Source organism: Pyrgilauda ruficollis, unplaced genomic scaffold (assembly GCF_017590135.1).
Source record: "Pyrgilauda ruficollis isolate IOZ18807 unplaced genomic scaffold, ASM1759013v1 scaffold311, whole genome shotgun sequence".
NCBI lineage: Eukaryota > Metazoa > Chordata > Aves > Passeriformes > Passeridae > Pyrgilauda > Pyrgilauda ruficollis.
Genome location: NW_024524501.1, coordinates 1 through 55,716, shown reverse-complemented (window position 1 = coordinate 55,716; position 55,716 = coordinate 1). Strand labels below are relative to the sequence as shown.

The following is a 55,716-nucleotide window of genomic DNA, read 5'->3' as shown; positions in this document are numbered from 1 at the left end:
GGTTTCTAGGGCAGCAGGCACTACCTAAGGAAAGACCTCTCCTAGTGCCAGGTTCTCCCCATCTCACAGGTGCAAATCCTCAGCAGTTTGTCATGCTCTGCTTGTTATAACAAAAGCTTTCAGTCTCTTGACGTTTAAAAAGGGTTCAATGAAACATAACATGAGCTAGTTAAAGATACCATGTGGAGTGCACACACCCACCCACCCTACTCTAAGCCAAAAATCACAGAAAGCAAAGTTTGCATGGCCTAATAGCACATCCTACCTATCCTCCCTCTCCTGCAGAACTCCTCCAAAACAGTATCTGCCCTGTGCCTTGCCTGGTGTGCTTTGAAAGCCCCCGTGATCCCCTCTTCTGTGCCTGGCACAACGGGGCAGAGCTGGCACCTGCAGGTACCTGATGTAAACAGAGGATGGAGGGATCACGCTGCAGTACTTTCCCTGACCTTCAGCCAGAAGGTTTGTTTTACCTAATTTGAAGCTCCTCCTCTTGGAGACTACCCAAAACGTCTTTGTTCAGTTCAGGTTGTGCCTTAATCACATGGCCAAACTTGAGTCCTGCGTCTCTTTTCATGTCTCATGGTTAATCAAACTTCTCGCTCGCTTTGCCACTGTTGATGCTGCTCCCACAAGCAGGGACTGCTACAAAGAGAAGAAAAAATGATCAAGAAATAAATTATAAACAACATCCACATCATGGTAAACCACCACCATCAGTGCTCTGTCTCTTTGCTGGAAAAATTCTACATGTCCCAGATTTCCACTACACAATGACATTTTATATTAAAAAAAAAAAAAAAAAAAAAAAAAAAAGAACTAAACTGCATCACTGACCCTACTGTATAAAATAACAGAAGCTTACAGGCTGTGCAATGAGTAGCCAGGCAACCAGGCTTCCTGCATGACAGCTCTGGGATATTTTGATACCGTGCCAGAGGCTGACAGCAGCTCCAGCAATGACTGCCTCCTAGCAATGCCTCCAGGCTGCTCTTCTCCATGCAATTCATCACTCTTGGCATCAGCATGCTCAGAATGCCAAGCGTCCAGCTATGGGTCAGGGTGCATTTCACACCATCACCTTTGTGCTGATGCAAAAGCGATGCCACAAAGGTGCAGGAGAGAAGGCATTGGGTTCTCAGGCTAGAAAACAACTAAAGAATTAATGGACAAAATCCTGTGCCACTCTGAGAGAACGATTGCTTTTGGAAAGTCCGTAGTGCCCAAACAGGTGATACTACAATAATTAATAATTTTATATTGTGCCATTGTGATCCATGAGAGATCTTACACTAGATGCCATATAAACAAGGTTTTTTTTTCAGGGGAAACCCGCCTATTATGCTATTTGCTTTAACAGACAAAAGCCCCAAAACAGTCTTCTCATCTCATCTCATCTTTAGGATATTTTTTGTGTGAAAAGATTATTTATAAAAAAAAAAAAAAAAAAAAAGACTTGACTCTTCCAATACTGTCCTGACTGGTACAGTGCCATCATCCAAAGGAAACCTCACTCAGATGAATTCAGCGTAGCCTGCTAACAGCACCTGAAGCTCTTTTCATTCAGCATTATAAAATTGTTTGTCTCCTGAGTGTAAGAGTTTCACTTTAGGCTCTGCCAAGGTCAATATGCAAGACAAATACTCTCCCCCCTCAGAGCCTAGTGGGAGGTCTCTTAAGCACCTCAGGATTGCCATTTAATATGTGGGGAAACATGACATCCAACATTTCACATGCTAAATTATGTCAGATTCCAGAATGCAAGCAAGATTTTTCTTCAGCTACTCTCTCTGAAACAGAAAAGAAGGGATCTTCTCTAAATCTGAGATACTTTGACTCACAGCAGTAGACAAAAAGAAATCAATATTTCTTACAGGAATTGCTGCGAGCAAAGGTTTAGCTGAACAAGAGCTGTCACATCAACCTCCTCCATGAAAAGTTAAGTGCCTGGAACTTAGGAGAAGGGGGATTGGGAAATTAAGAGAAACACCATCAGTCACTCACCCCCAAAACAGAAAGAGATCCATTTTAAGAATTCTTTCCCTCTGAATATCTTCCTTAAAAATCACTTTTTCCCCCTTAAAAATTGATATATCTTTATTACCAATATTTTCAATATTTATTTTTGTTATCATTTTTCCAGTGAAGGTCTGGACCACATTGAATGATCTTTTCTCCAAAGGAACCCATAAGTTTTCACAGTTTTCATAGTGTTTGGCCTGGAATGAATATGTGGCCTGACAAAGTGCAATGACGTTCTCTGAAATGTAACTACTGTACATTTCATTTGGCAAAAAGATGTTTATAATTTAGAGGTCTACATATTCCTCAAAATATCTTGGTTACCCACTGAAGTTCATAATGACAGAGGAGTCATTCATAGGAATAATCTGTTAACCCAAAGCAGGAACTTTACACCTGAGGACACACAGCAGCACATGCATGAGCAGATGATGTGAGTTTATCTTGGTTGGACTCTATCTGCAGTTGGTGTCAATCTGCAGCATTTCACTGTCAGTACAGCCACTGCTGTCTGCACTGCCAAGCTAGAACAGACTAATTAAATCTAGTTAACTCTGAGTCCTGACCCCAATGTGTCCAACAAACCTGCAGACAGTTAAGGAAAAACTTGCCCTTTTTAATTTTCAGTAACAGTATGAGCTATTGAAACTTGTCAGAGATGCTGACATCTAAATATGCTTCACACACTCCTGAGTTTTGACTGCTTCACTATATTTCCTGAATGCATTATGCCTGCAATTTTCCTCCTCTGAATAACACAACTCATCTGTGTCAAAATAAATTTATCACCTATTAGTTTCCATTCTTCTGCTCAAAGATTTATTTCACACCTCCCAGACAAGGGCAGTGCAATGGCAGGGCATCACGTTGCTAACTTAACATCACAGCATTTCTCCCCCACCCTTTCAGTATGTGCACTTGGCAGTCTGCTGAACAGATTTCTGGCAAAAGATAAACCAGACACATTTTTTCAGTTTTAAGACAGTTCTTCCCTGAGTTCATAGAGCTGGTGTCCACTTTGACTCTTTCAGTTTAAAGAGAGATGCAGTTTTTCTTGTTCTGCTGTAATTGATGAAGGCTATTTCCTAAAAAAACATTTCATGGAGAAGTTATACCCTGCACAGAAAACATTTCATAAATTATGAAAAGTTGCCAGTTTTGACAATTCCTTTTTCAAGAGAAAACAACCCAGAAAACAACAAACCTGGAAACAAGTATATTTTAAAGAAGCAGGAGTCAGTTCTTAAATGAAACTGAAACCACGAATCTGACACAGCAGTGACGCAGCTGGACAGAGTTCCACTTCTCGACCACCCATGTCAAAGATTAAAAAATAAAACAAGTCGAGGTATTTTCTAGCGTGGAGTAACTCAATCTCTGACAGAAAAGCTCTCCATTTGATTAAACCACTACATCCTGTCTTTCAGTCAAATTGAACTCAGTTTTGCTTTTGCATAATTCTACTTTACGCTGCCTCCTTGCTAAAAGCAGAATGGGTGCATTTTTCCATAAGAAAATAATAGCAAAAGTGCAAAGGAAATGTACTTATCATCGTTCTCCCGCCCTAATGCCCAACTGAAACAAAAGCTGAGCAAATCAGTTGTTTTCTTTTTTGGTAAATCAGGCGGCCAGCGCCAGCTCTGTCCCACCCACACCTCATTTGACACTGATGCCTCTCACCAGCGGCAGCTCCCTGAGACTGCACTGCAGTCGCTCATTAGGACAACGTTAATTTAATTAAGAATGTTTTTAACGCAGACAAAGGCGATTTAAAAGCCTGTCGTTCTCTTCATGCAGTTTCCCAGCTTCTCTCCTTTGAATATATGAGCTCATCACAAAGCTGCCACTGATACACGCTGCAGGCTGTCAGTCCTCTTTCTGGCACACAGGAACAGCTCCCTCTCTACCTCATACACTTACTCGGCTCAGTGGCAGAGTCTCATCCCCAAACTGCTTTAAAAAGGTTATTGCTTTTTGAAATTGCCTTACAATGTTCTCAGATTACCAAAAAACCCCTGTCCAACAGACTTCAGACATGGTTCTTTTTAAAAATACACCTACAGGATTCCTTCTGCAGCATGAAAAGGGAAGAGGGTTAACTCCTCGGACACCTGGTGAACACAAGTAAAATCTTCTTCCCATAAAGTCAGGCTAACAGCAGTTAGCACTGTTACTTCAAGAGCTATGCTTTGTCTACAGCTTTCATCCCTGAGCCTTGAGGGAAGGTGCTGCAGGGGGACGCCTGTTCTGGAGGATACCTGTTTGCAGAATTGCACGTGGACACCCGAGAGCTGAAACAGCCCTTGAGTCAGCCAGGATAAACACCACACTAAGGCCAGCAACAACATTGCTTTTTAATGCCCAGTCTGGTAAAATTTCACATCAATCTCTGGCAAAATTGTGCTATCAAATGCCAGATTATCATATCATCCCACTGATTTGCACTGGGATACACTCCCTGAAACGCATCCAAGAAATGCCATGAAAGCATACTCCTCAAAATGGCAAAAATAATAACCCCAGGAAACAGAGAGGTAACAATAGGAGAATTCATTGCAGGAACAGCAGCACATCAGAGTAATGACAGAACATCAAGCCCTAACAGCACAGAGAAGACATGCAGAACAAACATGACTTCTATCACTGTGTTAAGGATCTGGAAAGACAACAAATCAAACACTGGAGCACAAAGTCAAGTTTCCTCCTACAGTTCAGTATGGAAGCTTCTGGCCAAAACAATGTTATTTACCATAAGCTTCATTATTGTCTTCGTATTTATTCAGGGGCAGATCAGACTCAAAGTTTTTTTCCTAAAAGTGATTGTTCCTTACTCACCAAGAATCCTAATAAAAGACACAGGGTACGAGACACATCCAGCAAATACCTAGTCTGGATTGCTTCATTTTACTTTTCTTCTTCTGTGTCCAAATCTACATTGCTGCTCTTGACCAATGCTTTTAACAAGAAGAGTGCCCAGCTTGGTCCCCAGCTAAAAATGCATTTTGCTGGGAATCTTCGCTGAGTAGGACTATCAGATTTACTCCACTGTTTGAGCAGCTAAGCTACTACTCTAAGCATGATATTCAGCTTGCTACATTAATGTCAGATTTCCTGTGTTCAATTTTAACTGTAAAGAAATTGGTGTGATCACGGGCTTAGTGAAAACAACATTTATACCCTTGGAGGTGATATAAAGAGAAGAGACAATAACTGGCTGGCACAAAACAGAATCTGTGTCACAGGGAAAAAATGGATACTTGCAACCTTCAGGATTCTATTTAACACCCAGCCTTTCAGCTCCAAGCTGAATGATTGCCACTGGAAGACACTGAAGTCTTGCTCCATAGTTGTACACAAATCCTAAAGACATTAAGGGAAACAGTAGGATATAAAAGTTGGCTAAAACCAAAAACCCTGGGCATGAAAAACCAACACAATCAACATCAGTGCTACTTCTGTTGAATAACATAGCTGAGAGCTGAAAAAGGGGGTAAAGAAATCCAAAGAGAGAACCTGCTACATTCTATAATGCTCATTTCCGCTACATTTTAAACTGCTCATTTCTCAGGATACCCTTATGTCATGAGTATGCCACAGGACACTTAAACAACTGCCCATGAGACATGGGCATGAAAATGAAATGAAAATGTACATGAAAATGTGTATCTGATAATCTTTTCTTTGGCATGAAGTGTTCTGCATGTCATGCTTTGAATGCCTTCCGAGAATCTGAACTGTTGGCTCACTAATGAGACGTGTCCCTCATTTATGCATGACTGGCCCTTGGACTTCCCAAAGAGGCCAGACCTACCTGAGGGGCTCTGCAAAGCAAACACCAGCTTCAGGAAAGGCAGTAAACACAAGAATACCTCTTAAACAAATAATTGCACAAGCGCAATACTGGGGGGAACGGATGCATTCCAGACTTGCACTAGTTGAGAGTTTCTGGATAACAAATTAGTTCAGCAACACTTGACATTATTCCCTTTGTTCTCTGTACACACTAAGTTGCTCCCATATTGTCTGTGGTTAACAGACAGAATGTGGGGAGCTGTCTGTTACCTGGAAGTACTCTGAATACTGAAGAAAGAGTAGAGTTTCTGCTCTTTTTTAATGGTAAAAAACCCTTGCATGCTGACAGTACATTCTAAATGTACTACACAAACATTTTATTTGATTTTGCAGGTCTCCTGATTTTCCATAGCCCTTCTTTCCCCTCTGAATGGGTCTGAAGTTCAAACTCTTCCAGTAATACCTGACTGGAAGTAAGTCCCACTGCCAGTATTTCCAGCCCTACTGATATCTAAAGAGGCCCACTTGGAGACTGAAGACTGGATTTTTTTGATTAAGCTACAGTAAAATATTCCTTTTAATTAAGCATAATTTTGTATAATTAATCTCCACAGAAAGCATTAATTTACCCTGCTATCTGAGATTTCCCCAAAGAAAACCTTTACAGTTCAAATAATCCCTCCATATATCATCATAAATCATTGTACCATGATAATGCAGCCTGCAAGTACAAAGAGCTTCCCACACACTGATTCTGTCAAAACAGAATATATGTGCCACCTACAGCACACATGTGAATTCCAGCCTCCAGCAAAACAAATCCTGCCACAAGATGCTCCACAATCTGTCAGCACCAGCAAGGCTCTCTCCCTTCACAGCTCTGGTGTTTCACATATGTCAGCAACCCAGGAATCATCAGCTCGAGCCAACTCAACAACAACAACCTGGTGACCAGGCAGTCTCGTTTCCCAGACTTGCCCTCTTTGGGAAACTGGTCCCCAAATTCCTGTTCTTACCTATTAAAATGAAGGTTGTCTTCCATGTAGCTGGAAAATGAGGCAGGGGAAGTAGGCAGGCAATGACAGTCTATGTTCACACACAAATTAAAACTGGGAGCGTGCAGGACAGGCCTAAGAAAGAACCAGGGTTAGAGACTGAGCATTTGCTGAATGAATTTCATTGAGCAATGGACAGATTTGAGTAGAACATCTATTCTACTCAGCATCTCTGTCTTCTGCACACTCCTTTGTTTTCACTGACCTGAGCTTTCCAAAATTTAATCACCTTGATGACTATTAAAAAACACCCAAAAGAATCCCCCAAAGCCCAGGCACTGAAATAGCTGGTAAAATAATAGAGGAGGGAGGGGGAAAAAACCCCACTTCTAAAATGCATTAAGTACGTGTGCATTCATACACAAAACGTACTTACAGCATGATTCTTCTGGAATTTAATTTATAGTTCTGCAGAGCTTGACATGACCAAAGGTTACGAGCTTTTCTTTCAGCCAAACTCGCCTGCCTCTTCTGTGAAGCTCCCACTGAACGAGACTGGAGGTGGGGGAGGATGATTACTTACTGTTTTGCACTCTGGGCAGGCTTTTAACATCAGCCAAAAAGTAATCAGCAATTACAAATTGCAGTATGTGACAAAGACCATGCTGAGCACTGGCTGAGCATTCTGGCTGCACGCCACCTCCTCGCCAAGAGGTAATGAGATAATTTTTATCCTTGGAAGATACACCGCTTCTAAATCTGAGCAAAGGCAGCCTTTACACAAGCAGTACCTCCCCTAGAGCAGGTCCCTGAAACAAAACATCACCTAATTGTAGTCTGCAGCTCCAACACTACAGGGAAGAAAGGCTCCTCCAACCTCTGACAGTAACTGCTGGCAAATGGGAAGTGCTGCTTAACCAGGAGAAGTTCCAGGACTGGTGTGTGTGCTCTCAGGGCTGCTTACATCCCTTCAACATGTCTTTAGTGGGTGGCCTTTCTCCATTTTGGTTTTGATTGTTTCTACCCCCTCCTCTTTCCCTTGCAGTTCCATCCTTATTACTATTCTAACTACTATTCCTTAGTGTGATTAAGGCTCTCTGGCCATAGGAGGTGTTTTTACTTTTGGCTTAATAAAAAAAACAATGTAGCTGAAGTCCCTCAGGTCTTTGAGTGGATTCTGGGAAAGCTTAAGTTTTGCTCATCCCTACTAATTGTTTCTAGCCAGATCAGAATAAAGCATTTAAGGAACTTAAGCCTACATCTAACTTAAAGTAAGGAGTCATGACATTATCTTCAACTTGAAGGCGCCTCTGATAATCTTTGTAACTTGCTGAATCACTAAAACAGTGTAGAAAGCAATCCTCATGCCTGCTAATATTTGAACTTAAGGCTTCTTAAGAAAAAGCACTCCCCTGAAAATGAAATCTGAAACAGGGTCAGCAGAGACTTAAAGAGGATTCTGTAGTCAGTCTAAGATTTCACAAGGAAAACAGGTACAGGAGAATTTTTTTTTCCTTTAATCATCTAAATGAGATCAGTAAGGACAGATGCCATCAATGAATGCCTCATTTAGGCTTGTTCTATTGCACAGGCAGAATGGGTGGTCTGCAAAACGTGTTAACAACTCTACAGAGATGGCTCTGCCAGCATTTCCCACTGAAACCATTCACAGACAGCGCATGTAAATCCTGACCCTTTTGAGGACAAAATTTCCAAACTCAAGTTTAGATTTTCAAATGTTCAGCACTGAGTGTGGAGGTCTGATTTTCAGGAACTTGGGTCCCATCTGGACATTTAACAAAGTGTTCAGAGTTTTGCAGGACCTCCTTGTAAGTAACTGAAGATTTCTAAAAACTGGCCAGGAGTTACAAGAAGCTGTTTTACTTAACCTGGTTCACACCTCGTGGCACAGACACAAGTCTGATGATTCTGTACAAAACTGCAAATGCCCAATGCTGTAGTAAATCTATCAAGATGTTGTAAATTGTGAACAAGTGAGGCTCTGCAACAGGACAACACAGCAGTGCAGCAAGTGAACGGGTGCACAGTGGAGATCCCTAATATCCATATGTTTGGATTACTGCTACTGTGACCATTTATTGCACAACTTTTATGTGCAGCACATACAGTAGAGCTGCTTGAATTTTTCCACTGTATGTCTGTTCCCACTACTTAAAAACAGAAAGAAGAAAAAAAAAAAAAAACAAAAAAGAAACAAGAAAAAAAGAAAAAAGAAAAACGAAAGAAAGAAAAGGCAGGCACCTTGTCCTTGCCAGAAGAGAAGGTGACAGCTCATGACAGAGTCTCAGGAGGTGCTCCCCCAAGAGCAGCCCCAGTCCATGAGGGATTGGCGCTCCTGTAATGAGCAGTGAGCAACAGGCTGCAGTTTGAAGCACGAGCTCTACGTGTCAATTATTCTACCTTGCCAGGAAAGAGTGATTAGAGAATAATTCCCTGATGCCTTCAACTCTGTCCTGCTGTCCCCACTGGTTCACATCTATCACCATGAAAACTTCTCTCAGTGATATATCACAGGAGGGATGCCTTTCCAATGGAAGCACTGAGAGAAAATTTCCACTTCTCCTTCCCTTCCATCCACTGTGCACAGCAGCGATCCCATTTCATTTCAAGCCCAGGATACCAATGTCAGTGGCTTCAGGCATTTGCTAATAAGGAACAAGTAGCTTCCAGGAACAGTGAACACAATGAATGCATTAAAAAACTCTTCTGAGAAAGAAAATTCATCACATGTTTCCAATAGGGGAGGTGAGCTAAAGGTAAGGCCCTATGAAAAGCTGAATGAAATTCTGAAACAAGGAGAGCCTGTGAAGTGCACAGTAAAAGAACTATCAGGCAGGATGACAGCAAAGAAGCCCAGGTAAATAATGGTTTATCTTTAGGCCTTTAAGAAGAAACGTAGGGTAAGTGTGTATTTACACATATGGGACCAAGAGGCACAAAACATTTCAAAAGAAGTAATTAGTACAACTGAGCTCAGGCATATTACAACAGCACTGGGTTCTAACTGCCCATGTTGTTGGTTTCTCCTTGAAAAGCAATAGGAAAACTTCTCTCTGAAGTGACAAGAGGACTTACCTGGTTTAGTAAAGCCCTTGGCTTAACATGTATATGTGTGCACTGTACACCTATACAATTACTGCAAAGGAGAAATTTTAATTATTACAACCTCTTTGAGCTATTCTAAGTTCAGAGTACTCTCCAAAAAGAGCTGGCAGTGTTTAACAATCTTGTCAATTTAAAGTAAGCTGTTTGCTAACTATATCATATTCATACATATATTATAGCTACACATATACCCATAAAGTTTTACACTTAAGTTCTCCATGTTGCTTCCTCCAGGTTCTTATTGTACATGGGGCATCTCTCCAGACCTGGAGTATGGGCATTCCAGTAGCTGAAGAGCTGCCACTGAACTAGCTCCACACTGAGGACATGCAAAACTTGAAAGCCAGCAAGTTCCTCTCTTGAGGGCAACATCCTACATGGGATGCCACCTTTTTCTTTGAGGCTGGAGAAACAATGTTGTTTGAAATGACAGCTTTACTTTACAGCAAAGGTAAAATCAAAGATATTAGCTCATTCAAATTTCAAAGGACGTGAGAAAAAACCCCACATTTAGGGTAGCAACTGAACCAAGTAAAATCAAGTTAACTGACAAAATGGCAAGAATGTCACCCCATAACTATTACAGCTACTTGTTCTGTACTCTCAGTTTTACTCTTTTTGGCCAGCTCAGCTGAAAAAAGTTGATACCAACAGACACTATTTCTCTCTAAAAGGAGGTAATGACAGATAATTCTAGATAGACAAAGAGGAGACATTTAATCCTGCTTCAGTTACGAAATATTAATTAAACCAGCGATCTGCAACTTTTCCCTGGATTGTTCCCATTGAATCCAATGATCACCACATTGCCTTATCTGCTCTTTTCGAGATTACTGTGTCTGGAAACCTGGTGTCTCTGCTCCTAAAGCACATAAGGACCTGTCAGCAGGGAAGGAAAATACATGAATTACAGGAGTGCATGCACTGGGGTCTCTCCACCTTTACATGCAAGACCACTATTAGAGATTAATCTGAACATGGATTTACATTATGGTTCAACAAATTTTGGGAAAAGGCTTTACAAAAAATACTTACAAATTGATTTAGTGGTGATAGCACTCTACTGATTCTATGTTTAAGTATCTTTAAATTCTGTATAACATTGGTTTATTAAATTCTGATACAATGAGAAACATACAACAAAACTGAATTATCTTCAATCATAAATGTTTTTGGCAGTACAAGAAGAATTTTTAAACCTACATGAAAGGCATAGAGACTCTGTTGTCATAGAACAGAGACTGTTGTCCAACAGGTATTTTGGGGCTATTAGTTAAAAGACACTACCAATGGCAAACTTAAAGCTTCATGGTTACTTGAAAAGTAAATGAAACACAAATTCCAAACAAGCCTGCAGTTTCTGGCATCAGCTTTCTACTAAGTCTGGAAACCTAAAAGATTGACAATACCAGCATTATAATTTAGGATCCAAAGAGAGAGGAAAATCTGTAATTTTGCTAGTCAAATATACAAATCGGATGTTAGCTAAGTCAGCACAGATCAAGTTTCATTACTTCTCCTGGAAAGAAACACTTTTGGGAAGAATAATAATTCTTTCAGTCAATTTTCACAAGCTAGACCCAACAAAAAGAATTAAAAATAGCAAGATAAGACTGATGACAGCAAAGTTTCTAATGTAACAATGGGAGAGGCCAGTCTGACTCATCAGCAAAGAAAAGATAAAAGAAATGGGAGATTAAAAGGCCATACTCAGTCCCACACAATTCCCAGGCCTCAATAACTCAATCTGAACACTGTGAAAGCTAAATAAAGACATGCCTAATTTTTTATATTAACTGAAGGAACTTGATAAGCTACTAAAAGTACAAACATAAATTAAATCTTGAAAAGTGATATTCTGTACAACATTCACACCCTGTAAATAAGAGCAGCAAATAGGTCTCAGGCCACAGAACTAAGAGGCTCTCACAGTACCTCCTTCAGTAACAGCAGCAGTGATGCAGCTGCTGAAGAACCAAGTCATGTCATTTGGGGTTTTTTGTTTTATTGAGTTTTGTGTGGTGCAGCTCTGAAGTCCAGCTAAGAGATACTCTAATAAAAATCTTCCTTAGCTGGTTAAAATATCACAGGAAGTGTAGATACTGATATCCAGAAGGTCACAGAAATAAGATCATACCACTGTGTAATGCCTACACAGATCAGGAATGAACAAAGGCCCAGGAAACACATTGAATTGCAGTGGTCTTGTCAGTAAACCTAAGGACAGATTAAAATTGGGAAAAAGAAGGAAGAAAATGTAACCCTCACCCACTCTGACAAATTAATTAGCCCTTAGCCGTTCTAGAGATCATCTTGGAAATCAGAAAAAGAAATTATCTAAATGAAAGAATACATACCAGCATCTGCCCACCTGCTATGGTTACTGCTTCTAATTCAGATATTTCAGGAAGAGTCTACCAGAACACTCTACCAAAAAAGACTACCAGTGGGAAGAACAGAATTTGGAAGACCTATGCTAAATTGAGCTAACAACAGAACATCGCAAAAATCAACAAAACCTTCCCAAAATCAACAAACCAGAAATATCTCAAACTAACCAGATTAGTGAAAGTTAGAGTGAAGCAAACACTGTAACTTCCCTCCTTTCTGCCGCATTGTGAGTTGTTCCTGTCCTGAACTGGGAAGGTACCCTGGTCACAGGGAACCTAGGCACATAGGAGAAACCAGGATGACAAAGGGAAAAAAAATGGGTGCAGGAAGGGAGGTTTCTAGGATAAGAACAAATAGTCTTAGTCTTTTCTCCAAAAGAAGTGAACCAAACAGGACAAATATCCACTTGTAAAAACAAAATAAATCCCAAGGAACCTAGATGCAAACTGCAATAAAAAGCTCAAAGGACTGTATGCTGTCTGAAGAAGGACACTCCAGTATCAGCAGCAATTGTTCCATAGTCTGCAATGATCAATAGGTCTAAGGCTGCCAAAGAAAATGAATTCCTTTGCATTTTTTAGAAGCCCACATGGGTACCCTCTGGGAATATGGCTGTCCTGGCAGGAAGCTATAGGCCCAGGTGGCTGGGGCAGATTTAGGATGTTTTTAAAATGGTAGGAAAAAACAGACTAAGAGAGGCTGCATTTTCCAGGCCCAACAGTGGGCAATATTTAGTTAGGATATTTTTATGTTAGCAGCAGAAGACACCAACACGGAACATTAATATGTTTTTTTTTCTCCTATTAAATCTTTATGGCATCCAATTGCAGTCTAAACCAGAGAATGGTACAGCTGGACAAACCATGCTTCTAGAAATGCACGTGTTTGGAAAACTCAGCCTCCAGAAATCTTTGAAGAGCTCTAGAAAACCTTCTGCTTGCCCCACCAAGAGAATGAAGACTTCCTCTTTCAGCACCTCTCACAAAGTGTCATCTTCTACAGTTTCAGTTCAAAAACCCCCTCCCAAAACCACAAACCCCCAAACCTACAACCACCAACACTAAAAAACTCCACAGAACAAGTGATCAGGTTGCCTGTGATTTACAGAAACTGTTCCCAGCCTTTCATTGCCCACCTCTCTCTTAGACTTCTCAGTTTTGGAAACCTGTTGTGACAGAAGAAAAACAAAATAGTTAGCTGCTGCAATGTTCTGTTTGCCAAATTAAAACTATTCCCTATACCTGATGTAAAATCCTCAAATAAGGCATACAATAATCCCACCTCCAAAGCAAATCCTCATTACCCTACAGTGAGCTTGTATTGTGGAAACTGCCATGTTTCAGATGATGCTCTAATAAAAGAGCAGGGTGTCAAATTCACAATGCAAGCTGATATGTGACCGTAACCAGGTGAACAGGTCTTTGGTATAATTTTGTTAATTTTACAAAATACACTTTAATCCTCACACTTCAGTGATTATTAAGCCTCATGTTGCATCAGTTTTTCCAGCTTTAAAAATGTAAAAAGATAAATCTAACACCTTCTAGTCTTCTAAAACACATTCTTCCACATTCCCATTTAATTTCAGTGCTATACTGACAGTTTTACATTATCATAACTACTTTTCCTGGATTAAATGTAATATTTTCAAGGAGCATTCTTGAAGACAGAGGATTTTATTTTCCTAGCCTTCCTCCCATCTCAAGCATTATTTTTAGAATAATAGACCTGACAATATAGCAAACCTAACACGGGATTTTGAGGGGGAGGAATAGGGTGCTGGGATTTCTTTTCCCCACATCTCTTGAAAGGTGGTAGCTGTCCGAATCAAGTTTATTTTTAGCATCTCAGCTAGAGATATGCCAACTCCTGTTTCTGTTGGTGTTTTAAATGCTTTTGGCTTCTTACTGCAAAGTAATTCCCACATCTTTACTTCACAGCCACCTATGCCCTTTGTGGGAGCCTGCTTCCACTCATCTGCAGCACCTGCATCCAGCCCAGTTCCAAAGCAGGCTGCTGTCCCAATCTGTCAGTGTTCAAGTTCATGTTCAAGGACCTAAAAAATCCCCAAGAAAATTGACACCACTAGCTGAAAGAGGAGAGGGCCAAAGAAAACTCTCAAGTTCCAATTCATACAAGTGTGATAATTCCAGAATGTTTTCACATGAAAATTAAAATTGCAATGTTTCCCTCCAAGGCATGAGATTCTAAAATGGAAGCACACTATTATTTTAGGAATAAATGATTTATACTCTTAAGACACAGTATTGTTGAAAGCCCACCTTTCTGGTAGCTGTAATTGTTCCAGAAATTGTTAGATTTGATATGATTATAGAAATAGATTGTTAAATTCACCACAAACTACAAGAAATTTTCCATCTTGTGAGAGATTTTGGATTGAATCAGCAGGTGCTCTTACAGTGACTTTCAATGTGGGACACATCTTTATTTCCAAACCGGATGAAAAAACCACTTTCTTCAGAAATAAAGCAAGTCAGAAGATACAGCAATTAATTTTCAAATATTAGGGAACACACTTTTTCACACAATATACATGGTACATTTTCATTTTGCTACTTTCAATATTCACAGTAAAATACTTTCTCAAATAATCGAAGTGCACCTTAGAGCCATCAAGTGCCAGTTAATTTTGTTCACAGAAATGTAAGACACCAAAAGCCAGGTAATTTCCTCTCTCTGTGTTCAGACTTGCCCAAGCACTTCTGCACTGCATCAGTGCTGAAAGAGGTTTCTTGGAAAGCTTAGAACTTCAGTTTTGATCAATTCCAACTGAAGCCCTCTGTTAAAGAACAAACCCAAAACTCCTGGGCTCTACAGCTGCAGGATAAGACACTGATCACCAGGATAGCTTGTGAAGATGCCATAATGCCCTTTAGGTTCAGGATATCTCTGTTGTAGGTAGGACTTTCCTCTTGAGACAGATTGTCCTGAATGTTTCAGTCACTTAGATTTGTGGAGAGGGAACAGTGAGGAGACCAGTGGGCTTGATCTTGTTGATTCCTCCATCAAGGATGCAGACCCTTGGGTACTTGCTTTTCACTAAATGAGCTGCAAACTGAAACAGACAGATCATTAGCCCACTGCATATCATAGTCATTAGGTGACAATAACTTTCTGTTATGTAAGGTAAATTAAAAAAAAAAACATCAGACCCTGGGAAGTTCTTTTTTTGCACCAACAAGTCCAGCACAGGAACCCAGGCCAGTGTGTTAAAACAGTTGGGATGAATTTGTGGTCCTGAAAGTGTCACACTAATAACAATGAACTTTATTTATCTCTGCTTATGCAGGTTTTTACCTTATTCTAAAAGGATGTTTTAATCTCAGGGCAATCACTGGAGCCTTTCTCAAAGCATGAACTAACAAATATTTTTCTGTGCATTAATCTAACTCCCAGCTCTTTTCTGCAGCTTCCCAAGTGTACAAGCATCACAGTTTAAGGGGAAAGTCATTTGCTTACCTGTCAAACTTGTGTGATGTGACCTGATCTCACAGATGTCAGATATGAATTTGGGGACTACCATCTCTAATCTCCCCTGCTCCCACCAGTGTGCCACAGGCAGGTTCAATAGTATGAGCAGGTATCCCCCCCACCATGGAAAGCCTCTCTCCTCAAGCAGTTCATGCCACCATAAACCAAACACAGCAATTGCCGCTTTCCACATAGGAACTCTGTGAAACATAATTGCACTGACAAAGATATTTTGTATATCAAAATAAGTATGAGTACTAAATCAAAATTGTGTTTCAGAATACCAAAATCCAAGCAATACTTTCTGCATTACATGTCAAACTTGGCTTCTATACACTGACTACAATGCATTAAAAGCAAGCACCAAAATGGACTAATCAGTGAGAAACTAGTAGTTTTACCTAATTTCCAATAGCTGTGAGAGATTGCTCTGCCATCTGAGTCTTTGAGACTGTTTCTTTAAAATTGGTTGTCTAATCAGTACAATTTGTAAAATCACTGAGTGCTTCCAATGGGCTATGCAAAACATTCATAATTCCCTTTTTGACTCTTTAAACTAATTAATGATGCTATTTGAGAACATGTGCAAGTGTGATGTCCAGGTCTCTGACTTTGCACAAACAACTAAATTACCGACTCAAGAACAGCTCTGGGCACCCCAATCAAACTCAATACATGGGATTTCTTTTTTATTTACTTTCCTCCTAATTACCTATTACAGCATAACAGTGCTGAGGCACAACTAGATATACTACAAGATCACCTGTCAACATTTTGGCTGTTACATTTATTTCAGGAGGTTGCCTACGGAAGACACAAAGTTCAACCATCTCTTTCTCCATCAGTTTGGGTTATTCAGTACAGGAGTCAAAGAATCAAATAAAAAAATTCCTGCAATCAAGCAATCAAAGCAGCTGACAGCAAACATCCACCATATGTGGATGCCAGCTTTCATAAGCAAAGTAAATGCCATGCTTTTGGAAAGGCTCTTGGCTGCACAGGTGGTGTAATATGCACAGCGACATCAGTAGGAGAGCCCAAATACCTCTTGCTATAATCACAGTCCATAAAGATGTGCTGTGCAGTAAAGTACAGACAAAGAGAGCACTCAGCTGTGCACACCATGAACTACAAAAATAGTTTATATTCCCAGTGAAATACTCCTACCAGATATCTCTACTTCACAAGGACATACCTGTCACCTCACAGTGCTCTCCACCTGTGACTAATGGACAGTGCTGTGTCTTAGACACCAACGCTGCTCAGAGCCAGCAGAAATGAAAAATGGCAACAAGCCTTCAGGCTGGCAGGAAGCAGCACGTTATTTCCTGAGTACAATGGTCCATGTGTCAACAGAGATGTTCCACTCTCTGACTACTGATAATTTTTAAATGCTGACAATAAACTGTAAACCCTGCTCCAAGTGTTTTGAATGCCCTAACCCTAATATAACTACCATTCAATATAACCTTAAAAGAAAATACACAAACAAATTCCTTGTACCTGGGGTTTGAGCATTAAGGCCTGTGTCCCACTGTATTTCAGAACTGCTTTAGTAACCAAGGTATGTCTAAAAATACATTTTCTTCACTGCATATGACCAGGTTACTTTAAAACCTTATAGTGAGGAATTTGTTGCTTTTTGCAGGGTCTCTGGGAAGGAAGCACTGCAAAATCTGGGCAATGATGGCAGAAAGCACAAGATGATATACCATAAGATGAGCTTTTTTTTTTTTTTTTTTTTTTTTAAGTTGTCACAGAACTGTTTGCTGTTGTCTGTATAGTTTCAGTGAGAAATTCTGCAAATACAGTTCAAAATATTGCAGCTGAACACCCAGCCAAGGAAAAACCACTGAGCAGGGAATGTGCTGTATCTCACTACTGTGGGAATTAGCTGTGAGTCAGGGGTTGAGAGGCACATTGACATAAGCTGAGAGTTGCCATCCAAGTCCCAATATCAGCCTCCAAGAGCTCTGCTCATACATCTGCCCAGACACTGCATAAAAGACAGGTTTAAGTCACATGGCAAGAGGACTTGAGCTGATTAAAGGCATTCCTATTTTACCTTCTGCCTTACCCCCTTTTTTCCACTGGAAGTAGAAATAGTAACTTTTGGTAAAGCATAGACTTAGAAATATTCTCTTACTGGCACAGAAGTCTTCCTTATTAAAGGTTTGACTTTTTATAGTTGTGTTCCTCGGTACATATCTGTGCCACCCTCTCCCAGACAGAGGAGCCTGTCTGCGGCAGACAAGAACAGGAACTTGTTCACCATGTGTCTGAAATGTTCCAACACCACCTGCTACCTTGCCTTGCCAAAATACACTCCATGAAGCCACTGTTTTCAAAATATAGGGGAGTGTTATTTCTGGTGTATGCACTGATGGAGGGGCATGAGCGGAAGGACTATTTGAAATAGCTACATAGATTTTTCTCCCCAGTTTCACCTTCAGTTATACCAAATATCAGTAGGCTGAATCAAAGAAATAAAGATTAAAAAATTTAATGTTTCCTAAAAAGCTGGAAAAAATTAAAAATCAGTGATCTAAAAAGAGTAAAATCTCATGCATTAAAAAAAAAAAAAAAAAAAAAAAAAAAAAAAAGAAAAAAAAAAACCAAAGGGCCCCTTTTAAAATGGAATTTTAGGGTTATGTAACAATCTAGTTTTATATTTATTAAAAAAGAGGGAAAGAAATTCAAGCCCAGATGATTACAATGAAGGATTTGATAATGCAACTAAGATCCATCTGAAATGTACAGAAATTAAAAAAAAAAAAAAAAAAAAAAGAAAAAGAAGGAAAAAAAAATCCCAAGGTGCCCTTCTAAATGAATGCCCCAGACTTTCTACAGCAGAAACTGCCATCCTGGAATGCATACAGGGGCTCTATTTCCTTTATAAATGCAACGAGAAAGTGTCAACTAGAACTTTACTAACAGGCACCTGAATATGTAGTTTGTAGTATACTAAATAATCCAACTTACAAAGGTGTTGCCAAGACTGAAAATAACATGGTGAAGAGATAAGCCTATGGGTAGCATGTAAAGCACCTACATTTTAAAGAAAGATGTACTGAAGCATATAAAGGTAGTGTAAAATTAAATTCCATTATACAGAAATGTATTTCTGTAAATAGAAATAAACTGTACTTTATTATATGACTAAACTTTCTCAAATTTATCAAATGTTTGTGTTGACATAACTTCTGAAATAGATCTTTCCCCACGTCGCCAATGGATCACACTCCTGTGTGATGCTTCTGCTTTCATTTAGACAAGAAGATTAGTTGGGGGAAATGGGAGTTGTGCCTATCTGAGCAAAGGCTTCAAGGGATACTACAAGACTTTAAGCTTTTTACTTTCTGCTTCAGGTGGCCTTTCCTCAACATGAGATTCCCAAGTCCAATTACTGTGTTTTCCCTGGTTGCATCTAATGCTTAAACTGAATTTCCAAATTGAAATTCTTCTTGCTTCTTTCACAGCAAATATTACATATGAAAGGATGAAAAAGTGAGAAACTTATTTAATGACTACTGTATGATGACTTTGTTGAAGACTTTGGAAACACAATTCCTCTATTAATTATTGCATCCATCAATTCCACATAAAACAACCTTCTTGATGAACACAACTGAGCCAGAAAGTTGCAATTTGCATTTGAAAGTAGTCAGTTAAGACTCTTCTTGCCGATACAAAAAGTCAGGCTTTCAGAGACAGACAAGATCACAGAAAATTAATGTCAAAATTTGGGCAAATATTAAAAATTTTACCCTGCTTTGGTGATGCTCTCAATATAAATAGCATAACAGGACTGCCGCTTTAAATACTATCAAGAACCTTAATGATCTGCACATTGGAGAATTTATCAAAATGTTTCTACTAGCCTGTTCCAAGCAGCAAAAGCACAGCTTTCAAGTGCTGCATGTCTCCTGCCAGGCATGTCACGTTTTCAGGCTGTCTACAGCAGAGTGTGAGAACACAACAGCGGGAGCAGCCCCACTCCCAGCACCCTTTGGGCCAGCCATCAGGGCTGCTGTGTACACATTATTCACTTTCCCAGACATTCCTGTGACAGGCTGTAATTAAAGGGCACGTTGGGAGGGAAGGAGGAGTAACATCCTGCACCAGAATACCAAAAATGATCACTGTGACAAGTGTTACCATGGTATAAATATTAACAGCATACTCCGAAAGAGTCAGAAGGAAAATAGAAGCTGGAGGAGAAATACCAATCAAATTTTGTAGTATTCATTCATTTCCACAAGATTATTTCTAGATTTCACTTGTAAAATCATGCTACACAAACCTCTCAGGAATTGCAGTCTATTTTGCTGTCTGATTTCAGTCCCAGAGCTCACCTACACCCCTCTGAAAGCTCAACAAAGTGATCCGTTTGCAACTTTTTAAACAACACTCTCCATATTCCACAACACAGATCCAGCACACAAGATTATTTTTAGTCAGCTACTCCTTATATTAAAGAATTACACAAAAATAACACTTTAACACCACAGAAAAGACAGGAACCTAAAACCTCCCATATCAACAAAACTGTGCCTAGTTGTTGGTTGTAGTATTACCATAAACTGAATGAAAGTTAAAAAAAACAAACACAGAAAGGACAACGTGGTGCAAACACATACTAGGGGGTGGGAGGGGTGGAACACAGAACCAACTGCTCTAACAAGATCAAGGGAAAATTCTCTATATGTAGACCTGGCCAAAAGGGAACACTTGTCATTCCATCAGTACAAAAACACAGCAGTAACTTAAAGGGCTTACATGCTAAGATTTGAAAATAAGCCTAAACAAACAGGTATTTAATAGCTGTTTTCAGAATAAGTTTTACTGAGAATGAAAGTAAGAATAAACACTCAGACTTCTTCAAGTGATAAATTTTAAACACCTGTATTTTAAGTTTTCCACCTAGAAATCATATGCATTAAAAAAAAAAACCCAGCTGAAAGTGAGAACTTGAAAATTAAAGTCAGTTGCAGATATTTAGCTGTTCTAACACAGCTAATTTATACTGAGCAAAATAAATGCAGGGCAAACATTATAGATGAACAGAATGTGAAATGAAAATACAGAAAGAAAAGTACTCTATTTTTCATTCAACAGAAAAGAAAAAAGCTGTTAGGGAACAGAAATATGTAATTTTGAAAAGAGACATAACAGCTGGCTTGGTTATAAAAAAAGGAAGTATGAGTCTTTGTGGAAGATTCTACCACCTCCCCCCAGGTCTATGGGTTGCCTTAGATCTTGAAAAATGGCCAAAGAAGTACTTGATAATGAAAAACATTTCTCTGTGATTTGTAGTACTTTTTCCTAACACTACCCAAACTGCAAGTTTTGTCCAGTTTCTACTCCAACCCTCCTGCAGCAGTCAGTCAGTCAGTCAGTCCATCCTATTCAAAGGCTGGTTCAGATACAGTTTAGAGAAATGCAAAACAACATTGCTCCAGACAAGTAGCACAGATATTGTATTTGCCAAATTCACCAGCACCATTCTGGCTGGTATATCCTTCACAAAGTCCTGAACCTATAACAAATATTTATAGCTCATTACCATCTCTATTTCAATTATCACCATTTCAGATTCTCTGAACTGGAATACCAGGAAACACGAAACTCTGTCTCAGAGTTGAGAAACAGCCCAAGACAGTGAAAATTCTATGTTATAATGCAGCAGCCCTAAGAACATGGATACAACCTAATCCATGCAAGTTCCATCAAGGACAAGAGTACTCTTTCAGAGGTGCAGTGCACAAAGACTATAAGCACAGCCTGACAGCACCACTCCAAGATTCAGGTTCACCATTCTCCCACCTTCCCTGTTCTCAGATGACTGAAAAGAGCTGACATCCTACTTGCCAGCATCCCTCAGACATATTTTCATAGGTAAAGCCAGAGACTCCATGATTCCTTTCTCCAGAAGCATCCAAACCTCTGCATAGCAAGGCACACAGGCCAAACAACTCCTACATCAAATAAGAACTAACATTTCCAATGACTGCTACTATTGGTCTCAGTAAAAAATTAAAAAAGAGAACCTATTTTGGAGTTCTAGAATTAGCCTGTTTTCCTTGGCACTTACTTCAGAGCAAAAGGAATACTCGGATTCTGCCCCTAAGATCTTGCATTTTCTCCCATCCTCTTTCACCCCTGGCTGTGACAGTGAGGGATTTATGTCCTCACTGCTGTACCTGAGGCATTCAGTGCTCACTGACCAAAGCCAGGGGCAGAGTGACAGCAGCACACCACAGCTCCTGGCTGGCAACCCAAGTGTCTCTCGGGCTGTGTGGAGAGCATGAGCTGGCAACAGCAGCAGGGCTGCTCTCTCTCCATGAAGGAAAGCATGCATACATTACACTTGTTGCAATAATAAAAAGGGCTACATTTACAGAATAAAATAATGAAGACTTAACCATGTATTGGGGAGAGTTACACCAGAAGGACTATTGCTGATTTACTAAAATGTTTCAAACTTTTCAAAATACAAGCTTAATCTGTTCCTCTTTAAAGGCAACAAGGAGGCTCTGATCATTCCAGTAGGCTCTGAGTCTGAATGCAGATGGGAGAATTAACCAAACAAACATGAAAGAGCCATTCTGGGAATCATAAGGGGCCCCTCCATCCCTGCAAAGAGAAGAGTTTTCATTCCAATTGTCCAGTCATTTTTCTGCAGAAAGTTTTTACAGGGAAACAGAGTCTAAAAGATGTATAGTGGAAACATCTCCAGAAGTTTATTGCCTAATTTCTGTTTACTTGCACTTCAGAGATTTCATTAGGCCCTTCCAAAGAAATATATTTGTCTTCAGAAGCACCTGTCCTTTAGTATCCTATGCAATTCCTAACCTTCAGATCACCCTATCAAGCTTCATAGGCATGCATTTGTGGTTTTAAGACAAGTTTATAACTGAAGAAATCATGCAAGGACTTGCTTCTCTGGCAAGGGCTTTTAAAAAGGCCAGGGAAAGATGACAATAAAATCCCACAAATTCAGTAGTAATCAGACACTTTAACCTATGTGCCTCAGTCTTCACATGCAAGAAGAAATGCCTTTTTGACAGTGTGCTGGGAGAGAGGGAATGCTACATGCTGTTTTCATATAGAAAAAAAAAATTATTTTTTCCAAGCTAAGAATATGTTATACAAAAAGAATTTTGAATTTGACTGCCTCCCCCTTGCCTTGAAAAGTGTCAGAAAGATCTCATGGAAAATCAGAACTTATGGTCTTTGTTTTGGAGATAATGAATATATTTTGTCTATTAGCTATTGCAATGCAGCTAGAATAGCTACTTTGCTTCAGTAACTTACAGAAGTTGTCTAGACAATATATTTTTAGCAGCATAGCTCATCTAGACAAAAAGTAATTGATGTTACAATTAGAATTTACAATTTAGAATTTATTTCCCAGTTATAAAGACAGATTTTTTTAAGCTTTGACTTACAGCTTATCTGTCTTCTTCCAAGCAGAACATAAATAAGTTGCTAATTATTAGACAGATTAAAGCATCCTGTATATTTTATTCTGTTATAGCCTATAGCTGGCAATAAAGCTCATATATTAAACCACTGGGGGAAACACATTTATTAAACAACCATGTGACAGAAGTAGAAGTATGCCACTGTCAAAATTAAATTTCTAGAAAATGATTTAGTGTCAGGTAAGGAAGGTATTTTTCCTGTTCTAAATTCAGTCAACACTGCAGTAATATAGACAAAAGTTTGAAATGGAAACAGATAATGGCTTAGCACCTCAAAGCTGACTGAAGGAGGGAAGATGAAGTAAGGTCACCCTTCCATAAAAAGATGCAAAATAATCCCTGTTCTACATATGCATAACTATAATCCACCTTTTCACTTGCTGTATCTCTGACTTCCAAAGTGACAAAAATCAGGAGACATGTTATTTGTCCTATACTAAAGAACAAGCTACAGCTGAACACTCATTGCCCATTTAACTACTATATTCCCAACTGTAATGATCCTTTGTCCATAATGGAATTTACAAGGTGCTTTTCTGTCTATGGAGGTGGGAAAGGGGCATTCAACTCACTTAGGAGATGCTGCCATTTAACATATCCAAAAGTAAAATATATAAATACAGATAAATAAATAAATAAAGGCATCTGATTGATGGACTCCAAAATAATGCCCTTTATGTGGAGGTTTCCTGCTGTTTTCAGAGACCAACAAATATGTGCTCTGTTAACAAGTGCCCAGAAAAACCTAGAAGAAAAGTTGGCACCAAGTGAGAAGCAGACAAAAGGAAGGAATATTCTCCAGAGAAGTGTGAGCCAAACACCACCACACAACACCTCTTTTTCAATATCTTCATGCTGCTAATGGTGCATTCAGTAAGGCTCTTGTATATCAGCCAATATATTAATTTAACTTTTAAGGTTAGTAGCATCAATGGCTTACCATGCAGGATTACCCTGTTTTAATTCTGTACTAAGGAAGTGTTCCACCAGAACCAGAGCTGTCAGATGCAGAGGCACTATGAGACACTGCTGGCTTCCTTATCCTCTTGCTGGAACAGTGCTGTGGTGAAGCTTTCAGTTTTCCCTCTCACACCTCATATTCTATTCACAATATAATAACACTAGACAGCATTTTCTTTCAAATTTAAATTTTTTATAATCTGGCACCAAATCAAATGCAAAAAAAAGAAACAGAAATGAAGGACGAAAATACTTTTTCAACAGGTCTGTTCAGTATACTTCACTTTGCTTTTTACATTATTTTAAAGTAATGCCAAGTAGGCTGTTCATATGAAGCACAATTGGATGATTCAACCTTCTAATTACAAACAGCCCTATAAACAATTAGTGTTTTTCCACACTTACCCCTGCCTCTCAGTCTTATATAAATTTAACTAAATTTAAACTAAATTGTTAAACTAAACATATAGTAATCTCCAAATTTCTAGTGGAGTAAATATCAGTGAACACTCCTGAAAAATTCTTCTTTATGGCAGAAGGTACAACTTTTGGCTCATCTCATTTCATCTGGAAATACATACCTCTGTTTAGAAAATATATATTTAAAGTTGAGCATCTTATAACATAGACAAAAATTGGTTTCGTTTCCATGCATTCACTTCTAAATTTTTTCCCTCTGATTGGATTACCTAGTAAAATTTAAAAGGTAATAACTATTGCTCTTGTCAAGCCTTGAGCTACATAGTTTGGGTGTGACAGACAGTTCTGTGCAGCTGTGCAGAGTAAAACTGAAACCGGCCTTAAAAAATTACTCACAAAAGAAAAGGTTTTATCTACACAGTCAAATTGAGGCTGGTGTTATATGTACTTTAAGGGTGTGATAGAACTGCTGAGTTCCAACCAGTATTTAGGCTTTAGTATTGAATTAATTTGTGGTCAAACTGGTCAATCCAGTGTTTTGTTACTATTTAAAGCTCAAAACTCTTTTGTTAGGAATTCGAGAACCCTAAAAGCAAATCAAGAGGCAAAGCAGAATTTCTTCTTTATAGAAAGCTACAATATTGACAATTCTGGGTCAACATTGTCTCGGCTGCAGAAAATCTGGGTTTAGAGGATAAGCCAGCACCTCCCATGTGACTGCAGTACTTGCACTAAGCACACTGCAAGATTTCTTTAGCTGCACAGCAAAGGAAACATTTCATGTTCATTTCAAAAATTTTGAAACATTAAAAAAATGAACTTAGCTGGATTCACACACAAAGCTACATACTCATTACTGAAACTACGTGAGAGATGGTTTACAGTCTCTTTCACGCCATCTCTGTTACCATTTAAGAAACCTGATACATATCACAAGTTAATTTTCTAGATGATGAAATGCAGGTTATAAAGGGGATTTCTCCATCTACTTACAACTCCCTACAGGTATTAAATGAACACCACGTGTTGGGCTGATGCTTCTGCTGTTCCTGACATGAAGACCTTTTAATGATTCACAGCACTCCTTGTCATATCAGGGTTACAGTTCATGTCCTTTGTGTAAACAGGCTTAAGAAATGGGTGAACTAAAGTTAAACCATAATTAAGAGTGTCCCTGAAAAAAAAAAGGATAACTTTCCTTCATCTGAGAGAAGTATAATACTTTCATCTGAGAGAAATACTTATGCACTTTCACTTGTTACTCTGGCAGTTCTCAACACCATCAAGTATTTTGTTATATTGGGAATAGGCAAGTTTGAATATTCTTCCTGTCTAGCTAAAGGCAATGACAATAAATATATCATACAAAAGTTACCAGTAAGGATCATTCTCCTCTTCACTAAGCACAACTGCAGGAACAAGTTATTCTAAAAAATTGGGCAATACATTGTTTCTTACTAGTAGGAATATGAATTATATCTTATTTCCTTTGCACTCCATAATTTATCTGTCCCCATCCAGCTCACCTTATGCGTCCTTCCTAACTCCAAAAAAAGTAAATAGGAATTCAAGAACCCTAAAAGCAAATCAAGAGACAAAGCAGAATTTCTTCTTTATAGAAAGCTACAATATTGACAATTCTGGGTCAACATTGTCTCGGCTGCAGAAAATCTGGGTTTAGAGGATAAGCCAGCACCTCCCATGTGACTGCAGTACTTGCACTAAGCACACTGCAAGATTTCTTTAGCTGCACAGCAAAGGAAACATTTCATGTTCATTTCAAAAATTTTGAAACATTAAAAAAATGAACTTAGCTGGATTCACACACAAAGCTACATACTCATTACTGAAACTACGTGAGAGATGGTTTACAGTCTCTTTCACGCCATCTCTGTTACCATTTAAGAAACCTGATACATATCACAAGTTAATTTTCTAGATGATGAAATGCAGGTTATAAAGGGGATTTCTCCATCTACTTACAACTCCCTACAGGTATTAAATGAACACCACGTGTTGGGCTGATGCTTCTGCTGTTCCTGACATGAAGACCTTTTAATGATTCACAGCACTCCTTGTCATATCAGGGTTACAGTTCATGTCCTTTGTGTAAACAGGCTTAAGAAATGGGTGAACTAAAGTTAAACCATAATTAAGAGTGTCCCTGAAAAAAAAAAGGATAACTTTCCTTCATCTGAGAGAAGTATAGTGAGAGAAATACTTATACACTTTCACTTGTTACTCTGGCAGTTCTCAACACCATCAAGTATTTTGTTATATTGGGAATAGGCAAGTTTGAATATTCTTCCTGTCTAGCTAAAGGCAATGACAATAAATATATCATACAAAAGTTACCAGTAAGGATCATTCTCCTCTTCACTAAGCACAACTGCAGGAACAAGTTATTCTAAAAAATTGGGCAATACATTGTTTCTTACTAGTAGGAATATGAATTATATCTTATTTCCTTTGCACTCCATAATTTATCTGTCCCCATCCAGCTCACCTTATGCGTCCTTCCTAACTCCAAAAAAAGTAAATGCAAGCCAATTTTGAAAGCTCTTACTGATGTACATTAGAAGTGCTGATGTCACTTCTCTGGCATGACAACAATAAAGATTTTAAAGCTGAAGAAGATAATGTTAAGCAATTTCATTTCAAAACATCAGCCTTCTCAGATGTGGACCACTTGAAGGGAAACGTCTTTGTCTAGAAGCAGAAATGAGCAAAAACAAAACACCACCCCAAATCTTGTCATTATACACAAAATTCTAATCTAAATTTTCCAGACTCTGGCATTTATTTTACTACTGCCATATGCATGCTATTGATGTATGTCTAAGGATAAAAACATACATTACAGCAATATACTTACAGCAGCTGTGTTCTTCACTGCATTTCCCACAATCACCACAACTCTTCCTTTAAAGCTCTGAAGTGTGGCAGTTGCTGGGCACTGGATGAGATCCCCATCTGCAGTAAATGCTGATGCAAAAGGGACATTGATGCTGCCAGAAATGTGGCCACGGTTAAAGCTTAGGAGGATCAGTTAAGGAGGTGTGAAAGGCAGAGAAACCTGTGGAGCATGAATAGCTGTAGGATGAACCTGCTCTTCATCCTGACTGCCACCATACAATACCATTGGTCTTTTGTGATACAGTATTTTGACAAACCTCACTTACTGTTTACTCATATGGAGAAAAATCTTCCAACACTACATATGAAAGCAAGCATAGAATAAAGAGCTGTTTGGTTCAAAAAAGGACACAGCACAGCACTACAGAAAATGATCTGCTAAATGAAATACTTAGTACTAAAGAACCAATATCCCCAGTACACCTAATTTTGTGGATTTCACTTCAACTCCACTCTGCTAAGAGGAGCCAAATAGCAATAAGCAGCTGGAGCACCTCTTCTAGAGGCATTTTATGCAAAAAGAATGGAGCACTTAAAATGAGAACCAAAACTAAACAGGGATTATCAGGAAATGTCCTCAAACTTCCTGTCAACCCCAACAAGTCCTCTACTATTTTGATCCAAATTGAAATTCTAATGTATATGATCTCAGATTCCGAGACAATGAGCACCATGCATATTATCTGCACTAAAAGCAAGTGTGTAAAGGGTATTGAAAAGCAAACAACTCTGAGACACCATAGTTAGCTGTCCTTCAGTTTCAGAGGATGATCATTCAATGAGACTTTATAAACAAATATTGAATGTGAAGGTCTCTTAAATAAAATTTAAGTTGGACTACTACTACCTAGCTTTTTATGAATTTGAATATGCACTATGGCCTTGACAAAACTCTGAATTACTTTCATAGACTGTACATACATGTCTGGAACATTCCCCTTCCCCAGCTATAAGCAAAAACAGCTTTGAAGAGGTGGGAAACAGCAAAGTTCTGCAAAAATATACACAATGTCAAATATTGAGATTAGTCACTCTATTACTGTACTTGTAGAAAGCTAGTTAAATTTATAATTAAATCCCAGAATTCTATTAAATAAAGGAGCTGCCTGAAATAGGGGTAAGATTCAACTGACTCAGAGTAATAGCAGCATTCGTTTCTCATTATTTATGTAGCAGTTTCAGTTTTATGATCATCATTGTTATACTATGGGAAAAGCATGGCTATATAAAAACATTTGAAAGAACAAAAGATGATCATGCACCATTCATTAACGTTGTCAGTTTATTTCTATTTTGAATGGGAAAATTATATCCCTCCTTCACTCCTCTGTGCCAATCCCATTTCCCCAAGCCCATTTATAACCACATAACTCCCACTGCTAGCGATCAGGTTCTGAAATGATCATCACTTAGACAGAAAATAACTTTGGACAAATTTAGTTACTTAAACTACTGAGTACAGCTAGAGAAACATGACCTAGTCTTTAAAAAAGTTCTAATTGCTAAGACAATTAACAAAAAGGCCAGGCTTTTGTGCTATGGACTGAGAGACCATAAATATGCAGCTATAATTTTCAAAACAAGAATGGAAGGCTGCCAATATATCTGCTAACATGCCTAATGAAATAAGCCTTAGAATTGCTAGCCAAATGAAACAGTGCTGGTAGGTCTTGGCCCTGCAAGATGAGATTCATTACAAAACAATCCCTCAGCTTTCATGTGGGTCATATTATGAAATATGAAGCACGTTTGATACTTGCTGGAAGTCCTCTTATGCTTTTCTCAAAGCACTAAGAAAACAAAGTGAAAGCAAAGTTTAGCATGACAGACATACATGGTGAAAAGGACTAAAACCAAAATATACAAAATGATCATATTTTTGAATCACCTAAAAGTAGTCTGTCATATTTAAAACACACACCACAGAAACACAGAGTCTGATGCTATCTTAGTTTCTTGAAATTTTGTGACAAACACAAAGCCTGTTTCCTTACTGTGAGAATGAACAGAGCACTAAATGCAGTATTCTTATGGTTTCCCATTTATATTCATAACTGCTGACAATTTGATAATTTTCTACATACCAGATATTTTCTTCTGCAAATGATATACTAAGCAGTACACTCAAGGGCAGTTTTACTACCTACCAGGCTGCCTTTTTAGTGGCACTTCCTACCTGTCAATACCAGATGGGTATTAGGGTATCAGTCCACAGTCTACTATAAACTTCAAACATATCAAAACATCTTTTAGAAGGACTACTCCTTCCAAAATGCAAACACTCCCAGTCCTGCAACTACACTATTTCAGGAAAAAAAACAAACTCAAAGAATTAAAAAAAAATACTCTTTATGCAAAGAACTGTATACTTGAAAAGGAACACATGAAAGGTGTAGACAGGGTAGTGACCCTGGTGAAAACATAGCTCCAAAACACCTTTAACTCTTTTCTGATTATCAGCTACTAGGGGAACTAAGTTAGGATGGCTGCATGGTTGCACTACCTGCCATAGCTTGAAGGCACTCAATAGGAATCAATTTTCCACGGAGGGACTGGCACAGCACATGATCAATCAACTCTTCTCTATCTCTCTTCCATTTAATTGGAAATCCTCACACTTTTCCAAAATATTGGTCAATATTAAATGGGGAAGGTCTGCTGATAAAACCTATCCTAAAGAAAAATGTAACATTAAAGCCCTTGTGCTACTGGTACAAAGTGATTTCACTAAGCCCACAATTTACAATGGGAAGGGAAAAATACATTTGTCCTCTGCTCCGTGAAGCAGGCCCCTCCATGCTGAAAACCCCTGATCTGCAGCACCTCCACTCCATCTCTACCAGAGCCCTCTGTCTCCATCATGTACCACTCCAACACACCAGCCTGCAGACAGAGAGGAAGCAATTAGCACAAGCAGGACTCAGCAAGGCCATCACTCAGATCTGAAGGATACTCTTCGCTGTTACGGATGTCCACCACCAGCAGCTTTGGCTTGCTGGGCTTTGTTTTCTTCACAGGTGTTTTGGAATGACTAGGTCCTGTCAACTCACACAAGTCTATCAGATCTTCTGCTGAAATTCGTGGGGACACTTCTGCCTTCAGGTCATCCAATTTGATGGAGTCCCTAGACTTTAAAAGAAAAAAATAATATTAGAGGTGAAAAAATTAGAGATATGGGGTTTTTTTAAACTTATACTTGTTTGACAAACTTCAAGTGTAACAAACCTAGTTAGATGCAAACACATCTTTTTCTTTTAACTCTGAACTAGAGTTTAACTATCCATACAGAAAAGCTCCAGAGCAGTGCCAAATGCCTATCTGACAACTATAGCTCTATCTTCTGTTAAAAGTTGTTAAAATAGAAAAATTGTTTGACAATCCGTGCAGAAGATTTCAGTTTGTAAGTTGGTAATGAATTTTTGACTATGGCTGACGGGCTCACAACATCCATAGAACATTTCTTAACATCAGAAACTAAGTAAACTGGCTAGAGAGCACTCTCTGAAAAGGGAAACTGAAAGGTTTCATAATTGGAGCAGAAAAGATGGCAGCTTGCCATCTGCAGGATGGCAAACTGCAGGGATATCTCTGAAAGATACAGAGCTATCTAAACACCAGTTATTAGCCCAGCCCAAAGACCAAGCACAAACCAGGACATCAGAAAGATAAGATTTATATTATACCTAGATTTATAGTTTGTTTTTTTTTTTAATAATCCCAAACATTTGTCATTAGTTTTGTGGGACGGGAGAACTATGTATTAAATTAAAAAATTTATTTGGGGGAATGTGACAGATTATGACACACCACACTCCTGGGTAGTACTCAAGCAACTGCATGATAATACCTGAAATTATTTTTCCTAAGAGAACATTCATTGTGAATTATCCCAGAAATATTCACGAATACGAGAATTTCTACACTCCACATTCTTAAAGAATATCACAGTAACAATTTTTCTGCTTCTAAAAACCATTCCCCTTCTGTTATCTGGGTTTAGATTGCAGTAATCACACCAATACATTATTTTCTTATAGCCCATGATTCAAGAGAACAGGAGTAGCACTCTGAAAGAAATTGAGGCATTACTAATTGTTATTAGTCCAATTGACTGTAGTTAGGCCTAGATTTTTTTTTTTTTTGTTTTTAAACATACTAGTTCCTCATCTAATCTGAAGACTATTCCAACTTTAGGGAATATGCTAGACAAAACAGAGAGACATAGACATTTTTTTTTGAGTTATGGCCCAGAAAAGGCTTCTTAAGACAGTCTAGTGCTTAGAAATACCTCTGCTGCAAAGCAAGTTATCCAAAAGCCCTCAAAATTACAAACAAAATCAGTTCTAAAATCAACAAAATCAATTTATATTCCAGGGAATATTACCCAACTGCCTTTTCCATTGTATATAAGAATACTCGAAAAAGTTACAAATTGCCAGTCTCAACATTCTCCTTCCAAGTTCAGAAAAATAGAGTCAAGATGCCTTATAATCAGAAAAATACATAATTTCTGGATAATGTATTATCTGTTTCAACAGAGTAGTCAATACTCAGGGGAGACTTGTATCCATAAAAAACCAGTGTGACAGGGCACAGCCAACTTCCAGTTGCTGTCTAAAGCCACCTCCCACCTGAATAGCTGAATTTTCCCAGAAGGAGTCCAGGGAAATTAGTTGCATTAAAAGGGAGAAGGAAAAAAAAACCTCAAGCTCTTCTCACAAACTTCAGACTTGCCAAAGGAATTCAGCAGTCCCATGTCTAGGGGATTCACAGCAGACACATTTGGTAGATCCAAGAAAGGCAGTAATGTAGAAAAAATACTGATTACATAAATACACACTTGGATGACACAGCTTCATTTGTGTGATGACAACCTGGCAGACACTGCTGTCCTGAGACAACAGCTTCTGCCTCAGGAGCAGGCTTGAGGAGCAGCACCAAGGAGCGAAGGGAAGCAAGTCTGCTGCAAAGAGTTCAGTCCTTGAAGAAGGTTCACGTGATTCCAGGCAACAAAAACACTTGGATAATGAAGTCAGTGCAACTGGCTGAGATGACCTGAATTAAGTCTTCTGGAGAAACACGTACATTATGTTGGACTCTAATTACAAAAGCACTTCCTACTTTTATTTATACAACTCTTGTGTGTTCAGTTGATGGGATGAATGTCTCAGGAAAGAATGGAACCTTAAAAGTCCACAGCAGAAAACATACCAACCAAAATTTACCTAATCTGATATAAAAACATTTTCTCTTTATCTGAAAGTATAAAGCCATACAAAGTATTTTACAGGTATACACTGCCTGTCCTGCTAATAGGTTTTAATAACCAGGACAAGTCTTCTTTCCCTTTAACTGGATTGAAATTAAGGACAAACACATTCAGCTATGAATTTTACAACCATCTTTTCTTTGTCCAGCTCTGCCTTAATGGTAGATTCAGTGATACTACATCTCTATATAGGCTTTGAACAAAACTGAAGCTTCTCAACAGACTTGCTGGAAATAGAATTGCTGAATCAATGCTTTCTCTAGTAACTTTTTATCAGACTAATTTATTTCCTTCAAATTGCAAAGTGAAATATATGCATGTGCTTATAAGATAATTTTGCTAATTACTAAAAAAAAAATTACTACATCTCTTGTGTCTGGTAACAACTATATTTCATCTCAGGCATTTTCTCACAGGAATTTTCTAATGAACTGTCAGTCTGCACAAACCAAACATGGTTAACATCAAGCTGTCAATCCTTCTACCCCATCCTCACACCTTGTCTTCATAACCACCATCCTGCTACAGATACTTTGACACTGCAAGAAGCTACTACAGAAACTGGAATTGAGTTGAGACAGCTCTTCAGGCTGTCACATCCACTGAACACAAAAATCTTGCAGATTCTTTTGAACCTTCAACACCTTCCTACTCTACACAACAGTGCTCCAGCTGTTGTATACCACCTCAGTGCCTACCCTCTTCACCTCAGCATGGAGATGAACAAGATACAGGCTGACATTTTAGACAGGAGTCTTCACATGTGTCAGGACTATTCACTTCAATTCCCTGTTTAGGCTGTACTACATCATTGCAGGCATTGCTTTGCAGCTGTGAACAACCAGAAGGAAAAGTAGGTGAAGGAAGGAAGAGGGTTCACTGTAAACCAAATCCTTTAAGTTACTTTAGCTGCACCCAGAAAAAGTTTATGGCACTGACAGTCTCTTAGTAATTGTTTACAAATACCCAACAGCTGTGAACAGGGTGTAGTATGCAAATGAGATTTTGATTTCAGCTATATGAAGTGTCAGGTAGGCACATCTCAGAACAGCTACATGCAATATCCTGTTGAAGTTATCATCTGTCATTTTTTTTTGTTTGTTTTAAACAATGAAGCATAATGATTATCACAACCTAAAATTCCCATGCTAGTAATACACTATAGGGAGTACAGACAGAACAAATTGAAAAAAAACCCCAAAAAACAGAAAACCAAAAAAACAGCTGTGAACAGGGTGTAGTATGCAAATGAGATTTTGATTTCAGCTATATGAAGTGTCAGGTAGGCACATCTCAGAACAGCTACATGCAATATCCTGTTGAAGTTATCATCTGTCATTTTTTTTTGTTTGTTTTAAACAATGAAGCATAATGATTATCACAACCTAAAATTCCCATGCTAGTAATACACTATAGGGAGTACAGACAGAACAAATTGAAAAAAACCCCCAAAAAACAGAAAACAAAAAACAAACCAGGATAACCATGGGAAAAGCTTAAAAAAACCTTAAAAGCTTATCACATATATAAAATGCTTGTTTCTTCCTTTGAACTATCTTCCTGCTGTGATCTATTTACTCTTTTCCAAGGCAGACATGGTACATACTTTCTAAAAAAACCCCACACTCTTAAAATAAAAGGCAAAAGCTCTACTTTAAGCACAGTGCCAGAAGGCAGTTAAAAACCCAGTTACAAACTTGTGTTTTAGCATTTCTGTAAGAAGCTGTATACTGACAACAACACAGAAATTGAGAACTGCTCATATACAGAGCATACTTATATACTTGCTTTCATTACTTAGAAAACATAAAAAATATCAGAAAGACACTCACAATTTCACACATCCACGTATGCACAAGTGTGCTAGGATACTCTGCTACGATACTGAGCTTACTAAAGTTGCTTTATCCATTTTATTGCAAAGAGAAACTTATTTTAGCATATTTTAACTACAGGCATGAGTCTTGCTTTAGACTATTCAGCTAAAAGCAACTGTTTGTCAGGGAAGACTGCTTAAATCAGCAGGATGGCAATAGCAGAAAGAGTACCTAAGCTGAAGTCTGAAGTCGCCTTGTTGCCCAGAAGTTTCTCTGACAACACCCTATGTTCTTTATTTTCAAAGTACTTACTCTTCTCACCCCATTAATTTTCAAATAGGCCTGGGAATTGCTAATCCATATGCATTTACTGCTCTTAATAAGAAGAAATAGGCATTAAGAACTTAATTATTTTTTTTAAATATTAGGAATTAAAGCTGCTTAACCATTCTCAATTTGGAAGCCAAGTTTCAGAAAGATTAAAGCACTCCAGAACATGAGGCTGGTGCAATCACAGCTCCTATCTCTTTTCCCATTAGCCTGTAATCTCTTATAGGCACTTCATCAGGGCTTTTAAATGAAGATATACACTTTTTTTTTTGAGAAAATAGCCAAGGATCTTTAGTTCTGCTAACCTGAATTTAACAGTCCCATCTGATAAACACAGAAGCTATAAAGGAACTTTCTATCCAAGGAAAGGGTAGCTTTATCTGAGTAGATGCAGGGTTTCTCCCCTTTGTCTTTGAAGCTGGCAAAACTTAGTGCAGTTTATTTAATATACTAGGAACTTCAGCCTAGAAGTCAGTATCATTAAAGTCTGGGGTTCAAGCAAAATACTCTACTCAAACTATCAAAGTCTCTCATGAAGGAACACATTTCATGAAAGATGTCATTCCATATTTTACAAACATATTTCTCAAATCAGTGTATGCATGTACACAGAAATAAGACTATGAAAAAAATTTTTAAAAGCTTATAAGATAATGGTTTAAGCTCTCCACTTGCCCTCCCCACCATTTTTATTACAATTACTAGCAAAGGGCCATACAAAAAGGCTTCAGTGTTTTTTGATGTTCAATTGCAACTGTTTATAAAGGAGGAACAACCAAAACTCCAGATTTTAAGAACTCTTTTCTACAATATTTCAACACTTGAGTGCAAGTGTTCTCTACACAATCTCTCTAGCAAACTGATTCTTACACTTAGATTCATTCCTCTGTAGCTATCTTATTCTGCTTCTCATATTCCCTAGTCAAGACACTGTCTACCTTCCCTATGCTCCCTCCCTCCACTCCCTATTTAAGTTTGCTCCATTTTCGTTTTGCAAGCTGCACTCTTCCACTCCCTCCACTCTCCTGACTCTCCCACAAAGTTCCTGCACACAGCTTCATAGATCTACAGAAAAGGGAAGTGAGCTCTGCTTGCCAAACCAGCTCATTACTAAGGAAACACAAGGAAAGGGCATCTCAATGGAATAACATAACTGAGTGAATAAACCGAGTCAGCAGGGCTGAAAGACACAATATTCCCCTGCATGCAGTGGGGCATGCTGAAAATTCAGTTATTGCCCCTGGTATGATACAAAAGGTAAAAAGCTTCTCACCACTGCATGGAACCATTTCAAAAGACAAAGCTGAGACATAATCCAGTTATGCCTGAAAATACTCACAGGATACCTTAACGTGCAATAAAACTTGAAGTAAAAGCAGGAGCAAGAATGATCTTGCCAGACTTGAATGCTTTTCATCAGTGCCTCTTTTTTCTCCCTCTTGATATATGCTCTGTTCTTGACAAGAAATTGTATTCCTTTGATTTGAGAAAAATTACTACAGTATCTTTAGGAAACAGTCAGAGATTCCCCTGAACTCTTAAAAAAATACCAACAACCACCAGAGTTTAATAACACATCTCAATGCAAACTGCAACTGCTAGAGGAGTTTCCTTCATAATGTGATCACGTATCTCACTTGGTCAGAGCCACTGGATTTACAAAATCTAACTTCTTTCATCTGTAGTTGCTATTTATTCACATTCCTGTTTTCTGAACTGGCATTAGCAATGGCAGCACAGCTCTAGGACATTTTCAGTCATTTACCACTGTGAAGCCTGTCAAAACATGCTGTTCAGGCTCCCCCCAAAAAAATCTGACAATGTGGTCAGCCAGACAGTTACTCTGTAAGCTGGATGTTCTTTTCACATAAATCTTGCATTCACATAAATTCTGCACCATTCCACCCATTTTAGAGACCTGGGCCCAAGCTTTCTTGAGCTATATTAAAATCATCATCCACAGAAACATTTGTTCCCATAAGCCTAAAATGTATTCATTCACATTTGCAGGATGGGTCCATGACTAAACTTTGGTGCAGGCTCAACTTACAACCAGTATGGAATCTTCTAGTTATGTGTCACACATATTTAATAATCAGATTTTGCACACCTAATAATAAATCATCATCCACAGAAACATTTGTTCCCATAAGCCTAAAATGTATTCTTTCACATTTGCAGGATGGTCTCCATGACTAAACTTTGGTACAGGCTCAACTTTACAACTAGTATGGAATCTTTCTTCTAGTTATGCTGTCAAACACATTTAATAATCATATTTTCCACACCTAATAACGTCAGAAGAGTAAATATATATACAGAGCTGTAACACTTTTACTAGTAGATTATGATGGTGTTGACACCATCACACAGGCAAGAGAGCTGCATCCAGAAAGTCTTTTCTATCCTCCAGCTGCACTCCCTAATAAAGTTAGATCATGATGACACTGCATCCTGACTCAGCTGAGAAAACACACAGCACCTAGCCTGGCCTGAGGTGCACTAAGAAAGGATTATGAGGAATCCTAAATTCAAGACTAGCTTAAGGCAGGCTCCTGTAGAGATAGATGTTGAGAAAACATAAGGTAGGACAGAAGACTGAGGAGTAGAGGGAAAAGGCACCTTAGGCTGGCATAATACAGCTCTTCCCCACACCACGAAATGTGTTTTAATAGCACAGTTACTGTGCTATTAACTGTGCACTAACTTTCACAGCAGCAGTGTGTGGCACACACAGGAGTTGCTGCAAGCTGGAATTAGAGCTGTTGTGAGTGGCAGGAGGGAGCTGTCTGTGCAAAACAAGCTTAGAATCCTTAAGTATGATCTAGAGTGAGTGTCTCACAAAGTATTACAGCCTCATATAAATAGTATTTAGATCATTACAAACATACTCCTTCAATTCTGCCTCAACTGAGCAGTACATTTGTTTCAATGAGCTAACATTCTATTTAAGTAATTGCAATTTTTATTACAACTTAAAAAACCACCCACAACATTCATTAGAAACTATTAAATTAACATTTAACATCAATTATTTTCTGAGCCTTATATTTTGTATTTTATCCACTCTGCTAATTTAATGCCTCATCTGCTAAGAGAAAAAGTCCTAAAACTATAGAAAATATATATAGATTTTCAAAACCAGTCAGAATAGACAAGGTGCTAAATAAGGCTTCCTTTAAATATCTGCAGAACCAAAGTTCTGGAAGCAGAGGTTTCCCTACAATCCTCACTTCCTGGTAGCTGTCTGCCTGGTTTATGAGTATCAAAAAAACCTTGAAAAGCTAACCAATAAACAGAGAATGTTTTGAAGTTTGCAACAATTGCTAAAGTATTTGCCAGAATGTGATGGGCTTATGCCTAATTAAACAGCTATTTGTTTATTCACTCACAAGAGAGTGACATTAAAGTGCATTTTAACCAACTCTTCTAAAAAATGACAAATAACCCCAGCTTATCACTCAAGCTGCTGTCAGCTACAACCAGAAAAAAAGAGCCATCAAAGACAAATGTAAAATAAATTAGAAGCATTAACTGAGATCCTGATCAGCTAATGCTTGGCACAATTTGAACTAAAGACAAATTTGACTAAGAGCTTTCTATTAAGTGTAAGAACAATGGAAGAGGAAAACAAAACCAAGACCCACACAAAAACAGAAGACAAAAGAAATCTGAAATGGGTCAAGGCAGTCATTAGACCCTTCAGGCAGAATATAAGTAACAGCCATTATGAACATGAGCATCACACAGACAATTCTTAGCTTGCACACTGAAACAGAAGTGTTGGTATCCACTACTGACCATGCTTCTTTCTGAAGACTAAATGCATTTACACACCAGTTATTTAATGACTTAATATAAACCTAGCCAATATATTTTTTATGGACAAATACTTCCTAGGTGCAGACAGGAACTCAGAAGCAATTGAGTGCTGCTGTATGACAAATAGGCCTGAATTTCCATCTGTTGGAAGTCTATCACACAAGCTATCCTTAATTACTGGCAAAGGAAAGTTATCATCAGGAGAATTTGCTCATACTATTTATGATAAAAGCGTGTTTTTCATATTTGTGTTGTTTGATCAAGCCATTAAGTCATGTTGCTGCTTAGGTATTTCTACTACTTTATCAAAACCAAAAAACTGAATCTCCTGGCATTTAAATCACTGCAAGGATCAATAATCATCTGGTAGACTTTTCTCCAGTTGAATACTTTCATTCCTCAGCACCTCTGAGGAACTCCCACCCTTGCAAAGAGAATCAGGAGTAGAAGAAGGCAAAGCTGTAATTATATCAGTCTCTGGATTTCTGTGAGCTCACCTGCCACGTGTGAGCAGATACTGATAAAGAAGCTGCAACATTTTCTCCTTTTTATTTAGAATTATGGAAGTAGCTGGCGAGAGTGTATGTCTACCATATCTATAATAATGGAGACACAGATACAGCAGACAATTGTAATATTACAGTGCTATTTCTCTCTGTGACTCCTGGGCACTCAGGAAAATACTTCAGGAGTTTCCAGGGTATGAAAATAAGTTTCAGGAAGAGTAAGAAGAAAAAAACATCAACCATCTACTGGTAAAGAAAAGTAACAGATACAAAAATTGAGTAGATTGTAATGTAATTTCAGTATTTAATGTAAATTCAGAATTTAAAGGGTTTTTTTCTGTTATTTTTGACATTTTATCTTTCTCAAAATAAACAATGCAACCCCACTTAAGATGCACATTCATTCTCTCTGAAACTATTTCCTCCTTGAGATTTTATCTCAGTAGAAATATGCTTACTGGCTGAAAGAGTAAAAGATTAAGCAACACACAAGTCCAGAAGGAAAAAAGAGCGCACCCAAGCCTATTTACAAACTTGCAAATAGATGTCACTAAAATAAAAACTAAGCAATGCTAGTGATAAAAAGCAGTTTTGTTTCACTGACTGCTGATTTAGGTAGAAAAATGCACACCCAGAGGGGAAATACTTCTCCTGTTATTATTAACCAAAGCACAGTAACATGCAGATACACACAAATATTTGAGTTGCCAATAAAAAGCACTTAAGAAACAAACTGAAGCAGTGTAGAAAAAAAATACAAATAGAGAGGTAAGAGACAGCTGGTGTTTACAATTAAAAACACTAAACATTTAGTGTCTCAAGAAGTCAGAAATTACCTTCAGAAGCAAACCCACAACTTTTTTCACAAAGAATTGCTTTCTATCCTACCCACTTTCAAATACAGAGGTGACCCACAAATAAAAAACTGGAGACAGAAAAGTAAAGTCCTTGTCCAAAGAATCATCAACTAAAGAGGTAAGGAAACAGAAAAGTTATTTTTTTAAGAGCTAAACTGCAGAGCAAAGACACAATGGTGTTTTAGAAAATCCATTAAAGGATACTGTGTGTACTAAAGACTGAACTCAGATTTCACCCCTTTCAAGTAGATAAAAAGTTTCCCCATGGCAGCAAACACCAGTAGAGGACATGTTTGAAGCAAGAGATAATTCCAGGATTATGGTTAAAAAAACCCCCCCAAACAAAAACAAACCCCACCACCTTTGTGTGTAAATAGCGTATTTCACCAATAATTTCAATTCAGTTTTTGCCAATATTGCTCTAATCCCTGAGAGGTGTCATTTCATGAAGACAAGCATCCAAAAGTACAGTCACAAGTGAGAGGCAGCTCATTATGGACTCCTGTTACACAGGACTCTCCCAAGTCTGAACTATGGCTCCTGACTGAATCATAACATACTTGACTTGCATCTATCTGTCTCAAAATCTGACACACAAAAATACTGCACATGAGAGTAAACAATACATTTCCAGACTATAATTTCAGATATGAATAGTCTTTCTTGTGTCCAAGAGATTAATTTCCTCTTTGCTTACATATTTCTGTATAGATGCCTGAACCTGTACAGCTCTCTTTCATATGACGAGCTAAAAAACCAAAATACAGCAGTAACCAAAAGCTCCAATATACTTGTGCTTCAAAAGATGTTAAACCTTCAGCTGCACTGCAGTAAATGAAGAGGTCTTTGCTGTTAGGCAGACAGAACTAGAAATGAAAGAGAAGTCAATAGAAGTTCTAGTATTTATTTATCTACTCTTTAACATACCAAAAACATTTGCTTAATTTCTTGGAACTTGTGGGATGGATGAGCCTAATTACTGGTTTTATAAACAAACACAACTTCTGATATGAAAACAAAAACATTATCAGGAAAAAACCACCCAAAACATTTCTCAGAAAACGGAAGAACACTGAAAGAAACTTGCTTGATCTGAAATAAGGATTCTTCTCTCTATGACAACATTTGTTTAGTAGACCAGGGCTGCTTTCTCCCACCTCCCTCTTTGCTATATCCAAGTGCTTTGACTCTTGCTTTTACACATAAAGGCACAAGCAATACTTAGAAATCAGAAGACTTGTTTTTTTAGTCGTTTGTCATAACATTCAGGAAAGCTAGCACATACACAAAGTCATTTTCACTAGTAGCACTGTCAGACGTCTGACCAGAGAGACTGAATACTTTCCTTGGAAGTTTCCTTGACTCGATGGATCACAGCCCTGGGGAACCCCATCTGAACTCAGTGTTGGATGTGTTTTCTGCAGGAATTTGTACCAGATGACCTTAGGAGGTCCTGTCTGAATTACTCTATCAAAGTGCAGCCCTTGGCTCCTTCAGAAAGCCTCTCTACATATCTCCAGAGCAGCACAGCAGCAGATTGTGCTGGCTACAATTCCTGGATCACAATGAGTATTCCACTGGAATTTCATTTTTCTTCACAATTGCCTTTCTAGATCCACCTATTGTTTCTTAAATCCTGTGAGATCTTTCAAGTTTCCTTTTGTTCTTCATTTGCCTGTCTGCACTGGCAGTCCTGGATTTTTAGCTAAAGCTTCCAGAAATTACAACAGAAATAAAATAAAAACTAAAGTAAAAACTAAGAAAATTATTGAATATTAAGTTCCAGTTTAATGACTGAAAAGTAAAGATTCACCTGAATGACAACAACATTTTTTAGTTTCCTAGTAGTTAGGAAAAACAAATAGAAAGACTAAAACCTAATGCAATTCACCAAATAGACATAGCAGGTCTATATATGCTTCCTAGATTATTGAAATGCTTGTGAATAAAATGCCTGTAGGAGAATGTGGAAGAAAAAAACCCCAACAAAATAAAATTTAATTTTTAAGATACTAACTAGATTTATACTGTTAAGAGGAAGGAAGGGAATAATTTCAAATCACCAGTATTCAGATAGTGCAATTGACAAGGGAAACAGCTATTAGATTCTACTAGAGAGAGAGGAGAAAAATCTTCTTACTAAATTTGGTATCTATTTAATGCAGATATTCTCTTAGTTACTAGTTACACTTTGCCAAGATAAACACAGGCATAATTCACCAACTAAAATCTCAGAGTAGCTTGTGGCATATCCTTTACCTGACATGCCAAGATGGAAAAAGCAGCCAGAGCTGCCTGCATCACTTTCCAGTTACCTGTTCTCACTGTCACACTGTTCCTTTTACTGCTGTGCTAAAGCCTGCTTGTAGTTCTGCAGGCGAGCTGTGGACACTGGTGGGCTGTTGTAAGAGAACCGAAGGAGCAGGAGTTGGGAGAGGCAGGAGAAACACGCAACCTGAATAACCTGAGGAATCCTCCCCGCTCCAATCCCCAGGCTGCTTACGAGGTCACTCCGAGGAGCTTCCTGGTAGTCTGCAGAGAAGCAGGAGAGGGAAGAGCTCCTGGCGGTGCTGCTGTCGGCGGCCGGCCGCGGGGGCTGCGCGTACTGCCTGAACGTGGCGCTCTTGGGAGTCCAGCGGAACAGGTTGATCGACTCGCGAACGCAACGCTCAATGTCGATCTCTGGAAGGGATTTCAAGGAAAAGCAAGAAATTTAAGAGCAAAATACCAGTAAAGCCAAGTAACCCAGCTATGACATTGCTAAATATACATACACCCACCTATACCTTTGTCTGTCTTTCTGTCCCTTGCTCAAAGCAAATGTAGATTTCAAAAGCGTTTTCCCGTTCAAAAAGAAAAACACTCAAAAGGTTTTTTATTAAAAAAAAAAACAACTCAGGAGCTTTTTTTTATTAAAAAAAACACATCAGGAGCTTTTTAACTAAAAAATAAAGACATTTTAATGATTAATTTGATCTGTTTAAGCGAAGCATATCAGAACTTTAACCAGTGCAAAGTCAGGACAGTAATTGAAACCTAGTCGTTGTAAGGCATTGTAAAATCTTTACAAGTTAAACTATTGACTAATCAATGTAAATTTGTGCAGTTCATCAAAAGTAGATCTCATACAGTGTACAGAGATCAGGATCAAGTAAGTGTCTTATTTCTCAGTTAAATCCTACTAACAGTCAGATTGAAAGCTTTCATCTACTGAATTTTGCATCCCTGCCATTTTAACAAAGCTACATGTTATCTTTTTGCTGAAAAGCAGGGGTTTTTAACATTAATTTGTGCTTGATGGCAAACATAATGGATTGTTTTAGAGATTTTAGAGAATTTTTTTAAACAAAAAAACAAACAAGTAATACAGTCCTAAACCCAACCAGACATTCCCAATGAAACATCCCAGCTGAAAGAGTGAAGTGCCAATGTGATAATATATTACTCAACTTGAAAAGAAAACTGACACCTATCAAATGACAAGCACCCTAAAATAAGATGTGGTCAATTAAAAAGCAGGAAGCTACACTGCAACAGGTAGGTAAAAGAGTAAACCTGTTGGAAATATATTTTTTGCAACACTAAGCATCCTACCCGTATATATCTTCTAACAAGATGTAACATAAAAGCTTTTACCACTATAAAAGGACTAGTTTTGCACCTCCTGTATGTGGTCTCATGAAGAGCAAAAACAATCCTAGCTTGCATTTCATGACAAAACTGGTGTAGTGAGACAGACAAACAGCAGGGATATCAGCACTTTTTGTGTCTGTGCCAAGATCTTGTATGATTCATTACAACAGTCAAAATTTAGATTAAAGCATCAACTTCTATGAAGAAAACAGAGGCATCGTAGCCAGGCTTTATCTGTAGATCTCAAACAGATTTGATGCACTGCCATCAATCACTCATTGCCATCAGCAGATTTGATGCCTTGCCATCAATCTGGGAGCTACTCCAGAAACCTCAGTCATGAGCAGGGTGATGAGCAGAAGAAGCTGAATTTGAAGCTTGGGGCAGAATAATCTAGTTGGAAGAGATTATTGACTGTTTAAAATCTGGCAGATGTGATCTATTACTCTCCCAGTCACAAAGCTGTCCGTATTCAGGTAGGATACAATCTGCAGCAGATGCTTTAATTCCATTAATGACAAGATGCTTATGTGCTATCTTGCTTCTAAAATTCTTAAAATCTGAGAGTAGAGCTGTGGCTTACCCAATTTTAATTCTAGCTCTAAAAACCTTTCTGTGGGTGTGTAAAAGTAAATTGCAATTTTCCTTGACAATATCAGGTTCCCTAGCTGCTTGGGATAATAGGTGTCACAGATAAATGGACTACGTGATGTCTCAACAGTAGCTAACAATTTCTCATTTCAACTATACTGCAATAGAAGGCTGTTACTCAGCATCATTCCCAAGGAAAATACACACAACTGGAAAATTTCACACAATCTCTTAATTCAGGTAAAGAGAGGAAATGCCTTCCACTGTTCATTTTTCCTCAAGCTCAGAAAACACCCAAAACCACCACCATTACAGTTGCACTTTTTTCTACATTTCTGAAAACTCATTTTATTTATAAAAAGTTGAGAATTTCAGTGCAAGGCTGTAGTACATTCATAGTGGGGCCGTGGTTTCTTTTTTTGTTTTGGTTTAATTTTTTTTTTTTTTAAAGAGACTGCTGTAATTGAGTTATAAGACCCATTTTCCTTAGCAATTCTTAGCTAAGGAAACATTAGTAGTACTTCTATAATAAATGATATGAATGCCGAATTTAGCTAGTAAAAAAAAAAAAGGAAAAACAATAATTAATAGCATGAGGAGCATTTGGCTGTGAGAGGGCATAATAGCCAACATATATCTGAAATTGAAAACAGAACTGGGGGATGGAATAGGAACACTGTTTGCAGTAAAGCGATGAAAAAGCTGAAAGGAGAAATTGAGACTGACAGTGTTAAACACTGAAACAGGTCAAAATATTTTTCCTAGAAACAAGCTCTGTAATTTCAAAAGAAATCAATTTCAGAGAACTGGAAAAAGGCTTGGCCACTGCAACAGGCTTCCCAGGGGAGTGGTCATAGCACCAAAGTTGACAGAGTTCAAGAAGCATTTGGACAATGCTCTCAGGCACATGGTGTGACTCTTGGGGTTCCTGTGCAGGGCCAGGAGATGGACTCAGTGATCCTTTTGATCCCTCCCAACTGTGTGCATGTTTGTAAAAAACATAACCAGTTCTCACACATCAGGGTGTAAGTAAAAATGTAGGAGTCTGTTGTTCTGTGGTTTTGGAATGCTTGGTTTCTCATTTCTTCCAAGTAGCACTTCAGGAGGACAGTGGGCATGGCTGAAAATGAAACTCCACAGAACAAGAGAGAATTTTCAGTGGTTTGTGGGGGAAGCCATCAAAAGCCTAAAACAAATTTACAGGCTGTCAATTAATTCATCTGCTTCTCAGTAATGCAAAATAAAAACTACAACAAGGCAATTCTGTTTTCCACAAGTAACAATAAAAAAGCCTCACAACCACAAAATACCCCCCAACAATGTGCAAATCATAGGCACATGCATGCATATAATGTGGGAATAGTCAACATCTAGCACCCACAAGGGAGACAAGAATATGGCTGGTGAAAGAATTCACTCAAAGAATTTACTCACATTCTTTTGAAAAAAACCCAATTACTTTCGGGATACTGGAGTTTAAGACTACATTAAACTGGTATAAATATTTACAGAATATTTATTAGTCACGTTGGATGAACAGGCTTCACACTTGAGCAACCTTCAAGCCCTTCTTCTTCATTTGTTTGCAATTGCAGTTTAAGAAAAATCACTTCCCGTCAGTAACTAAAATGCAATTCAATCTCATGCGCCCTTGCTGGATAAGATCTTTTCTCCTCTTTTTGGCTAATAAGTAAGGGTCTGCAACCTACTTCAATCCCAATTTCTTCCCATGCCCTTTCAAATATATGACAAATTAGTCAGTCTCTGGTGAAATGTCCATTTTCTGTTATCTCCCCAAGACTTTGCATTCACACAGCATTAATCCTGCCTGTACTCTTCCTGCTCCCAAGCCACTGCACTACAAGCCAGAAAACATTAGAGCTTCCACATTATTAGAAACATACCATTGGTATGTCAGAAGCATAAATATATCAAGTCAGAGCCTAGATTCTTGAACAGGACTATAAACAAATGAACAGAGACTACTTCAGCAGAATGCCAGAGCGCTTGACACTTGCAAACAACTTAGAGGAACACTCTTCTGAGAGCAGGGTCTGCATAAATCTCCAGGTGTAAGCAACAAATGAAAGTAACATTCAGAAAGGATGAAGAGGGCATGCTCACTCATGGAGATGTATATGTAATGTCTCAGTGCTCTCCAAGATGCCCACAGTGGGGTATTTTATAGTTTAAAAACTATGTACCTTCTGTTTCTATTAAGACAAATTATTTCCTTGGAAAATCTGTAATGAAAATGTGCTGAATAACATAGTGTCATTAAATATGAAGTGTGAAAAAAATTTAAGCCTGACTTAAAACATAATAAAAATACTACAAAAATAAGTTATAATTTCAAAACTTAGTACATCTTCAAACTGGTTTTGAAAAATTGCAGAGCACCTGTATTTCAAAAAGTCAAAGCTGGAACCCAAGTATCTTAGGAACCAAAGTCATAATTTCATTTTCAAACACTATATTTAGGAGGTCTTGCTCAAATGAGCTCAAGTATTTCACAGTCAAGCAGCAACCAAGCCTTACAGGAAACAATTCTATGGAAGCAGCTAATTGCTCAGCATCAAAAGGCTGTCTCTGACGTTTCTAAATATGCAAATAATATAGCAACAGATAAAGACAGGAGTAGAGAAGGGAAAGAAAAGTGATCTAACAGCAGCACCTTGGTTTTGCCATGGCCCTATCCTAACATTAAGCCTACTGAAATGTTTTGCTCCTTTTCTGAACTAAACTTGTTTATTCTAAGATGTTTTTCATTTTGCTTTTATGCTAAACTGTAACTTCTTACCAAGCTGCTGCCTGCCTCTATCCACAGCCTCAACTGAAAAGGACAGCTCAGACTGACATAGCTGCTTTTTAAGCTATGCAAGTTTATCATTATAGATACAGGAGAGAAGTAGATTGCACTTGAAACAGATGTTGAAAAAAGCATCAGTTTAAGTGCAATACACCTGTGACAAAAGCACACAGAATGTTTTATTTTTATAGGAAAACCGGGTGTGCATATGTTGTTCACAGCAAGTGAAGGCAAGCATTGGAGAAAAATGTAAGACAAATGGTTCTTTCCTAATGAAAATCTACACAGACCAAGTCTTTGTGTGCAGTTAATCAATTCCAGAGCCTTTTCCTTGGGTAACAGGATACCAGTTAAGAAACTCAGCCAAAATAAACTGCTTCTGCATTTTGGGAATAGACCAGAATTGTGAGTGTGGTTTGACATCTCCATCACAAATACTTTATTACTACCCTGCCAGGCAACATCAGCTTTCACCACACAGCCACATAAATAGGTCAGAAACTCACTGTGCTATGAATGCTCTGGTACTGAATAGGTCAGTCAGTTCAACCTCCTGATTCTTGCTCTTAGAAGAAATAGAGGTGAAAGGCCATAAACTCTTTTTTCCTGATGACATACAGAAGAATGTGCATATTTAAAAGGACAAATCTAGGAAGAGAAGTGACATTTCTATCCAACATCTCTGTATCTATTACTGTAAGAAGGTCATTATAAATGAAAAGGTCAATGCAGAACTATTCTTTTTACATTATTTATTTCCTACATTGCAGGATAGTTGCGTGACTTCATTTTTTTTTTGTGGACAGCAGTAGAAAGAAGCAGCAGTAGACATTATGAATTATTCCCTAGACATTAGACTGCATAAAGGGCAAACATGGATTCTTTTCTTACTTGTGATTGTAAAAATTCCTCTGACTCAGCAGTTCACTGGAAAGGTTTGCTAAAGAATGCCTTCCAGTATGGAAACGTGATGGTGTCAGGATTGACATGAGCAAGGAAGACACAGAATGCCAAGCGACTGTACAAAGAGTAAAGCTGTACTGTAAGTCAATCACCAAATGCCACATGCCATGTCTTATTGAGAAAGACAGAAGTAGGTTGGAAGTAGTAGAAGACTGGAGCTAAGCTCTGACAAGAAAGCACTTTTTAAACTTTGTTATGAGGTATGGCAATGCTGTTGAACAGCAGCTATTTCTGCAAACTAACAAAATGTTAAAGACATCTGGAGCAGTCCTATCACAGGGTAGGACACTGGCCAATGAAAAGGCACAGGAATTCCCAATATATAATGGAAATAATCAGAGGGACACTACTATGCAAAACTTGAGAAATACACAAGGGGAAATAAAGCAGCTCAGCAGAAAAATCAACATTAATTCATAGGTAGATAACCAGAAGATGCATGAAAGGACAGGTTTATAAAATTGCAGGGATCAGCTCAGAGGATAAACTTGTGATGCCACCAACACAACATCCAACAACAGTTAATTTTTGAAAGAATAACTATTTTTTGGCTTTTCTATGTTCTTTTTGTTATAATATTTGCTAAATATCTGTTAAGTCAGTTTTAGAATCTGAAATACTAGTGCAACTCACCTTCTTTATCCTAAATCTATGCTTCACAGAAATAATATGCAAAATACTGAAACTCAGCAAGCAAAAATAGGGATAATGCTGTTAAAGGTTTCCATCTGGGTGGTAACTATGAGCTACTTCAGTTATTTTCCAGTTGTAACAGGTATAAACCTGTAAAAACTCTACAGTCAGAAACTCTGACCAGGCCAAATGCTTATAAAGCTGATGACTCTCTCAAGAGCCATAAGCAGAAGACCTTTGCATTAGCTCTCCTGTTAGCCTTCAGGATATTTGTAAGGAAATAACATGAAGCAACTCAGATTTTCTGCTTTTAAAATAAAATGGAAATTCAGGTAATCCTGAAAAGGAGTACCTGTTTCCATGACGAAAGGATGAAAGCCTCTAATTTGACCTGCTCAATCCCATACCAATGATGGAAAACTCTGAGTAAAGATAAACACAAACAGAGCATTTAGATCTGCCTAATGAGTATCCTGAACCACGGAACACTCTCAAACTGCTAGAGCAAGCAACATCTTATTCAGGATTGAAATGTTATTTCCCACAAATACAGCAACTGTAAACAGGAAGGATAACCATCTTGCTTATGTACCCATACTTAAAACTGCTTTCATTTAAAAAAAAATGCTCTAGCCATTTGGCACTGCAGTAGATAACTTACTGAGATCCAAAACTTCCAGTGTTTACTACTAGTCAAGTCTGTTAGTGTTTCACATAGCAAAACTAATAGCTTTAAGTAACTGACAGCAGCCCAGTCTTGTCAGCATACATTTTCTAAGTTATTTAAAGCTTGCAGCATAATTAACCTACTCATAAGCCACGAGAAAAAGTTCCTTTATGCTTTGAAAGAGCTCAGTTAACACCCTCATTTGAATTTACACATGAAAGCATTAAAGTACATTCAAGACATAAAAGTTTGTCATTTCAGGGTTGCATTCCCAGCAGACAAGTTTGTGGTTTATCAGCTTACATGACTGCTTACATGATTTGTCTCCTTAGAATGGTGCTATGCTTTTTTTTAGCATGAAGACTGAAGAACTAGCAGGAGACTGTCTAGCTCCTTGCCTTGCTCTAAAGCCAAATGCAATGTGTCCAGCCTATCCCCCCTATCTCCTACAGATGCTTGCCTTCACTTCTTAAATTTTTGAAGTGACAGAGGTGTCACCTGACACACCCCTGCTGGTTAATCAGATATTTATCAGCATTGTCAGAATGCAGGCAACATTGCTCACATAAAATGTGAGTTCTTCTCAGTTGGGATACCTGCCCTTCCTGAACAAGTTTTGCCCTTCAGTATTAACAATGCAGTCCTGAAATTTATTCCAACGTTGCAGTAGTAACAAAGTCTTACCTTTAGGTACAAACCCTGCTCTAGCTCTCCATATTTAGTTTTGGACTTCCTGTGGATTTCTACTAAAAACCAGGATGCTCTTAGGACATTACGAACGAAGAAATTTGGACAGAGAGAAACAAATGCTTCATGCAGCTTTATAAAAGCAAGAGTTTAAGTGAAATAGTATGTGAAAGTAAATCAAAGGGAATTGACAGCTATCCCAAAGTAGAAGAGCACTGAGAGCTCACTTAACCTCATTTCAAAGTCCTTATTTTGACAGATTTTTCTAGCTCTCAGCCTACACTGTCATTCCAATCTGTATTTAAGTAATGTGTATCTCTATTACAATGCTAGATACACACTCCTCCCCAAATATATCTACAATCAATCTACAATCACCACAATAGAAATGTGGTGATAATGCACATTTCAATCAAGAATTTTTAATACAGCATTATTTGTGCAACCCATTTAGAAATTCTCCTCAATTAACAGTTAGAGAACTAAAGATTACTGAGCAGAACATTTATACCCAGGAAAACAAACATATTCAGCATAACAAAATTATAAACAGATACCCTATGCGGCACCTTGCTCTGTCAGCAACGTTCTCTGCAATTGTAAAAGGAAAAAAGTCTAGTATCCAGTATTGCTTTCTAAGCATGAGTCTAATCCTGAATCAGTTGGTATGACTGTAGTTTCAATGGGAAAAAAAGGAAATACTTTCCCAAGGCAGCTTTGTAATGAAGAAAAAAAATCATCCCATCTAGCAACAAAGCTCAGATAAGAGCAGCTGGAATTTTGTCAGTTCAAGCCTAGAAATACTAATGTTTGACAGTCTACCTTCTTGTGCTTACATTTTATTTCAGCGTAAAGGTGTACAAAATCCCACATGACTAACAGATGGATTATTCTATTTTCTAAAGTGCCTTTTCACTATGGACAGTGCTATCAGGGCTCTTTCAAGAAACAGGGCATAAGCTGTGTGTCAGACTGTTTTTAAGACATGGACTAGGAAAGTTCTACTGAGGAACTCACTTTTCACCCTTTTTATGAAGCACCATCTCTTGTGGCAGACAGCCCTTTGATAAAGGATATATATTTGATTTTCTTCTGCCAGTGACAACTACAGACTACAATGAAGTATTTCAGTATTTTTTTCTTTAGTGTGTTGCCCACTCCAGCATTTCTCTTTAGTCTCAAGAGGGCAGAACCTATAATCTAGAACTGTTTTCTTTGTGTCACAATGAGTGGAAAAGATGAATAATTAAAGAATTCACAGCTTCAGGTAAAACAACATCAATCTTACAGAGTTTTACACTACCAGACAGTCTTGGTGAGCAGGTGTGCCCTAACAAATCTCTCTGCTTCTGTCCCAAAGCCAATAGTCTTGAGGAATTGCATCATGAAATACACCTGCATCTCCAAAAAGCCATCTAACATAGCAAAGATGAGCACCATGCTCAGAAAAAGATGTTTCCATAAATATCAGCCTGACCTACATACTTCAAGAAAAGAAAACTAGGAAAAGTGACTTCCTTTTAAATGCTGATGTCTTTTGATATTTCCAATCAATATTTTTGTCGTAGTTACAACACCATTATCATGTGTATCATGTGAAAGACAACAAAGTGCTGTTTTTCTTCAGCTGTACTGTAACTTGAAAAAGCAGTCAGCTTCCCTAGCTCTGCAGCAAAATACTTTCCAAAATACTTTCACGACAACAGAGCAATATGTCAAACTTCTGTAGCTGAAGTTAAAAAAGTTTCCGTTTAGAAGAGCTGTCACGGCTTCTGTTCCTCAGAGCATTAATCTAAGCAATAAGATATTTCCAGAAGTGCATGAAAAAAGTCAAACCCTAACTAAAACATTGTATTATCTTTATTTTTCCTACTGCTCACGGGAATATGAAAAACCACTCCATCTCTGTAAGTCTCTTCAAAGGTGGTGTTTTAACCTCTGAGGTTACATTTTCCTTGGAGGAGTGGTGAAGCAAATGGGAACAGGCACTAAACACCCACAAACTCAATGTGGACTTGGTGGCCAACTGTCATTTTTTCCTCTTATCAGATCTATATTAACTAAATGCTGAACCACCAGAAATTCCAGTACAATAAAAGCATATGGATCACAGATGTGGGCAAACAAAGGATTTTTAGGAAGCAAAACAGCAGAAAGTAGCTACCCAGGGTCACAAACATATCTAAAGTAGAGCCTTCTGATATGTGCCTAATTTTGCTGCTGTCAACAGAAATGCATCATTCAAAACTGCTCCATACAATCTTTGTAGAGAATTTCTACTATTTTTAAACTTTTAGTCCATTTATAAGCTGGATGCAATCCTTCTAAGCATTCATATGGCTTCCACCATCATGGGATTCAGCATTTTGGCACATCACTAGAATGGCAATGGATATAATAATTTCTCCCACATTAGAGAAAATCCGTTCCATGGAGAATCGTTTATGTCTGTGGTTTGACAACAGCCAGATCTTGCATCTTAAAGCTACATGCCTGTGTCTTATGAAGTTTTCCACTTCAACCCTTTTACTGTAGCTCCTCATTGCACTGGATTGCTTTTCTACAGTCAGCCTGTATGAACTTCCCATCTGAGGCCAAGGTTCTTCCTTTGGAAGCACTGACTATCCTGGAGTCAGCAAAAAGACACCTTCCTTGTGGTGCAAAGCATTAAAAGAATGAACCCTCCTCTTGCTCCAAAATTACAGAAGATGAGCTTATTGAACTAACCTAAAAGGTTGCTTCAAGTATGTTTTATGTCATGTTTAGGCTTGGTATTTTCCTATTGCCTAACAACATCTGTCCCCATCTTTCCATCAGTTCTCAGAAGTCCCCAACTCATGTCTGTACATCAGTGCTGATACTGGCAGTCATCACTGGAGGAAGATCTGTTTTCCAGGCTCTATACTGCATCCATTCCAGGTGGGAGGGGATTGGTCTAAGGATCCTTCAAATGTTTGCAAAGAGCAGTATATGTGTCTGGATGCTTTCTAACAGAAGCTGCTGTAGACTTTGTACTACTTGTACTGTGGGTAATGAACCTGGTAATCCAGTCAAACTACAATAACTATAATTTTTTAGTTGAATAATGGACATTATCACACAAACTTACTGCAAGTTTCTAAAGACTAAGCTACAAGCAAAACTGATGTCTTAAAGTAGACTTATACAGTTGGTCCTCAAAGCATGAAAAGCCTTCTGGGTTGTAAATCTGCTGATACACGAGGTTAAGGGATATCCAGACTGGCTTAGTACAAATAAGCAGAGGTCTGAAAGCAGAGTCCTGTCTCTGTTGTTGGTACCTCAGGAATCTCATCATAGTAGTGTCACCCTTACCGTTTTAATTTCCCTGACACATACTGCTACATGGCAGACTTACAGGAAAAACAAAGGTAATGTGTAATGTCTTTGCTCTCTCCGCATCACAAATAAGACAAAATGTACTAAGTCTCAAAACTACAGGTAAAATATTAGCAACAATTCCAGCGTTGGTTTTGTGTGTCTGTCTCAAATAATCCTAAATATTCTCTGGAATCTATATTGCTTGAATGAAGTTTGTACTTAACAGAGATCCTTAAACACAAGGAAAAAATATGAAAGAACAAATGACAGAGAATTTAAATTTAAAACGCCCAGCAGTCTGGGGTAGTAATTTCCTAAACAACCTAATTCTATTTACGTTTTAGCAGTTGCTTATATGCCCCCTTCATACAGCTCCATGAGGAATGAACTAGGATATTTGTTGCAAAAGGATTTTCCAGTATTCTTAATTAGCCAATTACTTTATCAATATCTTCAAATAAATTTCCTAATCTGCTAGGACATTGTTTGAACAACATAAAAATAAATTAAAATTTCCAACACAGCTTCCAAAAACAGCAAGCATTGCCCAATTGTATTTGCTTTATAGATAAAATATGGCCAAAGCTTTGAGACAAGTATTGGAAAGGGTTTTCAGAACCAAGTAATCAGTGCTGACACAATGCCCTTTCGCTTTCCTCACATCGCTATTACTTAAATGTTTAATATTATTTTAATTAATTAATAATTATTTTAATTATTTTATAACAGTAATTCCATTTGTGTTATATACAGTGCACTGGAAATTAGGCAGTGGGGTTTTTGTTATGTATAAACAAGAAATCTTAAAAGTGTTCCACAAAGTTTCAAGATTGCAGTAAAATACCTCCATCAGTCTGGAAAGGAAGTTGCTATCATTGGCAGCCTGAAAAAAGCCGTTCCAGTGCACACAAAGCTTACAAATTACAGGAGTTTCAGACTCTTGAGCAACAATTGATTTTAAATAATTGATTTTAAAATTATCACAGATGTTTCTCTTCCTGGGAGTGATATATCCTCAGGTGAAGGTTATTTAAATTACTTTCAGAAAATTCTCAGCCTTGGCACACAACTTATCGTAACCAAAATAACAGAAGTCTTGTATGGAAGACACAGGTGACAAAATGCATAATGAGTCAATACTTTTTAATCAGAAATAAGACTCAGGTCAGAAAGAAAAGGCACAAGGCTATGAGAATTATATGTTGAAAAAGTTACTGATTAAGCTAGACCAACAACACTTAACTTTTAAGACAGACTAGAATTGTCTTTCACCCTTATTCTTTTTTCCCTTAGTAATTTTACTAGCAGTATTTTATGGAATGCTTTAGATTAATCTCAAAATATTCAATTGTGTCACTGTTGACATTGTAAATATCACAGACATCACCAATTTGAGAAAAAAACCCCACTTTTCAGAAACCTGTATTTCCTACCAGAGTATCAGTAAAGTTGTCATCACCTAAAATCAGCAGAATGCGTGCGCCACAGATTTTAGTGATTTAATTTTACTATATGAACACGAATGTATTACAAGAACTAACGTGTTCTTATACATGACCTCAGCATAAAATACTTCCACTGTCAGTAAATCAGCTGATTTGAGATAAATTGGAATCTATAATTTAGCACCCTTCAAGAAAAAGAAAAATATGGAGAAATTACCTTAGACAAGAAAATAAGTTAAATATTAATGGATCTGTACTTAACTAGGACATACAGCTAACACATGGGGGAGGAGAGGGTGGGGAGAGAAACAGCCTTTTAGTTTAGCATCACATTTCAGCCTTCTGTAGATATCCCATTAAATTTATCATTTGAAATGACTAAACATACACATTGAAAATTAAAATTCTACACTATAAGGAATGGCCTAATTAAATTTCTTATACATTTAAAAATCTAGTAGCAAATGGATAGTACATAACAAACTAATAAGTAGGAGACAAATTCTGTAATCCAGACCCATATGGAAGGGTTTACAGTGAGAGACAATTTGTGATAACAGTATTTAACTAGGACATACAGCTAACACATGGAGGAGGAGAGGGTGGGGAGAGAATCAGTCTTTTAGTTTAGCACTCACATTTCAGCCTTCTGTAGATATCCCATTAAATTTATCATTTGAAATGACTAAACATACACATTGAAAATTAAAATTCTACACTATAAGGAATGGCCTAATTAAATTTCTTATA

General features: G+C 38.0%; 1 long non-coding RNA gene across 1 annotated transcript; it reads right to left on the bottom strand.

Annotated features, from left to right (window-relative positions):
* Positions 1-14,748: 14,748 nt before the first annotated feature.
* On the bottom strand, positions 14,749-42,879 carry LOC121357145. Its single transcript, XR_005955692.1, has 4 exons — positions 42,703-42,879; positions 30,552-30,727; positions 27,558-27,717; positions 14,749-15,399 (listed from the first exon to the last, which is right to left on the bottom strand). It is a non-coding gene; the product is annotated as an uncharacterized LOC121357145 (long non-coding RNA).
* Between the last annotated feature and the right edge of the window lie 12,837 nt (positions 42,880-55,716).